We start from the raw sequence: 61,270 nt of genomic DNA, 5'->3' as shown, positions 1-61,270 counted from the left end.
CGAGGCGAATACTGCAGGCGTGAACCCTAGGAGGTGCGAAGTAACCAATCCAGACAAAGCGCTACTAACGCGGCCACCCAAGAAATGTCCCGTCTACGCCAACTTAAAAAGTCGACAAAAACCGTCCCAAGCCATCCCGACCAGCAATCCACTCGCCACCTCGGCCAGGATCTGTGCGGTCGCCGCGGCCTAACCCGGAAACACTACCACCCTGAAAGAGCAAACAGCCACTGCAGAAAGAGCAAACTACCTTTCCCAGCGTGCATCAGTCAAAACCTTCCCGGCATCCTCTCCGCCTCCGGTTTCTAATCTTTTCCCCCCTCCCGCCCCCCGCCCAAGCTTAGGCTCTTTAAGACTCCATCTCCCAGGATGCCTTTTGACAAGTTAACCCGGCGCATGCGCCAAGAGGCGGGCCCTCCTTGCCCTCACGACCCCGCCTCTGTCCTACCGCCGCCATTTTTTCAGAGACTTTCATCCGGCTGCCGACGGGGTTTTTTTTCTTAAAGGAGAAGCGACAACTCAAAAAATTTCCCCCTTCGTTCCCGCAAGACCTGGCGGCGCTGGGGACAGAAAGGCCACAGACAGGAAAGTGGGATCGGGGTGGAGGCAGAAGAACGCCGAGGCTACTTCCGCGGCTTAAGAAAGAAGGATAGAAAGAGCCTTGTGGCATTAGCGGCTCCTTAGGGAGGCAGGTGCGCGCGCAGCCAGTCCGGGGTGCGCGCGAGGCGGGGAAAAAGGTGCGTTTTCCTCCCACCAGTCTCCTCGCGGGACCTGCTCCTCCCACTGCCCCTAGCGCGCGCTGAGCTCGTGGCGCGTGGGGGGGGTGGAGGAGGAGGAAGGTCACTTTAGGATTGTCGCGAGACGCAGCCGTTTAACGGTGAGAACGGGTGCGCGGGGAAGGAAACCTCGCGCGCTCCCTTAGAGCCGTTTCCTGATTGGCTAAGGAAGGGGTGGGGGAGGGAACGCGGGACGTCGCTACGTGAGAGACGACGAGGGGCAGGGCGAGGAAGCCGTCCCTCCTCTCCCATTGGTCCGCTGAACGTCTGTGGCGGGCGGGCGCGCGCGCGCCGCCGGCGGTAGCGGGCCTTGAGTGGCAGGGGGCGGGGGGGGCGCCCTCGGAGCCGGGCGGAGGGGAGGGGGGGAAGAGGAGCGCAGAGTGAGATTGAGCCGCACGCTCCGGGAGGCGAAGGGGGCGGGGGGAGCAGCGCCGCGGCCGCCGCCGCCTCCGCCTCCGCCGCCTGGGACGAGGGGGTGGGGGACGGACGAGCCCCGATGCCGGGGGAGACGGAAGAGCCGAGACCCCCGGAGCAGCAGGACCAGGAAGGGGGAGAGGCGGCGGCGGCCAAGGCGGCTCCCGAGGAGCCCCAACAGCAGCCCCCTGAGGCGGCGGCGGCCGCGGCGCCTGCGGGGACCACGAGCAGCCGCGTGCTGAGGGGAGGTCGGGACCGGGGCCGGGCCGCTGCGGCCGCCGCCGCCGCCGCCGCCGCTGTGTCTCGCCGGAGGAAGGCCGAGTATCCCCGCCGGCGGAGGAGCAGCCCCAGCGCCAGGCCTCCCGACGCCCCAGGGCAGCAGTCCCAGGCCGCGAAGCCCCCGTCTCCAGCTCAGGGCAAGAAGAGTCCGCGACTCCCGTGAGTAACGCAGTGTTTCAGGCGGTGGGAAAGACCCCCCTGTGTCCGCACGCAGCCCTCCCGGCTCCCGTAGCGCCCGCTCCACGTGACATCCTGCCTGCTCTGCCCCCTGCCGGCTCGCACGCCAGATGTCACGCCGCTCCCCCGCTCGCGGTCTGACGGCTCCTCTGGGGCCCTCCCCGGGCCCCCGCCTGTGGGGCCGCTGCCCCCTCCCTGAAGTCGCCCCTGCTGCGGCGCACCTCTCCTGCCCCTCGGTGGCCCTCCCCTTCCCTGCCGCCGCCGGCTTCGCCCGCACTCTGGCATCTGCGCTCCCTTTGTCAGCCTGTCCCTGCCCCTCGGACGGCGGCTCTCCACTATTACATCACATCCCCATTAGGAAATCAGCAGCACGATCTTAGCCTTGGAAAGTGCGTGCGCCCCCCTCCCCTCCCCCCCCCCCCCCCCCCCCGCTAATTAGCTCCAGAACCCGGTGGTACTAGTAGCTTCACGGAGCTTTTACCGCCCTCCTGAATTCGCACGTCCCGTTCACTTGTTTTAGAAATCTGGTACTTAGGGTAAAAACGTGGCTCTGCCGATTTTAAGTGTAGTCTTTCATACAGAATTAGCCAGGTGATTTTTAGCGGTTTTGTTGGTCTTTTTAGGTTTTTCTTGTGCTTATGTTTAAATGTAGGAACTTCATCGTTAAAAATGAGGCTGCGAAAGCTCTCAAAAGAATTATTTTATTCTCTAGAGACCATGGAGGGAGCAGGAACATATATATTTTAAGTTGTTAGTATTAAAATGTCCCTGTGTTGACAATCCTGCAGTGTATGCGTTTGTAAATTGTAGAAATTAATCCTATTAGCCCTTGAGCTCGTTACCGAAAACGTCATTTGTGTCTTTGGGCTTACTTTGAAGTGAAAAAATACTCGTAAAGGGGGAAATTGGAGCGGAGGGAATCCTAAATTTAAGCGCCCCCTCCCGTAGAGATTATGCCAAGATTTGACTTCCATCACATTTAGGACTTGAAACACACCTGTTCCAAAATTAAGAATTAAGTCTGTGACTCGCATGCTTGCCTTAGAAGCTTCTCAGAGAGTGAAAATTCAAAGGTATATTGCAGTATTACATGTGCTTCAAATTTTGGAATGTTACTCATGATTTATAAGTACAGGTTTTTGTTGTCCATAGAACTGTAGTTTACACAATAAATTCTCTAAATTGTGTTAACTTAAATAACATTCCAAAACGATTTTTTTTCATTTCTGTTGCTAAACCTGGGAAGGTTAATGACTTAATATATTTTTAAATCCCCTTCCATCCTTACCTGCTCATTCTACCACTTTTTTACTTTCAGAAATGATATCTTAAGATAATGACACCTAGTGCAGTAGTTTTTTCCACTTTGTAGTTTTTTTTTCCACTAACTCTTGGCAAAAAAGTGCGTATGAGTCTTTTTACATCCACAATATTAAAACCGTTGGACTTGGATGAAGATGACTTAATGAAATTCCTTCCGTTTTTTTCTCCATATTATTCCCTGTGGGGAGAGGGATACAGTCTTAATTCTTAATGTCCCTCCCTTTTGCATCCAGTATCATAAAAGATAGTAGTGTTCTTTTACCTTCTTCTTAGCCTCAGAGCTATCTGTTGATTGCTTATTTTAAGTTCCGTAGTTTTGATCGGATTGTTAAAATTTTCATAGTGATAACTTATTTGTTACGTGTTTTCGGTTTATTTACTGCATGCCCTGGAAATAAAAGGAGTTCTAAAGCTTTTCAGCTGGGTAAATTAGGATTGAGCAGTAACTGGGCCTGGTACTGTGCTAGGCTAGGCTTTATAAAGGTAAATGAGACGTGGTCCTTGTCTTCAAGGACCTTGCAGTATGAGGGGAAGATGAATTGATTATAGTGGAGGTTTGTCAAACATGTATGCATGATTTACAGATTTTCAGAGCGATAAGCTTTAATTATGAAATTTAATCCTTTATGACATTTCATGAGATTTTGAGTATCAGTTTACTGAATCCTGGTCAACTACCTTCTGACATCCTTCATTTTCATAATAACATGAGGCAGTTTTTAAAAAGGAAGTAGAAGATTTATCTAATTACTTGTTCTGTCAAGTTCTTTTACCATATCCCATTTCTTCTATAGATTCTCAGTAATAACTGTTTCACCTACATTTGTTTCTCTTGATTTAAGTGACAACAAAATTTACAGTAGAAAGTTCAATGAGTACAGAGATTTGGATTGATTGAAACCTCTTTTTCTACTAGAAGGCAAAGTAGTGCAGTGGAAAAAGCATTGGACTATATAGTCAGAAAGTTTGTGGTCCCAGCTTTCACTAAGTGACCATCGGGCAAGTCACTTAAGCTCTTTAAATCTGTGTCTTCATCTGTAACTGGTAATTTATAATTGGTTGCAAGCATAGATGTGTATGATAAGTAGGTTACAGTTTTTGTATACATCTATGCCTGTTAACAGCGTTTTCATTTGCATTGAAACTTTGAAAAGAACAGGAAATCTTTGTGAAAGGAAATAATTTTTTAGTGAATTTGCTCCAGAGAAAAGGATAAAGTTAATGCTAAAATCATTTTAAAATAAAACTTACAGGCTCATAGTAAGGAAAGATAGACCAAATTTGAAGAAAGGTTATATATCAGTATTTCTTAAGAATTGGGCTCATCATATAAACATCATAAACCAGATGTTTATATACATACATATTTTATTTTAAATACATATAGTACTAACTTTTTCTGATTCATAAAGTTAAAACATTTAATATGGGAACTATATGGTAAACTAAGACTAAGTTAAATTGCAAAAAGGCTTCTTTTTTCATTCTACCATGATAATAAGTCCTTTGCATTTCATATCCAATGAATTTCTTATAAAACCTTATAAATACACGTTTAAACTTCCAATTTATCTATTGAGTAACCCCTTATTGGCTAAAACTGAATATTCTTGAACCTACAGGTTCAAGTGGGTTACAAATGAAACTATTTGGGTTACAAATAGTGCTTTATTTCCTGGGATGTGAAATTCCATTTTTTGCTTTATTTTCTTGTTTAAGGTAAAATGATAGTAAACCTTTGGGTAACACTTCCTATATCCTTTTGTAAGGAAAAGTTGAGTGTCATGGATAGTGAGAATGAAAAGGCAGTAATGTTCTGAATTGAAACAACTTTTATGGCTCTTTGGAGAAAATTCCTGTTGTATAACTTTAAAATTCTGAGTTTTCCTCCCAGGGCAGTCCATATGGTAATAGAAACATCTGTTCATTCCAAAAGGTTTTTGGAGAAAAGTTTATTGTGTAATGTTTCAAAATTAGTATTACATCTGTACTTCTCTTTAGAGCTAGGATGATCAGCAGTTATCTTGTGTTACTTATTAATTGGGACATTGGTGACATAATTTAAAATAATACCAAGCTTTTAAAAAAATGGAATGAGAAAACGGCTGTTCTTTCTAAAGAGAACAAAATTTGTATTATGTTGTAGGTTCTCTATTTGGGTATTCTTTTGTAACATAACAGTCCTCATTTAAATCAGGTTTGCTTTCAAAAAACAAAACAAAAAAAAAACACCTTTATACTGGCTCAGAGATACTGTGTGACATCTTTCTTGTAAAGATCCAAGACCTGTGGACTTTTGAATTTGGGTAATGGCTCCAGGGTAGAGGTTCTTTATACTTTAACAGTTCTTTTCTTTAACAGTTATGCATGATAGAAATGTTAGCAAATTTAAAACATGACAAAAACATTTTTTAAATCATTTTATAACACCTTAGACTCTTTACTGTTGCTAATTTGTAAAATACAAGTTGCGTTTCTTTCTGAGGTCCAGTCTGTTTCCTTTGTAGAAATAAATTTTGACTTGGGTATAACAAATGAATAATTTGGGGTTTTCTGTTAGGTTCATTAACGTTTTGTTATGAAAATTGTCCATTATACACAAAGAAAAAAATAGTACAATGAAATGCCCAGTATTTACCACGAGATTTAGTAGTTATCAAGATTTTGCCATGCTTGTTACCTCTATCTTTCTTTTTTTTCTTTTTTGGCATAAGTATTTTACAGGAAATCTCCATTATTTCACCCCTTCGTACTGCATTTGGTAAAAGAAGGACATTTTCTTATATGACCACTTAATATAACAAAATAAGAGATATTTTCTTTGTATTGATTTTTTTACAGTTAAAACCTGTTTTTCAATGATACTCTAGCTGTATGCTGACAGATATGATAGCAACATGATATCTCTTTAAATTTACATTAATTAAAATTAAAAATTCACTTCCTCAATTACAAAGAAGCTGTTTCAAGTACTCAGTATCCACAAGTGACTATCATTGTACACTGCAGATATGGAATATTTTCATCACTGCAGAAAGTTCTATTGATCACACTAGATGCTTTCTGTATCATTCTGGAGATGAACCTGAAAGAGATAAATATCTGTGTTTTAAGAAAGTATGCAAGATTGTTAATTTAATATTTGGTTCTTATTTCTTTCAGATGTGTAGACAAAGTAACAACTGACAAAGGTAAGACTTGGTCATTCTTAATCTGTCGTGTATATTATGCTGATTATTTTTATGATCTGATAGAGTAAGCTTCATCCTGATAGTTCAAATTGTTCCCATTTAAAAGTGATCTTTATTTAGTAAAATAATTGGAGAAGTTAGAACTTGTTTAAACAGCTAAGAGGTTTGGGCTGGTGGAACACTTAGGCATTATTTGGAAGCCTAATGATGGGGAGTCAGATTATTTAATGTCAATTTATTGCAATTTGTTTTAAGCTATATGCTTTTTTAGTAAAGTAACTAGAGGAATGGTACACAGCATAGAGAGTAAAGCATAGACAAAAATCTTGGTGCTGGTAGAGACTCAAATTATAAATGCAGTTTGAAGAATGCGGAAAGAAAAGCGTTCTAAGATTTCAGCCTGGTGAATAATTAAATGGGATCATTAAGTTGTTTCCCTTTAAAGAGTTTTACCAAACCAAATATGTGTATTAAATGTAGTCTTCTGCTTATTTGGAATACGAAGGAAAGCTAATGTCCATCTTTTTCTTTTTAAACATGTTTTTTAAAAGATTTCATTCTGACTTTGCAGATTGGGTTATTAAAATTGCCCCTAACATGCTGTGCCAGTTGCTTTTCATTATTCATATAAAATATATTGTAAAAAATACTATAATTTTTCTAGTTATTGGCTGCATTTCTTGATGCTAAATTCAAATATCCAGCATCCTTCTTAAAACTGGAACAGATAATACTTCTAAGCATTTTTCATTATGTCTGTCAGAAAGCTTAATAACTGAGGGTTGGCCCATGTGTTATATATGTATGTGTGTTTGTATATGAAAAGTTAAAAGATTTTTCTTCTCATAAAGAATACTTTGAGAATGTATAACATATGTAACATGTATAAGGCAAGTTTAAAATCAGGATTTTATGCTGCTTAGAAGAATGATACTATGGTTAAGAACCAGCAACTTGAATTGGTGGCTGATTTGTAAATAATTAGATACCCGTGATTAGGTTTCTTTTTTCTCTGAATTTTAGAGTATTTCATAGTTTACCAGGCAGAAGGATTTGTTCTAGGCAGATTTTTTTTGTGTAGAAAACTTTGCAGACTAATTTGTCTAGCAAATTTTGGGGGTTTTTGCTGCTGTTAACTTGAAAAATAGGGTATGTCTGCCAAGAATGGAAGGTCTTTTTATTCAGAGGTCATTTTGAAATGTTATAATGTGATGAAAATGTAGAGACAGGTGACAGTCAAGTACCAGAGCAGTTTTTCTTTTAAAAAACCCCAACCTGCCTTTATCAGAGCTAAAATTACTTTGTGTGTCTATAAAGAGTAGGTATAAAGAAATTATTTGGGGTTGCCTTGAGGAGAACTTGGAGGGTGTGGTGGAAATTTTGAATCCCTGTTGGAGATAAATTAATTGCTCTTTGTGTAGATGTCTTAAACCAGAAGAGTTGGCTTGTTACGTAGTTGTGCAGCTGTGGCTAGAGTAAAACTGCATTCTGGGTAACTCAGTCTAAAAATCAGTCTCACTCTAATTCACTTATTAAGTGCTCTGGAACTAGTATTAGAGCTCAGATTTTGAATTCAAGTTCTGCCTTTTATTGCAAATAATACCTGGAATCCAGTGAATGCTCAGTAAAAGGTAGATGTTTATAAAATTTTGAAGAAATACTCTCCAACTCCCATCTTCATCTCTTGGCTTATATATTATGGTGGCTGCTCAACTTTGAATGGTATATAGGTACATAACCGATTCTTACATGAATTTAAACAACTGGATCAGGGAATAAAGGCTGTGGTGGTCACTTTTCTCTTGCTTTATAGTATTAGAATTTACCTCAATTCTTTTTCCCTTTTTCTTGTCACTTCTCAGAAAGTTGTTCTGTTACTCTGGAATAGTTTTCACGTTGAGTCTGTTGAATTTTAACTAAAGTAACTCATACTTATTTCAGAGACTGAGGTTTTTTTCAAAACTTTGAACAGGTTTTGATATTTTATAGAGGTACTGCTAGCTGTTTTATTAATATTGACAAGATATTTTCAAGATTGTTTTTACTCTTATTTACTCCAAATGACTAGAAATTATATACTTTGCTTCAAAAATAACCATGGACATGTTTGAACAAGTAATATTGCTCACACACAAAAAACAACTTGGCTGCTGTTTTTAAATTATATCAAGTTGCAGAGTGCCATGTTCATTCTTCACACTGAAGTAAATAGTGGTCCCTGTTCATTTATTTAATCCTGATGGGTATGTATAAAACAAATGGAAATTGAATATACATAAAAACAAATGAAAATTTGCAAAAATAGTGTTTGTTTATTCATTGAACAAGTAATTATTGAGCATCCTGCCATGTGCCCAGCCCCATTTTAGGTACTGGGTTGTGCTGGTAATCATTACAATGAAACACTTACTTGATTAAAATAATGTGATAGTGTTTGATGAAATTAAGATTTCAAGGGAAGACCTCTTTTGAGAAGGTGACATTTGAGTTGAGATCAGAATATGCAAATAGCCAGATGAAGAGCATCCCACACAGAAGAAGCTAAAAGGGGAAAACTTGAAATGTGAAAGCTATTAGTTTACCACTGCCAGAGGATTATCATCATCACAGTGGAGCTTCCAAGAGGTTTAGTAGAAATTTTGAGGGATGGAGCCTGGCAGGGTCCTTTCTTTAACCTGGCTTTGTTTTCCTTCTGTTTTCTATTTTCAACTAATAACTATTCTTATGATAATGAAATATAGGGATAGTTTGCCTCAGTGTAGTTATTTAGTAATTCTAGTGTTACTTTAGCCACTAATTTTCTTTTTCTTTTAAACCTCCAACTAAAACTGTGCAAGATAAAACCTTATTTAAAAAAAAAAGACTATCTTAATGTTTACTAAAGGGAGTTTCATGTGTTTTCGTGGAATAATGAGTATTAAGAGTCAAATGTAGTAGGTACTTGAGTCATCAGTGTGCTAGCTTATTGCAGGACCTCTCAAATTTTGATTGTGAGTAATGAACAATATAAATACCAAAATATGCAGTAACTACTTAATTTAGTTGACTATAAGATAGCCCCCCCCTCCCCTTTTTAAGGGATAGTTTATATAGTTAGAATTTGTAGAAAACATATTTTGAAGCACTAGGTGCATGAAAATTTGAAAGTATTAAACTCTGGGTCTCACCTTTTATTCAAAATCATTTAACTGTTCCAGTTACTCATATTATGGATGGGGAAGTAATGTTTTTACAAAGGATTGTCTAGATAGTCATCAAATAAGTTCATTACAAATCTGGGGAGTTACTTATGTTTAGAGCTTTGACTGTCGTATCTAGTTTATAATCAGCATAATACCTGAAATTACTACTAAAATATTAGCTTGTTTTAATTTTCTTTCCTGGATCACATCCTCAGTTTTTGTTTTAATTGATCTAATTTATAGATAATAGTTTTGTGGGTTTTTTTTTTTTTTTAAGATTTTATTTATTTGAGAGAGAGCACGAGCAGGGAGAGGGGCAGGAGAGGAAGAGACACCCCCCCCCCCCCAATGAGCAGGGAACCTGCCATTGGGCTTGATCCCAGGACGCTAAGATCATGACCTGATCTGAAGGCAGACACACAACCAACTGAGCTACCAGGTGCCTCTCTTTAAAAAATTAAATTTATTTACTTTGAACAATTTTATAGTTTTGATTTCATCAGTATTTCATTTTTCCTCTGTTGGAATACCTTCTATTTTTTATCCTGTCATTTTCAGTACCCTTAAACAATATTTGTGTACCTCTTAAATATATAAACAGGTATTCCCACCTGTTTTTCCCACTCCATTGAGAGAAATCTGACTTTAATTTTTACCGCTTGAGGCAGCCCGGGTGGCTCAGCAGTTTAATGTCGCCTTCAGCCCAGGACCTGATCCCAGAGGCCTGGGATCGAGTCCCACGTCAGGCTCCTTGCATGGAGCCTGCTTCTCCCCCTCTGCCTCTCTCTCTCTCTCTCTCTCTCTCTCTCTCTCTCTGTCTCTCTGTCTCTCTGTCTCTCTCTGTATCTCATGAATAAATAAAGTCTTTAAAAAAAATTTTACCACTTGAGTTGTACAAAAGGATGATGTGAGAAGTTACTCAGGGCATCAGGTTCACAATTCTTAATTGAAAGCTTTTGAGTCTTCTTGCCAGTAACCTGGTTTCCCTAGTTAAAATCTTACTGGTTTTGAATAGAAGAGTGTTCTGGAAGGAGAATCACTGGGTTAAAAAAGGCATACACTTAGTTTCAGACCTAACAATCAATATACGATCACTTTTAACTGAAGTATTCTTCACATATTAAATGATACTTCTCTAAAGTTGGCTTTAGTAGAAATTTTTAAAAGAGAGCCTCACTTTCCTTGATTTCTCTTTATACTGCTGATGTTGGAATATTTCACAGTGGACTTTACTGATTATTTATGGGAAACAAAGCAGAGCTAATTATAGAAATACATCTGATCAGGTTTCAGAAACTCAAGTTTCTGACTGTTATAATAATGTTCATGTCTCAAATGACTGACAGTACATGAGCATTTTCTTAGTCCTACTTTCTTCTAGGCCTTTATCTTAAGGTAGCAGGTATATTATTTCTCTCAGTATGAGAAAGATCTACTCAAGACATCTGTTTCCTTGTTGGGAATGCCCCACACCCTTTAAACCGTTTTCTAGTTCAAATGATCTAGACCTCCTGTGGTTCTTCCTCTCTGTTCTAGTTTTCTAGAAGTACTGACATACCTTACATACGTGGATTGTGACATGGACTTAGAAAGCGTCTGGGGTTTATCAGTTCATTTCAGTTACGGGATGTTTTATCATTCAGATAAGGGAGTCTTTCTGTCCCTGACATAGAAAGAAATAACTTTGTAACAGTTTGCCTATAATGATTCAGCTTTTATATAAACCATTTTAGACAACAGTTATAAGTTTATTTTGTAATATATAGTAATTCTTTTATATTGAGATCCAGTTCCTTCCAGAATGACTTAGATGCAGCAAAATGCCCTAGTGGAAGCAAACTGAAGCAGGAGTAGACAAGCTCTGATATAAAGGAATTAGCTCTGATTTCATGTTCTGACCTTTGAAGTCCAAGAAGGATCAAGCTCCTCTGAATTAAAACTAGCCAGATTGACCTAACTACATCAAGGCAAAGACCCTTTTAGCTTCAGTGCAAGTAATTGTCTTAGAGGTGACTGTGATTGTGTCTTCTGCCTACCTCATTGCTGCTTTGATCCTAGTTAAGCTCTCAGCTTATATCTTAGCTTCTTATTGGCTGATTCTGTTTGTAACTTGGCCTTTTTGATAATTTCAAACCCTATTTTCTTTACTGTGATGCTCCCTAAACTCTTCTATCAGGTATTTGTTGCTAACAAACCATCCAAAAACTCAATGGTTTAAAATATAAAAATTCGTTATTTCTCAGTTGGGCTATCCCTCTCCTCATTGGTCTTTCAGTCTAGACATTTTCATGTCATGGTGGTCTCAAAGCAGTGTTTTCAAAAAAGGTTAAAGGCAAAAGCTGCAAGGGATCTTGATACCACCTCACATGATACAGGATGTGAGGATTGTATTTTTGTATGTTAGGAACAAAAACGTTGAAATTATAAAATGAAAAATTATACCATTTACAGTAGCATTAAAAAATAGGAACTACTGAGGCACGTGGGTGGCTCAGTTAATTAAGTGTCTGCCTTTGGCTCAGGTCACCATCCTAGGATCCTCTGGGATTGAGACCCAAGTGAGTGAGGATCCCTACTCAGTGGAGAGCCTGCTCCTTCCTCCCATTTGTGCTCTCTCTTGCTATCTCTCTTAAATAAATAAAATCTTTTTTTAAAAAAAAATGTACTACTAAGGGCTTCTTAGACATGAACATACGAAACATTGTTGAGTAAAATTAAAGACGAATAAATGGAACAAATGATGTACCTTGTTCATGGTTTGAAGGCTCAATATTGTTAAGATGTCATTTCTCCCCATTGTAACACACAAATGAAATTTAATTCAAATCAAAATTTCAGTACGGGGTTTTTTTGGAGAGTTTTGACGTTGTACACTTCTCAAAAGGTCTTAGTTAACATCTAGGAGTTCACAAACTATACTTTGAAAGCCTTTAGCTTGCACTGATCAGGGACTCCACCATTTTCTAGGAGTGGGATTGACTCTTTAAGGAAAGAGGAAGGGGTAAATAGATACTTGGCAGGCATCCAACCATAGCTACTACAAATAAATTATGTCCTATAACTTATTTAATCCTTACCTGACTGAAGGACATTTGATAATTCTGTTTTTTCCCTAGGTTGACAGGTGGTCTTTTTGGAAGTCTGTTAAGATACAATACATATGCAGAAGTGCTTTTATCATAAATGTACAGCTTTGTGAATATTCACAAGGCAAGCCCTGTAATATAATCATCACCCAGCTCAAGATAGAGAACCTGATCAGCTACCCCCAAGTATAGCCACCATTCTTTGAACAGCACAAATCCGTTTTTCTATTTGTTTGATTCTATATTAATGGAATGATACAGTATATACTCTTGGGTAGGACTTCTTTGCCCACCATTATATGAGATTTCTTTAGGTTGTGTTTGTGAGAGATTGTTCATTTTCATTGTATAGTATTCCATTGTGGAAGTGTTTATTCATTTTACTGTCGATTGGTATTTGGGTAGCTTTTAGTTATTGGCCTTTATAACTAGTGCTGTTGATGCATATATTATTAATTAGTATGATTTTATTGAGACATAATTCACATGTCATGAAGTACCTTCAGGTATGTAATTCTGTCCCTGTAGGCTGTGGGTTTTCCTTTTCTGGGCATTTTTATAAACAGACTTATACATAAAATATATGTTTTGGTTTTGTGTCTGGCTTCTTTCACTTTGCAGAATTCTGAGGTTAATTCATGTTGTGGAATGTATCAATATTTTCATTCCTTTGTGTGATATTTCTTCTTATAGAAATACTCCCATTTGATTTATCCATTTATCAGTTGATCTACTTTTTAGCTATCATGAATAATAGTATGGATGGATGTTTTAATTCTTTTGGGTAGATAGCTACAAGTGGAATTTCAAGATTGTATATGGTAATTGTATGTTTAAGAGCCTGGCAAAGAGTTTTCCATAGTAGCTGTGACATTAACGTTCCCTAGTAATAGATGAGGATTTCTGTTTCTTCACAACCTTACTGTTATTTGTTACTGTCATTCCACTATTCTGTCAAGCCAGCTGCTTTAGGTTGGTGGGGTACATGGTAAGACCAGTGAATCCCATGAGCATGGGTCCATCCCTGGATTTCATTTGCTGAGAAGTGAGTTCCTTGTTCGAAGAAATGCTGTGTGGAAAACCATGACTGGGATAAGGCATTCTTTAAGTCCATAAATTGTATTTTTTTACAGAAACACTGTATGCAGGGAAGGCAGATCCATATCCAGAGTGTTCTGAGACCAAAACATTGCTGCTTCCATGATGGAAGTGATCCGTTTTAATGAACCTGGCATTAGGTAGCTGGCTGATAGCCCTGGGAATGGTACCATATCAGGGACCCAGTGTTGGTCTCTGGTGCTAAGCAGATGGCACTTAGCAATCCCTATACCTACAATGGCCTTGGTGAGACTCTGGGTTTGGTTTCCAGCAGTCTCAGCTCTGCTGCTATAGGAGATAGGGATTTCTTTCAGGGTAGGCATAGAAACTTTCAGGTCATTTATTTGGTGCTTGAGCTTGCAATTTGAATCCCTAAGCACATCCCTGTGTCTCAACTTCGTCAAGTGCATTTAGAAGCAGCTAGCCGATTTCATGCTCATTAGCTTGAAATATTCTAAGGTATCAAATATGTTATAACCAGAACCTTGTTTCTTATTAAATAAGTATTTGATCAGGAGTATGCATTGGTGATTTGGGGGGAAAACAATGAAAGAGTAGAACTAAAAACCGACACCAAAGAAATACAAAGGAGTGGGGCATCTGGGTGGCTCAGTTGGTTACACATCTGACTCTTAATCTCAGGTCAAGTCTTGATCTCAGGGTCGTGGCCCCATATTGGGCTCCACACTGGGTGTGGAGCCTACTTAAAAACAAAAGATTTATAAGAGAGTATTATGAAAAATTATCTGCCAAAAAATTGGACAACCTATAAGAAATGGATAAATTTCTAGAAATATAAACCTCCCAAAACTGAATCAGGAAGAAATAGAAAATTTGAACAGACTAATTATCAGCAGTAAAATTGAATCAGTAATCAAAAAACTCCCAATAAGCAAAAGTCCAGGACCAGATGGCCTCAAACGTGAATTCTACCAAACATTCAAAGAAGAGTTAATACCTATTTTTCTCAAATTATTCCAGAAACTAGAAGAGGAGGGAAAGCTTCCAAATTCATTCTGTGAGGACAGTGTTACCTTGATACCAGTGAATACCAGATAAAGACATAGTACCAAAAAAAGAACTACAGGCCAATATATCTGGTGAACACAGATGTAAAATTCCTCAACAAAATATTAGCAAACTGATTTCAACCATACTTTAAAAAAAAAAATCATTCACTGCAATCAAGTGGGATTTTTTTCTTGGGATACAAGGGTGGCTCAGCATTTACAAAGCAATCTGTGTGATACATCAATAAGAGAAAGGATAAAAACATGATCAACTCAATAGATGCGGGGAAAACATGTGAAAAAGTATATCTGTGCATGAGAAAAACCCTCAACAAAGTAAGTTTAGAGGGAAGAGACCTCAACAGAATAAAGGCCGTATTTGAAAAAACCCACAGCTAATGTACTCAATTATGAAAAATTTTTGTCCTAAGATCCAGAACAACACAAGGATGTCTAATGTCTACTCGTACCACTTTTATTCAACATAGTACTGGAAGTCCTAGCCACAGCACTCAGACAAGAAAAAGAAAGGGCATCCACGTTGGTAAGGAAGAAGTGTAACTTTTACTATTTGCAGATACAGAAAGCTCTAAAGTCTCAACCAAAAAGCTACTAGAACTGATACATGAATTCAGTAAGGTTGCATGATTCAAAACCAATATAGAGAAATCCATTGCATTTCTGTACACTAACAATGATGTAGTAGAGAAATTAAGGAAACAGTCCCATTTACAATTGCACCAAAAAAAAAAAAATAACCAGGAATAAACTTAACTAAAGAGGTGAAAGATCTCTACTCTGAAAACTATAATACATTGATGAAATAAAATGAGATGACATAAATGGAAAGATCATTCATGCTCATGGATTGGGAGAACAGATATTGTTAAAATGTCTCATATGGCTCAAAGCAATCTACAGATTTAATGGAGTTCCCTATCAATACCAACAAATTTTTTTTACAAAACTAGAACAAATAACCCAAAAATTCATGGGGAATCACAAGAGACTCTGAGGGGCCAAAGAAATCTTGAAAAAGAAGAACAAAACTGGAGGTATCATAATACCTGATTTCAAGCTATACAATAAAGCTGCAATAGAGCAGTGTGGTACTGGCACAAAAATAGACACATAAATCAATGGAACAGAATAGAGAGCCCAAAAATAAACCCATGATTTTCTAGCCAGTTTGTCTTTAATAAAGAAGGCAAGAATACACAATGGGAAAAAGTCTCTTCAATAAATGATGGGAAAACTGGATAGCTACATGCAAAAGAATGAAACTGGACCATTTTATTATATTATATACAAAAATAAACTCGAATTAAAGACCTGAAACCATACAAATCCTAGAAGAGACCATAGGAAGTAATTTCTCTGATATTATAGCCATAGCAACTTTTGTCTAGATACATCTCCTGAGTTAGGGGAAACAAAAGCAAAAATAAACTCTTGGGACTATGTCAAAATTAAATACTTCTGTGAAGCAAAGAAAATAATCAGTAAACAAAAAACTATTGAATGGGAAGAGATACTTGTAAATGACATGTGCAATAAAGGGTTAGTATCCAAAATATATAAAGAAGTTCTACAACTCAACACCAAAAAATCCAGTTTAAAAAAAAGGGAAGGCAAGAACAGACGTTTCTCCAAAAACGGCCTCCAGATGACTAACAGACATATGAGAAAACGCTCAGCATCACTGATCATCAGGAAAATGGAAGTCAAAACCCAATGGGGGGAGGGGAGATCCCTGGGGGGGGGGGCCCTCAGCGGTTTAGTGCCTGCCTTTGGCCCAGGGCGCGATCCTGGAGTCCCGGGATCGAGTCCTGTGTCGGGCTCCTTGAATGGAGCCTGCTTCTCCCTTTTCCTGTGTCTCTGCCTCTCTCTCTCTCTTTCTACACGTCTATCATAAATCAATCTTTAAAAAAAAAAAAACCCAATGGGGGGAAAAACATGCATTGAGATACCTCACACCTGTCGGAATGACTAAAATCAAAAACACAAGAAACTAGTATTGGTGAGGATATGGAGAAAAAAACTGGTTGGCAAGGAATGCAAACTGATGCAGCCATTGTGGAAAAGATTATGGAGATTGCTTAAAAAATTAAAAGCAGATCTAGTATATAATACAGTAATTCTACTATTAGGTATTTACCCAAAGAATATGAAAACACTAAATGGAAAAAATATATGCATCTCTTTATTGCAACAATATTAACAAGAGCCACATAATGGAAGTGTCAGTCGATAGATGAATGGATAAAGAAGTGACTATATATACACACACACATATATATAGTCTATATATACATATATATTTATATATATTTACACATATAATGGGATATTATTCAGCCATAAAAAAAAAAAAGGCGAAACTTCGCATTTGCAACAATGTGAATGGAACTAGAGGGCATAATGCTAAGTGAAATAAATGATAGAAAGACAGCTTTCCTATGATTTCACACATATGTAGAATTTAAGAAACAACCAAAAAAAAAAAAAAGAAAGAAAAAAAAAACCAGATTCTTAAATAGAAAAAACTGATGGTTACCAGAGGTGAGGTGTGTGTGTGTGTGTGAAATACGTGAAGGGGATTAAGATACACTCACTATGAGCAACACTGAGTAATGTATAGAATTGCTATATTGTATATCTGAAACTAACATAACGCTGTATGTCAGTTATACTGAATTTAAAATTTTAAAAATGTTTATGAAACTTAAAAAAAGTTTCTCTTCTCTACTGGAGTATTAGGGTCCTTGATTAAGCAGAACCAATAGGATATAGAGAGAGAGGTTTATTTTAAAGAATTAGTTTATGTGATTGTGGTGTCTATCAAAATCCACAGTGCATATCTGCAGACTGGAAATTCAAATAAGAGGTGGTATTGCAACCTTGAAGCCAGACTCCATAAAATCTGTCTTTGCTCTTAGGTCTTCAACTGATTGGATGAGTTGTACCCAGATTATAGAGGGAGGTTTACTCAAGGTCTACTGATTTAAATGTTAATCTTATCTAAAAAGGACCCTTACAGCAATATTTAGGCTGGTGTTTGACGAAGCAGCTAAGCACCATTGTGGAGTTGGGGAAGAGAGGGTTTTCCACACAGCAATCAAGCAATTCTCAGACATCAGCAGGATATCCAAGAATTCAACTCAACTCTGACACGGTCTGTGAGGAAATAACATCAGATTCCATAGGTTAAGGGCTCAGTCCTATAAGACTGCTTCCCTACCCCTTTTTTCAGATGCCAGTAGCAGGTCCAGATTGTTACCTGTTCTGAACAACTGGCTATAAATCACAAGTATCCATGACCCCCTCCTTTTGTTATTTTGCTAGAGCTACTCACAGAACTCAGACACATTTTACTTAGTGGATCACTGGTTTATTATAAAAGGATATAACTCAGTAACAGCCAGATGAAAGAGATGTAAAGGGCAAGGTAAGGGAGAAAGGGTGAGAAGTTTCTGTAACCAAACCAACATGAGTTTGCTCCTTGGTGAGTCACAGATAGAAATTATAGTGGTTAAGTCGTTGGACAAAGGAAACCTTATTTGCAAAAAATAAGGTGATGGCAGAGAATAACTTCCAAAGCTGTGACTTTCCAAGTAAGGGTGAATCGGTTCCTTTTATTTAGGGTGAGGAATCTTTAGATAGAGAAGCCTTATCTTATGTAGAGGCTGGTATAAGGCCATATGTGCATGCACCTTAAGGAAACATGCCTGTATATAGGTATTGTATGTTATGTGAATGAGGTTTGTTCTCCTTGGGCAGAGTTAAGTATTATAATGAGGTAACAGTAATTGGTCATTCTAGAGGTTACTCCATGGTCCATGCGGGCAAGTGCAAGTCAGGGTTTGGGTGGTCTGGGCTGGCTGGAAGTCTTGTCAGGACAGTCACTGTTACTTGAGGGATGGCTTTTGTTTCCATTTGCCTGAGTGAAAAGATAAGCTACAAAGAAGAGTTTAAGGAAAAAATGTATGACAGAGTTTGGTGAGTACAAGCAGGTGGGCAGTAAAGGTCAGGTCTTGAGGTCCAGCTTCTCTCTCCTGTTAGAGCATGCCATTCTCCCCAAATCTCCAGGTGTTTACCAACCTGGAAGCTCTTTGAACCCTGACTTGGGTTTTTATAGAGGCTTCATTGTGGCCATGATTAAGTCCATTCAACCACCAGGCCTTCCTTTCTCCAGGAGTTGGGGAGCAGGGGAACCTTTTGGCAATCAGCTGCCTTCCTTAGGTGGGGTCCAAAGTCAACGTTACTAACATGACAAGAAACACCTTTGTCACTCTTAACACTTAGGAAATTCCAAATGTTTGGGGAGCTGTGAGTTAGGAACTTGTGGGTGAAGACCTAATATGTATTTTTCTTACAAATTACAACATCACGTTAGCCAAGTTGACACATAAATGACATTAAATTAAGATTCATGTCTTTATTTTGTAGCAGATTTTATGTTATTATTTCTTTGTTAAGCATCACTCTTGCCTTCTCTCTTTAATTTTATCTTTAATTCCATTTTGTAACCCTTTCTACTTCTGTTCTATTTTTTCAGCTTAATTTAACACCTTTTCTTCAAGGTTAGAGAGTAAGTCTGAGTGGGGGGAGGGGGAAGAGAAAGAATCTCAAGCAGACACCCTGCTGAGCATGGAGCCTTCTACAAGATGTGATTTCATGACCGTGAGATCACCACCACCACCACCCCCAGCTGAAATCAAGAGTCAGATGCTTAACTGACTGAGCCACCCTGGTGCCCTGTATTCTTATCTAATAATGTACTTGCCTTTCATTCTAGGATATATTTGTGTGGGTTTTTTGTTTTTTTTTTTTTTTCCTGTCCCCTGAATTGCCCCTTTCTTTCAGGTTGTTTTTCCCATTTGTTTCTTTAGCCTCTCAAATTTTCATCAAGTTTTTGGAGTTCAGTAATTTTCTTCTGATTTTTAGAGTAAAATACTAAAATTATGATTGGGGAGGTTATGTGTGTGTACAGATTAGATTTCTCTCGCCTGTGAAGGGATGATGTGGGCATAGTCTCTCTGTGGGCCATTTCTGTTTCTTCAGAGAGAAATTCTGGTATCTCTGGTTACATGAGGTGAGTGGGAGATCAGTGAGAAGGGTCCTCAGCATTTATTATTTTTGCTTCTATTTAATTCCCCCTAGTCTCTGATAATATTTTACCTCTGCCCTAACCTGAAACTGTTTATGCCAGAACCGGTCTAGTTCAGCCTTTCTTAAATGGTAAACCCAAGGGTAGGAAGGGTAGTTGCTGACAGCATGGGATAATAGTCTGGGTGTTCAAACTACTTTTAAAACCTTTACCTGCTCTTTTTTCAGTCTTATGCTGTGTAACCCCCTTTCCAAGGCACCTTGTGACTTTGATTCCTGTTCCTTTTTGAAGTGGCTGAGTGTGTGTGTGTGTGTGTGTGTGTGTGTGTGTGCGCGTGCGCGCGCGCGCATGTGCGCGCTTGCTTGTTACTTGTTTATTTCCCCACCTCCTTACGTTTAAACCCTATTTGATATATAAAGTCTTTATCAATATCCTGGTTTTGATCTTCTAAAGTTTTGTTGAAATGAAATCATGGGACTGTTTTCTCCTTTTGGGTTCCTTTGGCTCTGGGTATTAGTCATTTTTATTCTTTTCAGTCATTTTAGTAGGAAATAGACAAAAAATATATTTCAATCTGCTGTGTTTAAGTCACCTGCACACTATTTAAAACTTAAAACCTTGATTAATTCTAATATCCCTCTTATTTATTCTAATCTGTGTAACATTCATTCCACCAAATCTATTTTTATTGTTTCTTATATCTGAGAATGTGAAGAGTGTGAATCACAGTGTTTATGTTGGAGACATCTCAGAGATCGTCTCTAATCCTTCATTTTATAGATGAGAAAATTGAGACTTTCCGTTAATGTCTTTTACTTTAGAACACATCACCCGAATTAGTGTCTTAAAACAGTTTATTATTTCTCTTTGTTCTTTGGTTGGCTGGATGGTTCTCCTCCTGTTCTCTTGGGCTCATTGGGCAGCTGCAGTCATATAACAGCTGAAAGGGCTTGATGGGGCAAGATGGCTATGCCGGCATGTGTAGCAGCAGTTGGTGCTGGCTGTGGGCCAGCACCATGGTTTTCCTCCTCATGGCCTCTTGTCCTCCACTGGCTAGTCCAGCTTCTTAATAACATGGCAGCCTGGGCAGCTTTCCAAAGAGCAAGCTTTGCTTGCAAAAGTGCTTCTCTCAAACCTCTGCTTGTGTCACATTTACATTTTATATTCTGTCAACAGAACTCTTTATATTCCATTGCTTTGGACCTTTCTGTATCATTAAAAATCTTGGGCTTTGCCTTAAAACCAAAGGATTAGAAAGTTGCTTGGTGGACATGGTATTAGAAAAAAGATTCTAGAAGAAGGAGAATTATGTGATTCCAGCATTTCCTAGCATCAAGTTACTTGGTAGCTCATGCATTCTTTTCTAAAGTTGTTTACAGAACCACAGCGTTTGACCACTGGATTAGTTTTCTGTTGCTGTGTAACAAATTACCACAAGCTGAAAACAACACTCATTTATCATCTCTCAGTTTCCCTGGGTCAGGAGTCTGGACACAGCTTAGATCTGTCCTCCACTTCAGGCCTTACAGGCCTCAAAATCAAAAAGGAAATGACTGGTAGATAGTTGGTTATAAAAGTTTGGGCTTTTAGGATAGTACTTGAACTCTGGGAGTGGATGAGATCATGTAGGTGTTTTCAGTGAGAAGAGAAGCAGTCCTGTAAACACCAACATTTCAAGTAGAATATGGAGAGCCCAAATGAGACCAAGAAGGATGAAAGGTCCAGGAAGAACAAATGGTAGAAGTAAAGGAAAAAGTATTTTAATTTTTTAGAGGGGGTAGCTGGGACAGTAGTGGCAGATGCTACTGAAAGATTGTGCATAATTAAGAACAAAAATGCATCAGACCCTTTAGTTCAAGGAATCTGTGGATTAACTATTATATTCCATTATAGTTTTCTTTGTAAATCTTCTTTTCAAATCCTACTTTATTTTATACACTCAAAAATAAGAATCCTGAGGAGTATATAAGCTTTATTACATCTCAGAGGATCCCGTGGTACACAAACATAAGAGCCCTTGCTCAACATTGGTCAAACCCTTGCTTGACCTTGCCAAAGCAGTTTTGTTGTTTTTTTTGTTTTGTTTTTTGTTTTTTAAGATTTTGTTTATCATTTGAGAAAGAACGAGCAAAGGGAGGGGCAGAGGGAGAGGCGGACTCTCTGCTGAGCAGGGAGCCCAACGTGGGGCTCCGTCCCAGGACCCTGGGATCATGACCTGAGCTGAAGGGAGAGGTAGATGTCGAACCGGCTGAGCCACCCAGGCGCCCCCACAAAAGCAGTTTTATTTTTTTTTATTTTTTTTTTAATTTATGATAGTCACAGAGAGAGAGAGAGAGAGAGAGGGAGGCAGAGACACAGAGGGAGAAGCAGGCTCCATGCACCGGGAGCCCGACGTGGGATTCGATCCCGGGTCTCCAGGATCGCGCCCTGGGCCAAAGGCAGGCGCCAAACCGCTGCGCCACCCAGGGATCCTGCATCCCCCGATCTTAAGTTACAACTCTCAAACCATCTCTTTATTATAAATTCACTGTGTGCTAGACTGATCTCCATTCAAGTCCTGTAACTCTTACCTTGGAACCTTCAGATTCTCTAGTATCTATGTAACTTCAAATTTCTTAGGCTTGGATCCAAAACCTCTACAGTGTAGATAAATTATATTTCCTCAAGGTCTTATTGCTCACAGTTCTCTTTAGGTGGACTCCCAAATTTCACCCTGTAGTATTTCTGTACCCCTGTTATCTCTGAGCTTTTCTGTTTTTGTAGCATTTTTGTGTTTTCCCTTTTCTTAAACTTACCCTCAATGTCAGTGTCACACCCATACTTGAGTACAACTGTCTGCATGCCCAGATACTCTGCACACTACATTTTACCATCAAAATATGACAGTGCACTTAGGAGAGAATGGATTGAAAGACCTGAACAAAAGCAAACTGTACTATGGTTAATTTTTTAAAATAGATTTTACAATACAAAACCACTTCTGGAATAAAGGAACCAGTGAATAAGCCAAATCCAGTGAATAAGCCAAAAGTTGGGAATAGCTTAAAAATAACCTATTTCATGAAAGTTGAAAATGATCATTTTATGTGGACTATGCTAAATCTAGATCATAACACTATAATCAGACATGATAATGGTAATTCCCAATTGTAGGTAGGTAGCCCAGATCCTTTCCTCGACTAGACCCACTGATGTTTTTTTCTCAGCAGACATCTGTTCTGAACTTGTCCAGAACAAAATTCATATTTTTGCTAATGTTTTCCTCAAAACAACAAAAGATACCTGATCCTTTTTTTTTTCTCTCTCTTGTTTTCATACTGATTTTCTGCTTAAATGATCTATCCATTGTTGTGTGGGGTGTTAAAGTATCCTACTATTGTATTATTATCGATGAGTTTCCTTGAACTTGTTATTAGTTGATTTATATATTTAGCGGCTCCCAAGTTAGGGGCATAAATATTTACAATTAGATCTTCTTGTTGGATAGACCCTTTGTACTTTGACCATCTATCCAGTTGCTCAGGTCATAAATCTAGAAACTAAATCCATGAGACCTCTTTCTATTCGCCCTCTATTCTAAGAAGTCATTCTTTAGTCCTATCTGGTCTGTCTCCTAAGTATTTTACAGATCTCCACTATTTTCCATCCCCAATGCTTGTACTCTTTTTCAGGCTATTATTTGTTGCCTGTTCTATTGCAGTAGACTTTTAGAATCCACTCTTGCACCTCCGGAGGTCATTCTCTAGCTTGCAACCAGAGTGAATGTTAAAAACCTGCAAATCTCATCATGCCACATTCCAACTTAAATTCTTCCTCTGGCTTTCTGTGGCCATTAGAATAAAAAGTCAAAATCCTTCAAGGATCTTTTTTAGATTTTATGTATTTATTTTAGAGCATGCACTTTAGTAGGGGGGTGAGGGGAGCAGAGGGAGAGTGAGAATCTCAGGCAGACTCCATGCTGAGCACGGAGCCCCATGCAGGGCTCCTTCTCGCAATCCTGAGATCCTTACCTGAGCCATAATCAAGAGTTGGACACTTAAGGGATGCCTGGGTGGCTCAGGGAGTGATCCCAGGGTACTGGGATCAAGTCCTGCACTGGGCTCCCTGCGGTGAGCCTGCTTCTCCCTCTGCCTATGTCTCTGCCTCTCTCTCTGTGTCTCATGAATAAATAAATAAAATTATTTAAAAATCTTAAAAAATAATTGGACACTTAAACCAACTGTGAGCCACCCAGGCACTCCAAGGACCTTCTTTATTAGACATTTTTCTGCCTCTTCAGCAGCAGTATAGATGGTGACAGTTTCTTTCCTGTTCTTTCTGCTCCAGTCATATTGGTCTTCTTTCAGTCCCCATCTCATGACATTTGCACGTGCCCTTCCTTCCTATTTCCCTCTGTCACCAAGCTAGCACTTTACTTAGCCTTCAGAATCCAACCATATCTATTCAAACTTAAGTGTTAAATTTTGAGCTGTGTAGAGATCTTTCAGTTAACACTAATTTTCAAAATGTCAAGGGGAACACATCCTTTCATTCTCTTAAAACTAAGTGAAGTCTTAATTTTTCTAAGAGACAACTAATTCAACTAATGCTTATACTTTGAAAATTAATAGTTTAGTTTGTGATTCTAATTTTTTGACCTAAAATTTTAATAGCCATAGAAATTTTATAAACGCTCATTAGTATTTTTTATCCTTTATTTTGTCTTAGTGCCACAGTGGCTGATATCTACCCTGGAATAGGTAAGAAAGAAAATAAAAGCATAGATACAGTAAGTAGTGGAGAAAATGACTGGAACAAGAAAGAAAAATCTAATTTAAGTATTTAAGCACATATTTATGTACAAGCAGCCTTGTTTTAGTTTAAAAATGAGTAAACCAGATTAAAATGTACTAAGTTAATTTCTTAATTGAAGTTTGAAAATCTCTCGGCTTTGTTCTGTTTTTTGTTTGTTTTGTTTTGTTTTTAAGATTTTATTTATTCATGAGAGACACACAGAGAGAAGAGGGGCAGAGACACAGGCAGAGGGAGAAGCAGGCTCCATGCAGGGTGCCTGACGTGGGACTCGATTCTGGGTCTCCAGGATCAGGCCCTGGGCTGAAGACAGGGCCCTGGGCTGAAGGCAGCGCTAAACCGTGGAGCCACCTGGGCTGCCCTGTTCTGGTTTTTAATCATAAAATATTCCTTCCATTTATCTGTTTTGAAACAAATACCATGTACAGTTTTAGATTAAAAATTCACTTTCATGGAATAATTCTCGTGATCTTTAAGTCAGTATATTGCCTAAATGAGATCCTCTCTTGGCACCTTGAACCTTAGGCTGAGTGGAAATTACCCAAATCTGAATTAAGCTCTTCACTGGGCACTTTTCCCATTTCTCTTTTATATGGTTATAGGAGTGGTATAATAGAAAGAAACAGACTTTGGACTTAGATATACCTGGGTTCAAATCCCAGCTCCACAGCTTAATTTGTGAGGATGGGAAAGTTAGTTACTTGCTTTCCTCATCTATACAAACAAGAATAAAAATTACTTGACAAAGTGAGGACTAAATTTGAAAAAAAAAAAAAATCATCATACTGTTAGGCACTTAATACTTGTCAAATATTTAATTTGTTACTTTTCCAGGGGAAAAAAAAAGTAAATACTTAAATAGAAATGAAAAGACTTTTACTGTGGTTTCTTCCCAGCTTACCAACCAGCCATTCCCTGTTTCATCCAACAGTCAGTGTTAGCTTTTGTAATCTTGAACTAGTTATTTAATTTCTCTAAACTTCAGTTAGAAAACTAGGGCAACCTGAAGGAGGACCAGATCATACTAGGATGGCCCTTCTGACTTGCAGTGTTTTATCATGATGAAGTGGCTCTGATCTTTTAGAATTTGATGAGGTTGTTTTGAAAGAATTATCTGTTCTAGGGGTACCTGGGTAGCTCAGTCAGTTAAGCATCTGTTTTCAGCTCTGGTCATGATCCTCTGAGTCCTGGGATGGAGCCCTGCATCAGGTTCTTTGCTCAGTGAGGGGGTCTTGCTTCTCCCTCTTCCTCTGTTCCTCCCCCCAGCCCCCTGCTTGAGCTCACTCTCAAATAAATAAAATCTTTTTTAAAATGTAAAAAGAAAAAAAATTATTTGTTGCTGTAAGATTAAGGTAAATTACTGTTAAATTTCATTTTTTTGCTACCTAAAAAAATTAGGATTAACTTCCTGCCAGTAGTGCCAGTATCTTTTGGTCTCAATTATAGTAGCAACCATTCTTTCTTTGTCCCTTCTTCCTCTTTCAGGGTTGTGGTTGTATTCTCTGTGCCTACATGTTATGTGGCTCAGGCAATAGTTTGCCTGATGTCTTCCTTCACTTAGACTTTGTGAGGGGAATTTTCTTCTTTCTTATTATATATCAAGGAGCCTTTTCAAAGTCAACTGCTTTTATAAGAAACAGCTAGAAATTGTCCTTGAAGTACCACACAAAAGAAACTTGGTTCTTTTCTGTCTGGTCTGGATTGTTTATCCTAACGTGTGCGTTATCCTTTGGTTGTCAATTTCTGCTCTGGAAACCTGACAGTGCCTTTTGTTTTGGGTTTTTTTTTTTTTTTTTTTTTTTTTTTTGAGGAAAATTCACCCAACAAAATTAACCATTTTATTTTATTTTACAGAGAGAGAAAACGTGGGGGAGAATCCCAGGCAGACTCTACACCCAGTGCAGGCAGAGTCTGTCACCAGGCTTGGTCTTACAACACTAAGATCATGAGCTGAAATCAAGAGTTGGATGCTTAACTGACTTTGCCACCCAGGCGCCCCCAAATTAACTATTTTAAAGCATACCGTTTAGTGACATTTAGTACCTTTATAATTTATGCAACATCATCTTTGTCTAGTTCCAAACATTTTAATCCTCATCAGACAAGACCCCATGCTCATTAAAAATAGTCATCCCCCAGGACGCCTGAGTGGCTCAGCGGTTGAGCATCTGCCTTCAGCTCTCAGGGTGAGATCCTAGTCCTGGGATTCAGTGCAGGGTTTCCCTGCAGGGAGCTAGTCTCTAACAAAGATTAATCTGCTTTTACTTCACTTATTTTAAAACATTAATTTGAATTTACCTATTCTATATATTTTATGTAAGTAGAATCCTACAATATGTGACTTTCATGTGTCCTGTTGTATAGCATAATAGTTTTGAAGTTCATCCATGTTGTGGCATGTGTTAATACATTTTAGTATTTCTTTCCTTTTTGTGAGTAATATGCTACTGCATTAATATACTTCATTTTGTTTATCTGTTCAGTGTTTGATGGACATTTGAATTGTTTCCACAGTTTGGCTGTTGTGTATTGTACAGAAATGAACATTTCACGTACAAGAATTTGGATACCTGTTTTCAATGTGGGAGGACTGTACCTATGAGTGTAATTGCTGTGTTATATGGCAACTTAATGTTTGTTTTTAAGGAACTACCTGTTTTCCATAGTGGCTGCACCCTTTTACATTCCCAGCAGCAATGTGCAAAAGAGTTGCAGTTTCTCCACATCTCTCCACATTTGTTATTTCTGGTTTCAAGTTATTATTAGAGCTATCCTAGTGAGTGTGAAATGGTAATCTCATTGTGGTTTTTATTTGCATCTCATAAATGATTTATATTGGGGTACCTGGGTGGCTCAGTCAGTTAAGCGTCTGTCTTTGGCTCAGGTCTCAGGTCCTGATCTCAGGGTCCTGGGATGGAGTCCTGCATCCAGGCCCCCTGCTTTGCAGGGAGTCAGCTTCTCCCTCTCCCTCTGCAGCTCCCCCTACTTGTGTTGTCTCACTCTTACACTTTCTCTCTCTAATAAATCTTTAAAAAGGAATAAAAAATAAATGATTTATATTGAGCATTTTTGTGTGTTTTTGCCATTTGAATTATCTTCTTTACAGAAGTGTCTTAAAGTTCTTTGCTCATTTTTTAGTTGGTGATTTGTCTTTTTGTTGAACTGAGACTTCTTTATATATTCTGAGTATTATTAGACTTATTAAATATAATACCTATAAATAATTTTCTCCCATTTTGTAGTTTTTCTTCTCAGGGTTTTTTGGTATTAGCCCTTATATTTAGGTCTTTGATCCATTTTGAGTTAATTTTTATATATGGCCTGAAGTAAGGGTTTCAAAAACTTCATTCTTTGTGTGGATCCTTTCCCCATTAATAGTCTCAGCAAACTTGTTTAAAATCAGTTGACTATAGATGTATGGGTTTATATGGAGACTCTCAGTTCACTTCTGTTGGTCATTCTGTCTGTCCTTTTGCCAGTACCACACGGTGATACTGATACTGATTGATTACTGCAGCTTTATTGTGAGTTGTAAGTTGTGAGACTGGAGAGAATAAAGTGAGTCTTTTTCAGGATTGTTTTGGATAATCTAGGTTCCTTACATTTTCACATGAATTTTAGAATCAGGTTGTTAATTTCTGCAAAAAAACGTAAGCTGGGATTTTGATAGGGACTATTTAATCTGTAGATCAATTTGGGGACTATTGACATCTTACCTGTATTCAAGTATTTTATTGTTTTTAATTGAATTGTAAATGGAATTGTTTTCTTATTTCCCTTTTTGAGTTACTCATTGCTCGTGTATTTAAAACAAAATGTTTTTGTGTGTTGGTCTTGTATCCTTCAACTTTGCTAAATTTGTTACCTTTGGTAGTAGTTTTGCAGACTCTTTAGAATTTTTTTAGAAATAAGATCATTTCACCTGCAAATAGAGATAGTTTTACTTCATTCTTTCCAATTTGGGTGGCTTCTCCTCCCTCCCCTGGGCTAATTGCTCTGGCTAGAACTTCCAGTACAACTTTGAAAAGAAATGAAGAGAGCATCCTTGTCTTGTTCTTGATCTTAGGGAGAGAGTTTTCAGTCTTTTGCCATTGAGTGTATGGTATTAGCTCTGGGGTTTTGATAAATGCCCTCTATCTTCAACCTGGAAGTTTCATTCTGTTCCCAGTTTGCTGTGTGTTCTTACCACGAAAGTTTGCTAAATTTTGTCAGATTCTTCTACATCATTTGAGATGATTGTTTTTTCCCCTTCATTCAAGTAATGTATATTTTACCAATTGATTTTTGTATATTGAACCACCCTCATAATCTTAGGATACATCACATTTGATCTTAGTGTTAAAATGCTGCATAGTTTTAATGTGCCTGCTGACTTTGGTTTGCAAGGGAAATTGGTCTATAGTCTTCTTGTGGTGTCTTTGTCTTTGATATCAGAGTAAGGATGGCCTTAAAGAATGAATCGAGGTGTTCCCTTCTATTTTTTTGGAAGAGTTTGAGAAGCGTTTGTATTCTTTAAATGATTAGTAGAATTCACCAGTGAAACCATCTGCTCCTGGGCTTTTTTTTTCCCCCCAGTGGGAGGTGTGTATTGGTTTTGGAAGTGATCATTTTATTTATTTTTTTGTTTCAAATTTTTATTTAAATTCTAGTTAACATATAGTATAATATTGGTTTCAGGTGTAGAGTTCAGCAATTTCATCACTTAACAACACCAACACCCAGTGCTCATTACATCAAGTTCCCTCCTTGGAACTCATCACCCATTTAGCACATCCCCACCCACCTCCTTCCATCAACCCTCAGTTTTTTTCCTCTGTAGTTAAGAGTCTCTTATACTTTTTTTTACCCCTTTCCATGTGTACATCTGTTAATGTTTCTTAAATTCCACATATGAGTGAAATCATATGGTATTTGTCTTTCTCTGACTTACTTTGCATAGTATAATACTTTCTCGCTCCATCCATGCCATTGAAAATGGCAGAATTTCTTTTTATGGCTAATATGTATATGTATGTATATACACACCACATCTTTTATCCATTCATCAGTTGATGGACGTTTGGGCTCTTTCATAGTTTGGCTCTTGTTGATAATGTTCATTGGGAGGTTTTGATGACTGATTGTCTTCACTGTGTGTTCAGGTTTCTGTTTCCTCTTGAGTTTTAGTGTGTGTCTAGGTGTTTATTTCATGTAGGCTGTCCAATTTGTTTGCATACAGTTGTTAATTGTGTTCTCAGCCTTTTTTTTCTTCACTTTAATTTCCAATTTTAGTAACTTAAGTTTTTTTCTTTTAGTTTAGCTAAAGATTTGTCAATTCCGTTAATCTTTTCAAAAAATTTTTTTCTCTCTTTTCTATTATCTTATTTATCTCTGCTCTAATCTTTATTTCCTTCTTTCTTCTAATACAGGCTTCCTTTTTTCCCCTTTCCCTTTAAGGTGTAGATTATTGATTAGACATGTGGGTTTTTGTTTTTTGGGATTTTTGTTTGTTTGTTTGGGTTTTTTTAGGCATTTATATCTATAAATTTCCCTCCAAGGACTACTTTTGTTAAAGCCCTTAAGTTATGCTATCTTGTGTTTTCCTTTTCACTCACCTTTAAGTGTTTTCTAATTTCCCTTGTGATTTATTTACCATCTTTATTGAAGAGTGTGTTGTTTTAATTTCTACATACTTGTGAATCTTCTGGTTTACTTTCTGATACTGATTTCTAGTTTCATTCTGTGGTGATTAGAGAACATTCTTTATATGATCTCAGTCTTTTTAAATTTCTTAAGACTTGTTTTGAGGCTTAACATATGGTCTTCCCTGGAGAATCTCCTGTGTGCACTTGAGAAGACTGTGTATTCTGGTATTCTGGTTTTATGTGAAGTATTTTTTATATATGTTAGGTCTGATTTTTTTCCCATAGAGTTACTCAAGTCTTCTATTTCCTAATTAGACTTCTGACTACTGTATCCATTACTGAAAGTAAGGTACTAAAGTCTTTTGTTTTAGTACTGGCTATTTCTCCCTTTAATTGTCTTTTTTTTGCTTCATATATTAGGTGTGTATGTGTTTATAATCCTTGTATCCTCTTGATTGACCCTTTTATCAATATACAGTGTCCTTTTTTGGTCTCTCATAACAGTTTTTGACTTGAAGTCTAGTTTGTCTTTTATTAGTAGAGCCTCTTGCTGTGGGTTGAATTGTTTCCCCCAAAAAAGATGTTGAGTACCTGTTAATGTAATGTATTTGGAAATAGGATCTTTGCACATAAATAGGTCTTTGTGGTAATTTCTTATGGAAGCCCTAGTAAACAAATACAGAGTTTGATACTGGAAGTCGTGTTTTGCTGCAACAAAATATACCTGAATATGTGGAAATGGTTTTGGTTAATGGCTAGTAGGTAGGGGAATTCTGAGGCAGTTAATCAGAAAGCAGCCTGGATTGCCTTAAAGAAGGCTGGCAGAAATACAGACATTAAAGGTAATCTGGAAAGGCCTTAGAAGGAAATGATGAAGATGTTGATGGAAAGTGGAAAAAAAGGTAACCCTTGTTATAAAGTGGCACATAACTTAGCTTGAATTATGTTCTCTTGAGTGGAAACTAGAATTTCTAAGTGAGGAACTTGTATATTTAGCTGAAAAGATTTCCAAGCAAAGTGTGGAAAGTGCAGTCTGGTTTCTTCTTACCACTCCATACAAAAAGTGAGAGGAAAGAGATAAATTAAGGAATGAATTGTTCAGCAAGAAAGATGCCAGTACTTGGAATCATTCTATATCGTGTGCTCATTAACATAGGTGTTTAATTACTGTTTTATATACTTTTAAGTCATGTTGGGAAAATGAGTTACAAACCAAAAACAAGTGATACTATTTTATATTTATTTATGTAATTATGGTGTTTTTATTTCCTCATAATGGCTTTGAGTTAATTCCTAGTGTCCTTTCACAGCCTGGAGGACTCCCTCTAGTGTTTCTTGTAGGATAGGTCTACTAGCAACAAATTCTGCTCTTGTTTACCTGAGAATGTCTCCCTTTTGAAAGGGCATTTTACCAGATACAGAGTTCTTGCTGGACATTGCCACTTTATATATGGCGTCTCTCTACCTTCTGGTCTCCCTAGTTTCGGATGAGAAATAGATTATTAATGATACCAAGCATTTCTTATACCTGATGAGTCACTTCTCTTATGCTGTTTTCAAGATTCTGTCTTTGGCTTTTGACAGTTTGATGGTAATGTGTCTTGATGTGGGTCTCTTGAGTCATTGACCTTCAAAGTAAAGCAGCCAGTTATTTTACGAGCAAAATGGATTTATTCAGGAATAGCAGAGGAATTACAATTCTGGACAGGCAAGCAATAACAAAAGCTACAGGCGAGTCCCACAAACAAAAGAAAGGAACTTTTGGGCTGGGTATGAGATGGGGGTTGCTGTTATGAACCCAAAGTCCATTGGTTCATTGGAGTAAACTAGGAGTTCGAAATATAATAGATTTTCATTGGCCGAGCTGTGACGATGACTCATTGGCTGGACTGTTGCTGGGCAAAAAGAAAAATCTTCCTTCTTCCCGCTGGGTTAGTAGATAGGGCTTCTTTTCTTGAGTCTGCAAAGGATTGCAGCAAGTGGTATGGCCTGAGAACTCCCCTTTCTAGCCAGCCAACTCCATTGTAAATATGTTTCCTTTTCAGTTTCACAGAATTTGTCTTTTTGGAGTTCGTGGAGCTTATGGAACTTTTTGTGTAGATACATGTCTTACTAATTTTGAGAAACTTTTGGCCTTTATTTTTTCAAATATTCTATATGCTCCATTCTCTGCCCTTCTTAAGTGTTCTCTTGGTTGCTGTAAACCTATGAGTATCTTCCTTTTTTTTTTTTTTTTTTTTTTACAAAGTTGATTTTGGCACACACGTGTGAGTGTGCATGTGAATGTGATTGCTTGTGTGTTTTTTTGCTTTTTTTTTTTTGCTTGTGTGTTTCTGTTGGAGGGACATTTTGCTGACATCACTCTGATAATGCTTTATTTTTTTTTAAATGAGTTTTTTGTGGGGATGGGGTGGATAAAATAGGTTATTATGCTTTATTTATAAGAATAAGCAATTCTTATCAAATTGCCATCATTTGATTAACAGCATGAAAAGGTGTGGCTGAATAATCCTTTCATCATGAAGAAAAAACCTTTAACAGGAAGTTATGGAGTGGGTTTAAAGTCCAAATTAGTATAGTTGGGTTGAGTAACAAGGAAGACTCTCTCTACGTTATTTATTCTTCTTTATAGAGGATGTCGAATTGCTCCCTTTGAAGAGATTATCTTAAAAGCAGCCATGACCTAGATGGAGAAGTTCTTGATTACTAGTCTCAAGATATGATTTTTATATCTGGGTCTGTTTAGCTAGCTTTATGATCTTGAACAGGTTTCTTTGACCTTCCAGTTATTTTCTGGGTAAACTTGTTGGATTGTAGATAGTTGAAGATATTGTCAATTCTAACCTTTTTTTTAATTACTGCATTATTTTGATACATAAAGTAGCTCAGGTATGAGAAGAGTGAGACAGGCACTGAGTGGGAAAGAACTGAAAGGAAATGCATATCTGATTTAATAATTGTCAGGTTTTTAGGAGTTCCCACTGCTATTCTCCGCATTTCAAACTAATTATATTACCTTAAAATATTCTCATAAAACTTTCAGAATACGGTTAAAGCTAAAATAGCCCCCCCCCCAATTTACTACCTTGTTCCACAGTGGAGGAAATTGTATTTTTCAGATCTTAAAAAAAAACAATGTTTTATGTAGGTTTGTGTCTTATTTTTTGCTTAATTTCTGTTTAACAATATTTTTGCCAGTAATTCCATGTCATTTTTTACAGATGCCTCTGTATAATATTCCATCTCAGTAATACACAGTTTATTTGAACATTTTCTTATTGAGGGGGGGAATAGGTCGTTTCCATTCTTTAACTCTTATGAACATGCTACAGTGAACCTCCATCTCCTAGGGTAGATACTGAGGAAATCACTGGGCATATTTTTGGACCTCTGGAAGTGACCAAAATTTATCTTATCAATTTCTTCTATATCCTTTCAGAAGTATAATTGTCATGTATAAGATATATAACTTACATATATAACATTTATTTCTATATCTATATATAAAACACCTATATAATATTTTGATTTTATATGGATATGGGTTTTTTTGCATGATAAAGTGTCATAGAATTATTTCCATGCAGTTGCCTACTGACTAGATGTATCAATTCATGTAACCAGGCCCTTCCTGATGTTTAGTTTTCTGCTCTTTCATACTAAAAACAGTGCTATAATGACTACCTCTATACCTAAGTGTGATTGTAATTCTGTAGGGTAACTTCTTACTAGTTGAAATTAATGTGAAAGGATACACATTTATAATTTTGATAGATACTGTCAGAGTGCCCTTGAAAGAGGTTTTATGCCCTTCAAAGGTTTTACCAGTGCACATGCTATCATCTGTATTACTCTTTCCTCCAACCTGGACAATACACGGTTGCCAAACATTCGGATTGTCAGTACGATAGGGGAACAGTGGTGTCTCACTAATCGTTTGCATTTGAGTTTATCCTGTCATGAGAGGATTGACCTTTTTTCTGTTTGCGTGTGAGAGCCACACATTTTTACCAAAAAGCTCTTTTTCTGTTGGACTGTTAAATTTTGCTTATTAGTGGAACTTGCAATGCAGAAGATTGTTTTTGTGTTTATATAATCATATATAATCATAGGTATCAGTTTTAAGAACTAAAATTTTGTGTTACTCTTAGAAAGGCCTTTTCTAAGATTATTGAAAGAATTGTAGTCAAAATAGACTCATTTTTAGTTTACTAACATACTTATGTATCTGTATATAGCTATATGTAAAAAATTACACTGGGAATGAAACCCAGTTTCTTATACTAAGCTTTTTATTTATTGCTCAGAAGGGGGAAATAGCCCCCACCTCACTTCATTCACCCTTCAAAGCATGAAGAACATATAGGATAATGGACAAATTGTGTCTGTGCTTGTGCACAGCATCTTATAGGATAACTGAAGCAGAGCAGCATGGAGCTGGGCTTGATCATGATTGGTCAATTCAAATTCATGATGTGGTTGTAAGAACTATTGACTAGAGTCAAGGGAAAGCATTTTTAGTGTGCAGTTCCTCTGGCAATTTCTTTCAGCATTGTTCGATTATTAAAACATCTGGACCTGTGATTTATTCTTTGTGTTTCTTTTTTTTTTTTTAAGATTTTATTTATTTATTAGCATGAGCAAGGGGAGGCACAGAGGGACAAGCAGACTCCCCACTGAGCAGGAAGCCCTACACAGGGCTCAGTCCTAAGACCCTGAGATCATGACCTGAGCTGAACGTAGCTGCTTAATGACTGAGCCAGCCAGGCACCCCATCTTCTTTGTGTTTCTGTAAGAAGTTCTGGCCGTCTTTTGGGGACAACTCACTTAATTTAGTTGCCTTTGTCTCAAATGAAAAGGTTAGAATCCTGTGAATAGAATTTGGTATATTTCGCATACTTCTATTAGCAGTCCATTATTTAGTAGATAAGACAATATAAAACTGCTTGACAACATGGAAGTTTTTAGAATGATGGACAATAAGGATAAATTTTCTGTCACCTTGTTTCTGTTATCTCAGTAAATATCTGAGGGGCTTTTCTCCTGGAAAAATTTACTTTGCTTTTTATTAAATTTTGGTTACAATAGTAGATCTACCGAGATGGTTATAAGCAATGATACATGTTTTCATCCAGATCCTAAGGAAGAGAAAGAGGAAGAAGACGATTCTACCCTCCCTCAGGAAGTTTCCATTGCTGCAACTAGGCCTAGCCGGGGCTGGCGCAGCAGTAGCAGGACGTCTGTTTCTCGGCATCATGACACAGAGAACACCCGCAGCTCTAGGTCAAAGACCGGTTCATTGCAGCTCATCTGCAAATCAGAACCAAATACAGATCAGCTTGATTATGGTACAGTACAAGTGAAGTATGGTTATTTAATAACCCAGTTGCATGTTGATTTTAAATGTAATGTTGAACAGCTTACCTTTCAGGGGTAGATGTGGTGATACAGGGTTCCTTTTAGAAAATTTGCAGATAAACTCCTTTTGTATGGTTATCCCAGGCAGTAATTTGGTTTGAGTCTCTTGGCTGCAGAGACAAAATATCTATATCTGTAAAGATAAAGTTTTGTTCTGCTTTCTTTCGCCAGATGGGACAGAAGAACATCAGTCTCCAGGTGGCATTAGGTAAGAAACTTCATATTTCACATTTAAACCTTTGGGGATATTAGACCACACACAAAAGTTGTTTTCTGCTTGAAAGAGTGTTGAGCTGTTAAAAAAAAAAAAATTCAGTTTTGGTATTTAGTTCAGGTGCTACTTTGTTCTTGATTAGCGCTTTAACCATGTAATCTTTAGTTATTTAGTTCAAAAAGCAGGTCTTGAGTACTTTCTGTATTCTGGCTTATTTCATGTTAGCAACTAATGGGAAATGGAGGTTTTGACTAGGGTTTTTGATATTTGCTTGGGGTGGGGGGGGGGCTTGTTGATCTTTTCGGTAAAGCAGATCATTGGATTACTAGACATAGGATTATAGCCTGTTGTTTTTGTTGGTTTTTTATTTTTTTTTATTTTTTTTTTATTTTTATTTATTTATGATAGTCACAGAGAGAGAGAGAGAGGCAGAGACACAGGCAGAGGGAGAAGCAGGCTCCATGCACCGGGAGCCCGACATGGGATTCAATCCCAGGTCTCCAGGATCGCGCCCTGGGCCAAAGGCAGGCGCCAAACCACTGTGCCACCCAGGGATCCCAGTTTTTGTTGGTTTTTTAAAAGAAGGAGTTGAGAGGCAGAGAGAGAACCTTGAAATCTTAAAGTGGAGCTCAGTCTCAGGACCCTGAGGTCATGACCTGACCTGAAATCAAGTGTTGGACACTTAACAAACTGAAACACGGAGGCACTGCTTTTTTTGTTTGTTTGTTTGTTTGTTTGCTTGTTTGTTTTTAGCTCTTAGTGCCATTGAGCAGTCCTCACCTTACCTTTATTTAATGAAGTAATAGCCTTTTTAGGATTTATAGATTTTTAGTTATAATTATTATGATAATAAACAGCTAGATTGCTAGTCCAGTTAGACCATAAGGATAACAATTCTAGATAATTTCTTGTGAATCTTTGGCTACTTTTAAATAAATGAGCAAATAAAATCTAGTCAGATATATAATCCTTAGAAGTAGAATTTCTAATCTCTATTTATTCCTTTTTAGTAGCGATGAGGAGGAGGAAGAGGAAGAAGAGATGTTAATCAGTGAAGAGGAGATACCATTCAAAGATGACCCAAGAGATGAGACCTACAAACCCCACTTAGAGAGGCACGTCTCAGGTTTTATTTCAGACGTGTCAGTGAAGAATAAGGAAAGCACTGTTGCATGCTTTTATTTCACCATGTTGTTAATAGACTTAAGTTTAAATGAGTAATTAATTATGCACTTGTTTTGCCAATTTAACATTATAACTCTTTCACACAGCTCTCTCTTCTAGTTATAGAACTTTATTTTGATCATATTAAAAATACTGAATGTCTGCATGTTTATCTTAAGATACCATCAATTGCCTGAATACTTACAATTTTTTACTCTTGTATTTTTCTTTACGACTATAGTGAATTTTGATTCCTGATTATTTTTAGCCTGAGTGGCTTTTACTGTGCATGTAAGGAACAGTTGACTGTAAATCACATTTCATGAGCTAAGGATCATAATTTTTCAATAAATCAATGATAACCACGGGTTTTACCCTGTTGTCACAATTCCCCCTTGCAAAGATCCCTTACTGGATACCAATGTTAAATTTGTTTGTGTTTTCAGGGAAACCCCAAAACCACGGAGAAAATCAGGGAAGGTGAAAGAAGAGAAGGAGAAGAAAGAAATAAAAGTGGAAGTAGAGGTAGAGGTGAAAGAAGAAGAGAATGAAATTAGGGAGGATGAGGAACCTCCTAGGAAGTGAGTAGGCAATTACTACTAAAAATGGAAACCTAACAGATTTTAAAGCCATTGGTGGGAAAAAAGAGTGGGAGTGAGGAGAGGGGTATTGACAGGTGCATATTGCTGCCTCAGGCAGCTGACAGTTTCATTGCAGAGGCGCTCTCAAAAGCTTGAAAAGTTTAAATTTAATCCAAAGCAATACTTAAAGATGTTTAAATGAGTGGGCAAGACAGGAGCTAATGGGATACAGAGGGAGTAGAGATAGCAAGGAAAATTACAACAAATGCGGATCCTCAAAAGAAGGGCAAATAGGGCAAATGACTGAAGAATCTTGACTTCTTGTCCAGCAATCATTGCCTGTTGCAGAAATAAGATTTAAGTTTTAAGTGTTTAGGCTTTTTGGTTCTATTATAAGGAGAGTATAGTTTATATTCTTTGGGTGTTTATACAATAGACTATTCTCCTTTTCAAATTGATTAATTTAAGTGATAGACTCTTCAAGTAGTAACCTTGAGGTTTATCCAGACCTTCCATAGTAATGTATATAGTTTATGACAGGTATGTATTTAACTTGTAATACAGATTTATTTAAGTGAAATTACTTCAGAATGACATCTTTGGTTTGTCAGATATGTCTTTGTATACTGTGTATATTGTAATTATCCTTTGTTTCTGCCACCTGCTCTTCAGTCTACAGTATGGGTCTTTAGCCATTCTTGGCTTTGTAAGCTTAGTCTGGAATATGTGGACAATTACTCTGTTTTCTAATTATAGGAGAGGAAGAAGGCGAAAAGATGACAAAAGTCCACGATTACCCAAAAGGAGGTAATTTATACATATCTTACTCACATAATTACTCATCATTACCTTGCAGGAATGGTTATTTAAAAATTTCTCAAATGCAACTTTACTAATATATCCTTGATGCAGAGTTACTGTGTTTTTAATTCTATCGCAGGGTCTTAAAGTTTCTAAAAATCTTAACACTTCTTTACCTTTTGGGCATGGGTTACTAGTTTATTTTGTGCTTTTTTTTAAAAAAAAACTCTTATCAAACATTTGTCAGTTTCTGGTTATTTCTAACATTCTGTGCAAGCTATAAACTAGTAAAGAGATTTTAATTCTTCATACTATAAAATTGCTGTTCCCTATTGTACATTGAGTTAAGCCACTGTGCAGAATGCCTCTTCTGTTGGCTAACTTTTCTCCTACATATTGATAATAGAAAAAAGCCTCCAATCCAATATGTCCGTTGTGAAATGGAAGGATGTGGAACTGTTCTTGCTCACCCCCGCTATTTGCAGGTCAGTAATTGTTACATAAGGCAGCCTTTCAGGTTAGGTTCCATTACTGGTTCTTCTATTTCATGAGATGCTAAAATTTGTGAACTTGTGTAGGCTTTATCATTGACATACAGGGTCAAAAAAAAAACGTTTTCTTTTAAAAAGGCATAAAAGTGGGTGCCGGGGGGGCTCAGTTAAGTATCTACCTTCAGCTCAGGACATGATCCGAGGGTGCTGGGATTGAGTGCTGCACCAGGCTCCCTGCTCAGCGGGGAGTCTGCCTCTCCCTCTCCCTCTGCACCTCCCCCACCTCCCCACTGCTAGTGCTCTTTCTCAAGTGCACACACTTCTGGGTCAAATAAATAAATAAAATCTTTTTAAAAATAACTAATAACAAGGCATAAGATTACTTTAGTCATTGTGTTAAAAGAAAAATGTCTAAGAACATGAGATCAAATAAAGAATTTCCTTGGAATCTTGGAATAGCCCAGTCTTTCTCATAGTGCTATAAATACTTCTGATATAAGAGATGATTGTACCAACACACCAAAGACACAGATGAATAGACTTTATTTTATATTTTTTTAAAAATAGCAACTCTGAAAAATAAAATAAAATAAAAATAGCAACTCTGACCTGTGATTTCTTAAATAATGTATAAAATAAAAAAACTTCAGGTTTTTGTTTTTTTTTTTGTTCTGGTTTGTTCTTAGTAGATTTTTTTTAAAATGAATTAAGATATAGCTTATACTTAGGCCTGGCAGAAAACATGAAAGTGAAATGCTTATTACAAAACCTTAAGAAATGCCTATTTGATTTTTTGTTTAGCAGCAAGGATAACATGAGACTAAGGCCTTAACTCTCTGATTCTGGCTCTGTGATAATAGTGGTTGCTTCTGTTCTTTCACTGTATGCATTGTGCTGCACTAAGCACCATACAACACATGATGTCTGTATCCTCACAGTTATGCTGAAAGACACTTACAGTTATGTCCATTTTACAAATGAGAACTATAGCTAACAGTATTTAAGCACATTTCCTATCATGAATGATAGACTCAGATTAGAATCCAGTTCTCTGTATTTCCATAGCCTGTGTTCTTAACTGTTGTACTGCACACACACACACCCTCCATATGCAGAGTATTTGATTTCCCTTTAGCACTTATGAGAGGGCGGGGGGGAGAGAGAATCTCAAGCAGACTTCACCCAGCCAAAGAGCCTGATGCCATGCTCCATCTCAAAACCCTGAGATCATGACCTGAGCTGAAAACAAGAGTTGGACAATTAACCGACTGAGCCACCCTGGTGCCCCTCCTTTAGCACTTTTGACTTAGCAAAGGAACAAGCTTTCAGAAAGCCTTAATTTTTAACGCTCTTTATTTTCTCTTACTGTTTTTAGCACCACATTAAGTATCAGCATTTGCTGAAGAAGAAATACGTATGTCCTCATCCCTCCTGTGGGCGACTCTTCAGGCTCCAGAAGCAACTTCTACGACATGCCAAACATCATACAGGTACTCCTTTTTTTTTTTTTTTTTTTTTAAGGATTTTTATTTATTTATTCATGAGAGACACAGAGAAAGAGAGAGAGAGGGAGAAGCAGGCTCCATGCAGGGAGCCTGACGTGGGACTCGATCCCGGGTCTCCAGGATCAGGCCCTGGGCTGAAGGCGGCGCTAAACCGCTGAGACACCCAGGCTGCCCATACAGGTACTTTTTTAAATAAAATGTTTTATCAAGTTTTAAATGCGTTCTACTTTTAAGTATGTAGATTGGTAATGATCTTTTTTTTAATGTAAATTTTGAGAGTCTATAGTCAGGTGTTAGAGAAAGGTTAGAGAAAGGTATGAAAATAAAATATAATGAAACATTTTATAAGGGATGAACAAACTAGGGCTTTTTACTTTTATCCTTTGACTTTTATGAACAGATTAATTTTTTATTGAGCACATATCCTCTATCAACTGTTACTGGTTATCCATCCATTCAGCATCACCAAGTTTGCTTGTATTACCCTTGTCTTATAGCTAAGAAACAAGAGGCTTTACACATTATGTAACTTGCCCTTGGTAACACCGATGGTATTTATCAGAATCAGGATTTTCTAATTCCATTTCCAGTAGATACTTTTAGTACCTCTTATGGACTAGAATTGAGTATGAAGAGAGAGCCTACAGTTCTGTGGTAACTATTAAGTAGCTTCTGACACTTCTGCTACTGCGGTCAGGAAGGCTAGCTACTGAATTATATGTAATCTCCTGTAGGAGCTATTGACTCAGAAAGAGAAACCGAATGTGTCTTCATTATACATACTCTAGAATGATTCCAAATTCCATTCATTTTTAACCACTGACAATCTCCATGCAGTTCAGCTAATGGGAACAAATGAGCCTGGGTGTTAGAGCTAATTGAATAGGTGCCAGACACTGGATTATTACATGCTATCTTCTCAACAGACATAGAAGTAAGACTAGGAATTTCAGTTGTCTCCTACCCAGGGTTATACTGATATATGTACCCTCTCCATCTTTTATTGTATGTGTGACTTAGACAAGTTATTTCTTCTCACTTTCCCTCATCTAAAAAAAAGGGGGGGGTGGGGACGGATAATGTCACTGACATCATGGAGTTAGTTTAAGGATGAAATGAGAGCACGTGTAAATGCTGTTTACTGCGTGAAGCCTGGCACACAGTGGACATTTCAGAGCACCACAATTTGAGCTCAGGCCTGAATCATTGCAAAGGCTACAGTCTTCTCATTGTATAGTGCCACCGCTTGATGGAGAGGACTGTCTCCACTCTGTTCTTTGCTAGGTGCTGCCTTTTCTCCACTCCTCCCTGTTAATTCTGTTTTATTCTCTACAAAAGTAATTTCTGACAACTAGTTTAGACTACGTTAGCTAAATACCACAGGCCTGCTATGACAAACTGTTTTACAAGTTCAGTCCATTCCAAATATTTACATCTGGTTAATACACTTTTATAATGTTATTGTAGTTCTCCTTTTCCAAATTAGTGCAAACAGACGACTCCCTTTGAACATGTGATTGATTTAAGCAAGTGGATGCCCCACCCAAATTTGCCATGCAGTAATGAAGCTGGAACAGGGGACAAGATTTGGGAGACACTAAGAATTGTCCTTGGGTTAAAAGTCCATTTTTAGACCTTGCCTATTTAGCATGTAGAAGATAGCCCAACAGGCATTGGCATCACTTGAGCCACTATTAGAGATGCAGTATCTCAGACTGCCTCAGACCTGCTCAACTACCAACTGCATTTACTGAGATCCCCCAGTTGATTCCTAAGTGTATTCAAGCTTGAGACAAACTTGACTATTCTCCTACACTTGGCTTTAGAACTGTTGGGATAGAGTATAGAATTAAATTGGATATTGTTTGCCTTTTAACTTATCCTCATGTTTTCACTGTGACTATTTGTAGCAATTTTAAGTGAAAGACCTAGAAAACATAGTGGTCGTTTATTCAAGAGATACAGAGCATCCCCTTACCCGCTTCTCTCCCAAACCAAGAGTTAAAGAAATAATTTAGTGCAATGCTCCTTTGGCCGATAGAGTCTACACTATGTTACCAAATTGATCAAAAATCCTGTGAAAATTATGGGTATTTTGAAATGACAGAGGGGAGGTGGTTGAATGTTGCAGAAGATAGGGGTAGGAGAGAATAAGAAACCAAAACAGAAGATATGATTACCACTTTAATCATGGATCACTTTTCTTCTAGGGAATGCCAAATGTGGTGGTGATGGTAGTGGTTTGAATGCCAAATTCTTTATATGTAAGCGTTCAGCTTTCACAATCTGAAAAAAACTTTTAAAGAATAAAATCCAAGGAAAATATCATTATTTACTTATTACTGAGCACTTTATCCAAGAATTAGATTACTGGCAAGATTGAGATTAGGGTTCTAGTTCTCACATATCCATTAAGTTGTTTCTGGTTTTGCTTTGTTTAGTTTTTTAAAACTAGTCCTTATGATACTGAATATATGGACTTTTTAAACAGAAATTGAAAGTGGTATATTTCTTCTTAAAATTTTATTTATCCATTGTTTTATAGATCGAAAACAGTACTACTTTTACTGTAAATGACCTGACTGATCATCTGCTTGCTTACTGTGAACTGGGAAAATTACTTACAGGGATTCTAAGTGGAACACTAACCACATTATTTTTCTTCTTAGATCAAAGGGATTATATCTGTGAATATTGTGCTAGGGCCTTCAAGAGTTCTCACAATCTGGCAGTGCACCGGATGATTCACACTGGCGAGAAGCCATTACAGTGAGTATTTATTTATTGGTGAACATGTGGGTGAGAAGTGCATATCTGCCCTACTTGTGGGTTAGCCCCTATGCAAACAATTTCAGTTGCCACTTCTATTCACTTTTACCAAATCAGAGTGGGACACTACTTAGTGAACTTTTTCTTGTTTCCTTTGTTTTTTAAACAAATAAAAGAAACATTAATTTTCCATCTAGTTAACTTTTTGTAATTTTTCCCAAGAAATGTTACTGACTATTGGCCTATATATGTGACCTCTAAAGTCCTACCCTGACCCTGAAGAAGAGGCCTCTTCATTTCTGTTTGATCAGCTATTATTTCCTTTTCCATCTTCCTAGATGCGAGATCTGTGGATTTACGTGTCGGCAGAAGGCATCCCTTAATTGGCACATGAAGAAGCATGATGCAGATTCCTTCTACCAGTTCTCTTGTAATATCTGTGGCAAAAAATTTGAGAAGAAGGACAGCGTAGTGGCACACAAAGCAAAAAGCCACCCTGAGGTGCTGATTGCCGAAGCTCTGGCTGCCAATGCAGGCGCCCTCATCACCAGCACAGATATCTTGGGCACTAACCCAGAATCCCTGACACAACCTGCAGATGGGCAGGGTCTTCCTCTTCTTCCTGAGCCATTGGGAAACTCCACCTCTGGAGAGTGCCTCCTGCTAGAAGCTGAAGGGATGTCAAAGTCATACTGTAGTGGGACGGAACGGGTGAGCCTGATGGCTGATGGGAAGATCTTTGTGGGAAGTGGCAGCAGTGGGGGCACTGAAGGGCTGGTCATGAACTCGGATATACTCGGTGCTACCACAGAGGTTCTGATTGAAGATTCAGACTCTACTGGACCTTAGTGGAAGGGAAGACTTTGGGCACTGGGACAGCTCAGACTTTGTATTTAAAAGATAAAAAGGACAAAAAAAAAAAAATTTAAAGCATTTAAAATCTAGTAAAATAACTGAAGGGCCTGCTCTTTCCATTGTGGATCACAGCACACACACCTACACCCACCCTCTTCTCCCTCTATTGTCCCCTTTATAAAATTGATGTTGCCTTTACCAAAAAGGAAGGCAAAAAAGAAGAAGCTCTTAAAGTGAGGGTTATCCTCCTCCTCAGTTCCAGTCAGGCAGACTTCCTGCTCACCGGCAGATCCCTTCTTAAACCTGTAACTCTGATGTGCTCTGGATCAGCTTTTAACTCTTGATAGTATATTACTGTCCTCTAAACCCCTTCTCCTTCACTGCTGCCCTATGGTTCTGGCTTCTACCCACTGCAGCACACTTATTCCCAAAGTATCATACACTTCTAATCTCTGGAGGCTGGCAGCTTGACTTGGCACTTTAGGCCCCTTAGGGTGAGCTGTTAAAACAGCACACCTCTCCCACTCACCCCCATTTCCTCCATTCCCCGCTGGGTTTCGGAAAGGAAGGATTCATGGGGACCACCTCCCTCCTTTGTGATCCCAGCACTTCAGTCCCCTTCCAACACCTCCCTCTGGTTCTCAGTGGTGCTTACTAGCATGGAAGCAGGCTCCCAACAGGGAGGGGGCTGCCCTCTACATGGTTTCTCTGGCCATAAGACAGGGCTCTGTATCAGTGAGAAAAGTCCCAGACTAATGGCAGAAATTTGCACTTTGAACATGTGTGTTTTTGTGTTGTGGAACCTGAGATTCCTTATTTATTAACGGAAAGTCTGATTTTTTTTTTGGGGGGGGGGGGTCGTCGTTGCTAGATTTTTGGGGGCTGGGAGAGATTAGGTTATTCTGACATGGGGTCCTTTCTATAAGAGGTACTATTGAAGGCAAGATACAGGATTGAAGAAGCACAGCCAGCCTCTAAAATATAGCTCTCCAGTGGCCTTTAAAGAAAGCTGGTCCTCAGCACTAACAAAATCACTACAGTAGCCTAGTGCTTTTTTGGAAGCCTTTTTAGGGAAGGAAGTTAGGTTTTTGGTAATTAGTGCTCTTTGAGTTTTTAGAGCATTGAGATTTAGGAATTTTGAGGGGATGAGAAGGGTTGTTCAGCGTCTGAATTACAGATAAAAGATTTTCTCTTGTAAATTTATTTTCTTTTTTTGTCCCCATAATTTCTTTCTATACACCTTCCTGTTGGCCCAATTCTGGCCCCTAGCTTTGTTTTTGGTTTTGCTTTGCTTTATCATTGTTTCATTCCAGGTCCCAGTTATTGGAGGACACTGCCATTAGTGAAGAGATAGTCTATGACTCGTACAATTTGAAGTCAAAGAAAATGGCTCTGTTTTGTTTCCTTTTTATAAAAATAATACTTCAGAAGAGGAAAGGCTTCCATAGACAAAGTTAATAATCTGTGGAATATTGGCTTTGGCTTTCACCTAAAATTCTGGAATTACCACATCCATTGAGATAGGGATTTTCTTGGGGGTTGATTGCTTATTACTGGCCATGGGAGAGGCAGGTGGTGTTTTTGTACAAGTTTATAACTCCCAGAAGACTAAAAACTTATTTTGGCAATTTTTAGAGAATTAGAAGGGCAATTTCTATCCTTCTGTGTACCTCACAAGCTGGAGTTAAAGGCTTGCCCTATTCATTGTTTGTCAGAAATGTTGTGATGGCTGTTGGAAAGAATGAAGTTTTGCTGAGAGCAAAATAAGGAACAACTTGTTTTTCACAAACACTAAAACTACAAAGTTTATCAATTTTCTCTTTTATTTTTTCCCAAAAAGAGGGGTAACAAAATGTCATCTCTGAAAGAGGCTTACTTTACACCCACTAGTGTCAGTGGTTGGGATGCCAGGGAATAGGGAGTCAGACACCTACAGTGAATAGACTTAAATGCACTATTGTTTCTTTACAGAGTGTTGCAGATTTGCCATCCCTCCAGTGTGGGGGTAGAAAATGGAATAAGGATAGAAGGGATGTAGAATATGCTTTCCTGCCCACAGTCAGGATTTGGAATTGACTTGGTATGTTGAGTACATTTGAAAATACTGTCAGATTGATTGGGTTTACAACAAAGTTGTTCCACTCTTGTTATAAGTCCATTTTGTACTGTTTGACTAGCTCTCATCTGTACCGCACACGTACCTTATCTTCTCTGTCTCTGTAAGTTGTATTTGCAGTGATGAGTCATCAGATATTTTAACCACCTACACAAAAGCAAACTGCGTTAAGAAAAATTAACGAGATTGAAGGAAAATATGTTCTTCCCATATCACACTCCTCCCCACAAAAAGCAACAAGTTCTAATAACTAGAAACTTTCTGTTCTTCCTGTTTTTTGATCCCTTTATAGGTACCATTTGCCTATAGTTTGCTTCAATAAATTATTATAGCAGTTTGCAGTCAATCTTAAAATATTCTCCATGGACTTTTATCTTTTTTTTTTCCTTTTGAAAAGATGCTAGCACAGTAAAGAGTGGTATAAGTAAGCTGTCTTGTACTAAGCCCTCTCCCCTTTCCTTGTCTGCTTCTCATGTGTCCTTCCAAGGAGCCCTCTTAAAATTCTGCATTTCCTACCCTTAGTCAAATTGTGTTACCTTTTTAATAACTCTCCCCACTGCATATTCTCCATCTTGTGAATTGGCAGTTCAAAATCCTGAAAATGTAATTGACATGCAAGTATTATTTCTGGGAGATGTGCTTCCCCCTAGTCTGTGGTTGCCCAGGGTTATTCTGCATAATTGAGACTTACTATGCTTCAAAGAGTTTGAATAAACACTGGCCAGGATTACTGGGAGTTAAAGAATTCAGGTATGGGAAAGCATCTGCATAGAGCACTTGAACCTCCTGTGTACCTGTTGGAAAAAATATATAAAGAGTCTATTAAACCCAGCCAAGGTTATTAGTCTGATTGTTTGAAGTACCATTTTTCCCCTCCTTCTTTTTTCAGTTTCCAATGTACTCAAGAAAACTGAAAAATTGTAATGGATCAATTTAAAATATTTTATTTCTTGAAAGCCTTTTTTGCCTGTTGTAATGTGCAGGACCCTTCTCCTTTGATGGGAGAGACAGGTAGTTACCTGAATCTAGGTTGAAAAGGTTATGTAAAAAGAAATTATAATAAAAGGGATACTCTGCTTTTCAAATCCTTGTTTTCTCTTAATCTAGGTAAGGCATATCCAAAATAAATATGTAAAGAAGAAAAATAAAAGTTGTCTTCATGGAAGCAACTTGTCTTCCTTGATTGTAGTAAGTTAACAGTTATCCTAAGGGTAAAAAGTTGATGCTGCTGAGAACCCAGTGCCCCCAGCACAGGGTTTATGTGGCAGGTGCTATTACTTCTCTTGGGCAGAATCAGAGGTAACTTCTGACTCATTTTCGTTCTTGATCTCTAATGCTGAGTTGCTATAGGATTCTGTGATCATCTAGTCAACTTGGAAACCCCCTCTGTTTTGTGACAGACTTCTAGAAGAGATGGCCTCATTAGTCTAGTAAAGAAAATGTTAAGGATGCTGTGAGGTTTATGTTAGTCTCATAATGACAAAAACCTTGTTAGCATTTAATGTCAGTGCTTTTTCACAAAACTCAGTGTCCACAACAAGTATTAACTTTCAAAAAAAAATCTTTTTACCTTCTTAAAAGGCCTCCTGTGAGCCACTCACTCCCACTTTTCTCCCCTCCACCCCTTGTTTATTGTTTATGGAAGTTTGCACCTGAGAAGGCATGTGTTTCAATTTAGAGGCAATGTCTATGGCATGAAATAGTGAAGGCTTATTGATTGAGGAGGACACTTAAAGCTCTTCCCCAAGAAGCATCATATTTTAATATACAGGGTTAAGTTGGATGCAACAGAAGAACAATTCTGCACGTGCTCTTAAACTCTTTTGCCCTCATTTCAAAGCCCAGGTCATTCTTGTATGCTGTTAAGGAGCAGTGTGGTATGACTGGGATGAGGAAGAAAAAGAAAAGCATGTTGTCACTTGAGACTGCCTTAAAAATGTTACCCAGTCAGGGTTGGGTGTTTCCTGTCCTTTGGAAGAGAACAGGCCTAAACAGTACCTTCCCCATCCTGTAGCTATGAGGAACGCACCATGATTGAGGTTAAAGATACTTACTTTGCTGATTTTTAATTGAGTATAAATGAAACTACATAACGAAATGATAAAAGTGAAAAGATGCTGTATTTTCAGAGGACCTATTTAGCATAAACTTTGTTTCTTGAACAAAATGTGAAAAACCTAAAGGATGAAATTTCAATGTCAGTGGGAGAATCAGAGACCTATGTTTTGTGCCTGCTTCCTGGATTTTGTGCATATTAGTTAATTTCTTTAAGCCTCAATTTCGTTATGGAAAATATTTATCTCATAGAATTATTCTAAAGATCAAATAAAGGCTTTAAAGCCTTTAGCACAGTGTCTGGCCCAGAGTAGTTGCTTAATCAATGGCAGCTATATTGTTAGTAATAACAATATTCTTGAATACTAGGCCAAGAAGGGAAAAAGAAAAGAAAGAAGAGGACATGAGGAATGCAAGGGAGAGTGATAAACTGATTATGTGTATATGAAGTAGATCACATTAGGCAGGGGTGTCATGAGGATTAGTGTGATAGTGACCTTGTTGCTAAGTGCAAAAGCAAAACAATGACATAAAAACAAGTAGGCTAGGCACTGAGTGGAGGAGAGAGATGGAGGCAGACGCTGCAGGAAAAAAAAGCTGATTAAAAAGGGGCCTTTGATTCCACAGGCACAAAAATCCACAGCCAGGAATTTGCTGCCACCTCTGAGTCAGGCAGGGGGGTGGGGGTGGGGTGCACAATCCCATTAGAAGAGAATGCCCAGTGGATTTAGTCTGAGAGTCACATTTCTTATTTGGACCAGTGTAGACAGAAGCAAACCCAGCTCACTTGTTTCCTGGGACAGTTGAGTTAGGGGATGGCCTTTACAGAGCACTCACCGCTGACCCCTCATCGCCGGGACCTCTGTAGCCGCTCTATCTGGCTAGCAAGGAAGATTCGTTCAGACCTGACTGCTCTTTTGGAATCTTATGTAAGTTGCCTATTTTGCTGTTGTCTGTTTTCACTTGAGCTCTTCTGATTAGCCCCTTAGCATCATGTTCCAACCCCCATTACCAATCATCAAGGCCCTAATCATACAGTCATTCATAGATTGGGCACCTATCATCCGACATGGTTCTTTCCCTTAAACTCCTGTGACCCTGTTTTCTTCTCTAGCCTGTTGAGGAGACATGTTCTTTGAATGAGAAAATAGACATGGTCTTCTGGGTAGGATTGGCTCTATGTCATGGAGGCTATTCCTAATATGATTGCCTACAGTCTGGATTCTACCAGAATAGATTAACTATGGGCCCTGTAAGTGTGGGTTCTTCATACACATTGTTCTGAATTTTTGAGCTATGTAAATGAAAGAATGAGATTTATAGGATTGGGAGAATAACAGCACAAACCCAAAGAATTTCTCCTCTATAGTATTGGCCACCCAATTTTTCATTACATATATCAAGTCTCCATGTATCAAAAGAGAATGGTCACCCACACTATCAAAAAAGGATCCCCTAGAAGATTTACTGGAAACTTAGGGAAGTGTCAAATTGATGAGCTAACCATGGAGTTCCAGATTGGTTTTCTGATGGAGATCCCCATCAGTCTCCACCTAAGGCCTACTATGATAGAAACACTGAAAAATAGTTCTAAATTTAGGTTGTCTGGGAATTGGTTTAGCTTTGTACAGCCTCAACAATTAGAAATCTAATTCTTTAAAGTACCTTTTTTTTTATTTTTATCTTTTTTAACTCATTACCACTGAATTCTCTAAAGTTTTGTCTTCCCAATGAGAGTGGATAATGGAGGAGAGGGGGGTTAGAAAAGTTCTGCAGTGGGTTAATTCTTGGGATTCCTAATAGGCCTGGCCAGTGTCTTCAAGTATGTTTAAAATACTTAAAACTCGAGTACGATTCAAGTACTTGTTTCCAGGAGGGAGTTCAAAGTGGGAAGGAGAAGTTGTAGAGCGTGGTTTTCAACCTTTTAAAATCTAATGAAACCTGCATATTCTCCCACAAAAAGGAAATAGGTAAAGCGGAATGTATAATTTCAGGGAGAATAAAGCCTTCCTAAAATCCAGTCAATGGATCCCAAATGAGTTCCTTTTGGAGATTTTTAAAATTTTTCCAATTTGGATCTCTGACCTGGAAAGTGAATAAGGTCTTAGATGAGATTTAGGGATTAAATGAGAATGTTGGGATAATTACAGAAGATGTGATGTTTTTATGTATCCTTGGCCAGATGAAGCATCAGGGCCTGAACGAGAACCTAAACCTGGACTCTGTGGATGGTGTGCCAATGGCAAGCACTGATCGGTGGAGTGAACTGACTGAGGTGGAGCGACTCCAAGAGAACGTCCAAGCTTATCGCGCTTTCCATGTTATGTTGGCCAGGCTTTTAGAAGACCAGCGGGTTCATTTTACTCCAACTGAAGGGGATTTCCATCAAGCAATACACACCCTTCTACTCCAGGTTGCTGCCTTTGCTTACCAGCTAGAGGAATTAATGATGCTCCTGGAACACAAAATCCCCCCCAATGAGGCTGATAGGATACCTGTCTTTGGAGATGGTGGCCTCTTTGAGAAGAAGCTGTGGGGCCTGAAGGTGTTGCGAGAGCTTTCACAGTGGACAGTGAGGTCCATCCATGACCTTCGACTCATTTCTTCTTATCAGACTGGGATTCCAGCACGTGGGAGCCATTATATTGCTAATGACAAGAAAATATAGCAGTTATCCCTCTTTTCTCTCCTTCGTTATATTTCTAATGGAGTATGCACAGTTCCTGAGGCCTCACTTTCCCATTCTTAAGTTTTGAAAGGTCGACCGTTTTCTGACCCATGAGACCATAGATATTTTCATCAAGCAGAGGTGGAGCCCTGGACAAATGGGCATCCAGGTTTAATCTGGGGTGTGTGTGTGTGTGGTGTGTGTGTGTGTGTGTGTGTGTGTGTGTATGTGTGTGGTGTGTTGGGGCCCTATGGGTGTGGGGGCAAGGGCTGTGTCCTTCCATCTTAGTGTTCTAACCTTTCTACTCACTAAGTCAACTCTACAAGTATTTAACAGCCTTACAGGGTAAACCTATGTTTAACTTACTAAACCTAGATGGCTTTTCTGGGAAAATTGAGACAATGAATTAAAAATCCTGGACTCTAGCCAATTCAAACCCTTGGATAATAAAAAGAAGTAACTAACGTTTATTGAGTGTCTGCTATATGTAGCGATATGCCAGGGGCTTTGTGTATGTTATTTCACAACAACCCTATTGAGGGAAGTAGTGTTATTCCCATCTGGCAGATGAGAAAACAGGCTCACAGAAATTATAACTTGGTCAAGGTTACCCTACTAGCAAATGGCACACTTAAGTTTGAACCCAGATATTTCTCATCCCAAAAGCTATGTGCCCTTCAGTTCAGAGGCCTGATCATGACCCTCTATCACTGCACCTCTTTCCCACAGAGAGTTGGAAAATAGATCCATGTAATCTGTCCCTGACGCTGAAAAAACAATCCCCGTTATATATCCTGATAGATCAGTGGCACAGTAAAGGCGCTATTTTTTGCCCACATTTGGCAAAGATGAGAGCAGTGGAGATCTTAACATTCTGTTTGCGGAAAAGAGTAGACCCACCAATTCTGAAATTGGGAAACTGAGGATGTGCAGTAACACAGCCTGCTTTAAAGCATCCACAAATGTTTTGGGTTGGGCACAGCTCATACCAGCTTACCTCACATTTATTGTGATCAGCAGTGTAGCGATACAGGCACTGTATCCAAGCATTCATGGACAATGGTTGGAATAGTACTCAAGTTAAAATGTCACAAAACTCCTTTACCACACATTCTTTGGACTTAGTCATGTGGATAGGGTGTTTCCAGTGGGAATGCCAGCGATTTTAAAACAATATACAGCACAGCCTCCATGTTTCACAACAAAGGGGCAAGACTGTTTAATGTTCTTGAGAGAGACACAGTGTGAAAGACACCAACTAGTAAATGTGGGCATTAATGGAAAAGGTCATTTATGGTCAGGCCTGTGAGCTAGTGGTGTAGTATAAATCCCAAAGTTCTCAGGTATGAAATTTGACACTCCCAGTTAAAGTCACCATCTTGGATGGAGCACCCAAATCAATTTAGTTTACTTACTTGAAGCTCCCATGCTCATAAGTGAACCATGAATCAGAAAGGGCTAGCACCCATAGGTTGCGTGAGATGGACTGGGGTGACCTAACTAGTGTCTATTTCCCACAAGGTTTTGTGTCCAAAACTCTATGAGGTCAGTGTTAGGAGGACTCTGGGTTGGGTATTGTGGCAGTACAGGGGACAGAAGGCAGTATGCACTTGTGGAAATGAGCTTGTATGCATAGAAGACGTCAATACTGGGTGGAATTGTGAGGCACAGGTTTAAGTGTTAGGGAGTTAAAGGAAAGAGCCCACTGAGAGCCTGACATCCCTTTCTGGAGGAGGAGGAGTTCAAAGGTTGGCTGAGTACCAAATGAAGAGAAATGAGAGACGGAAGAGTTGCCTTGGTTAGAAGAAAGTGAGGTGACAAACATTTGGGTCCCGCTACCACTACAGGTTTATTGTTTGGTTTTATTTCATTTGTAATTTTGGTATATAGCTAGATGCCTTGTCAGTAAATGCATAGAGGCTTATTCCATTCATGCTTTTTCTTAGACTGATTCTTCTGCTTCGAGACCAGTATTTCTCATTGATAAAGTACCTGCTTATTAGTGTGAAGCTCTCAGATTTAATAATCTAAATACTTGTGAAATATTTTAGGCTCTTTCTGTTTTAATGGTTAAAGATGTGACTACATTTCTTAGTGGGGAATACCTGATTACAGACTTGCTGAATCTGAAAGGAGCGACCCTTCCCCGAGTGTGTTTTCATATTCAGCAGATGGGCCAAAGTGGATGTCGGCAGAAGTCTCAAAAGTCAATGGGGGTACAGTTTAAGCTCTACTGAATTACATGTGAAGGAATATTCATATAGAAGAGGCACATTTGAAGCAGCAGAGTCCAGAAAAGATACAACTACTACCATTGAACGGGAGGAAATAGGAAGCTACATAAGTCTCGATGAGGTCACAAGCAGCAAGTCACAAGCAATGAAACTCCCAGCATTGTGCTAAGAGTTGTGTCAGTTTCTTCTTCCAAAAGTTTGCAGTCTGCCTCAGAAGAAGAATGGGGAAAATACTTAGAAAAGTATAGATGAAATAAGGGAGAAATGAGCACTTAGCTCACAGACATGTATGGATCTGAGTGTGTAGACTGCATCACGCTTATCTGAAATGGACAGGACATTGGAGAAGGGACCAACAGTAGGTCCATGTTCTAGGTATGTTCTTAAAATACAGATAGCAATAATGGCAACACTGGAAGTGTGTTTTGTTCTGTTTTTAAGGATCCAGAACCCAAAAGATTTTTTGTCTTTAGACTTTGTTCCCTTGTTTCTTAGGTCTATATATGGTTAGGATCTCTGGGGAATCATTTTTATATACATGTAAACTATAGTTGCATAATATACAACCATAAAATTTATATAGAATGTATAACCTATAACTATATAGTGCTATATATACATATATATTTGTGTGCATATATACGTACATGGCATGTATATATATATGGCATATATACATATAAAAGGCATGGATGTAGTTCCTAACTCGTATTTTGTCAGAGTTATTTCTTCTATCCCACAGCCTGTAGAAAAATCCTCTGTGAGAGAGAGATTCTGTTTTCCTGAATCTGTTAAGGAATTGCATATATGAGAGTTGATAAACTCTTTTTACATTGATTTAAGAAGATTATTTGGAAAAAAACTTGCAAACTGGCACAAATTCACAGGCCAAGCATCCAATAAAATAAGCTTTGAAATAGGTTTGAGGGAAGTGAGAGTTTATTTAATAAAGTCATAGCCTTGGTATTGCTGTCATTTCAGCCTGCTGTGGATTTAGGCCCAATGGATGACTCACTGTTGTGACCACTGGTCAAACAGGCAGAGGACAAGTAAATATTTTAGGGAAATGTATCTCTGAAGTGGTTTAGAATGACTTTATGAATCCTCAGCTCCTAAGTAGCTGAGCACCTTATCTCTCTTAATACTAAAGAGTAAAATAGAACTGCAAGATGCAAAAGGGCTTCCACCAGGGTGAGAAAGTGATTGGTAAAGAGGAAAAGGGAAAAAAGTTTGGATATCCCTTCAGTTGGTTTATAGTGTGTGCACGTGTGTTGGTCACTAGACAATGTTTAGGCCACGGCATTTAAAAAGAATGGTTTGGCCTCCTGCCTCATCCCACCTCTGAATGTTCGTACATTGAAAAAGTGAAAGTGATAAAAAAATTTCATCTTTTCACTCAAAAGCCTCTATAGAGCTCTAAAGCCTACAGATACAGTAAAAGTATAATTTCATATTTTGGTGAAATATTTGTAGGATATGTGGTAACATCCTTGTGCATGTGATTCATATATTACTTGGATCCATCTGTTTTTTGGCAGATAGAAAATAAAAGATGCAAGAATGGCTAACAATAAAGATCTCGCCTCAGCAGGACCGTGAGTTGCTTCTTTTATTTCTGCATCTTTGGATGAGCAAGAGGAATTTCAAGTGATTTCAACATTGGATGAAACGTAATCCTCCCAGCCAGGGCCAGGCTCAGTGGAGCGTGCCGGGTGAATCACCATGATGCCAGGCCACCGGGAAAATCTCCCAAGGCCAGTCAGCCTAGAAAAGGTAGATTGCTCCGTACCTGCCAGCTAGCCTGCAGATGAGACAGATTTCCTTTTGCACGGTTTTATTTCAAGTATTTGAACCCCAGTCAAACTTTTGGAGGACAGCAAAGAACCCCAATTAGCCTATTTCCAGTCTAGTTTGAAGGAGGAATCTAAGCTGGGGAAGGTATGAAAAATGAGGAAGAGATGCTGTATTTTTATCCACAGGTTCAAAGTTGTATGAATACTGCAGTTACTTATGGCAGGTAGTCTCATTTATCCTCTGAAATACTACCTCACAAATGAGGGAAGTGAGGAGGAGCCAGGAACTGCGCCAAGTCCCACCCCCAGCACCTGACAGGTTTGGAGTTTTAGTTCTGGCTCCAAGACCAACTGACTACATACACTCCACTGCCACGAGCCACCTAGCAATTGAGGTCATTTTATGCTGAAATCTGTTCTCCGTCTCCATAATTCATTTTCCCTGGATAAAGCCAGTACAAATTTCTGCCAAATCCTGCTTGGTGACAAACTCTGGTAAGTTTCCAAATTTTGACACAAGTGACCTTTTCCTGAGCTTCCTCATTTATGAAATGGAAATGACAACTAACTTCACAGGTTGACTGATGCTTTAGACAAATGAGTATCTGAAAGTACATGTGAAGGACATGCAAACATCAAGTATATAATGTCTCAGGCTGGATTCAGGTAAGACCTTCAGCTGAGGGGCGAACTCTGTTGAGCATCTCAGAGAAATGCCAGTTGCTCCCCAGAGTCCTGCCTGGTCACAGCCTAGACATCACCCTGTTGTGCCTGTGAGTCTTTGGCCACTAGAGGCCAACCCAAACTCACCAGCAGCTGCCAGGAATCCCGCCCCTCCCTGAGCTGAGACAGGGCTGTTCTCTACAGCCAGAAGGTGGCGTTCACCATAGGCGGGCTCAGACAAGCTCTGGAGCTGCAGGTAGACTGCCCAGGGTGTGTGAAAGCTCGCATGTAGTCTTGGAATCACCTGCCATCTGCCCACACCCTCCTTTTACACAGGAAGGAACTCAGACTAAACCATGAAACAGCACTCCAGGGCTCAAGACATTCTATATTCTGTCCCCGTGTCCCAGCAAGAAAGTAGAATTAGAACTACAATGTGGTTTTCCTGCTTCTCCGTCAGACCAACCTCAGGAGACATCTGGTTGTCGCTGCATCCTTCTCCCTGCCTCCTACCAGCACTCTCTGGCAAACCTTCCTCTGACAAGCCTTCAGAAACTTGGAACAGCAACTCATAACCCAGACTTCTGCCAGCCCAGCCGCCACCTCTGCTATCATTTGGTGGTCCTGTATGTCATCCCTCCCCTGATATGGGAAAAGTGGGACCCAGTTTGAGGTAATGGTTAAATATGCTATTCCTTCCAGGATCTCTGTCATTTGAACAAGGGACCCAGGGAAGCTTTTTAAAAATACATTTCTGAGGCAGGTGTCTATCTTGAGGTCAGACCAGCCCTATGCCACACTATTAGATAAAGGTTTAGAACTACTTTCTCCTCCCAGTGATCCCTGACTCTTACCCCAAAGCGTGGGGTTGGGGGACAGTTGGAGGTCACACAGAGAACTTAGTAGGCTGCTGAAAAAAAAGTGACCAACCTGGTTCTAAGCTCCAAAGCTCAGGCTTTGAGCAGTTTCCTGCCCTGCTCCAACCAAATTCGACAGCGGAACATATTGATGCCTACTTTGGGCCAGTAATAAGGATACAGAATGGAATGTTAATGATAGTAGCAAACATTTATTCACCGTTTTACTCGGTGCCAGTAACCGTTCTAACTGCTTTACATTCATTAACTCATTTATTCCTCACAAAAACTCTATGAGGTAGGTACTGATGGGGTTCAGGGCAGGCTGCCCCAAAATGGGTTGCTTTGGCATCTTATTTTAAACCAGTGCAAGAAGGGCTCTCTGGCCCCTTCTTTGTCCCCTGAAAGCAAGAAATACATCTCCATGGGGAAGTACCCTCCCTGTCCCAGGAGAGAGACCTCCTCATCACCAGAGGGAATTGAGGGCCGAGAAAGCTGTTTAAACAAACCTTGTTATTTCTTCACCCATCTTCTACTCCAAGAGCCCAAACCCCTTGGTCTTATCAATTCTTCACAGATGTGTTTGTCTAAAAGGCGTAAAAGCTGCCTGCTCTGGTCACTTCTTTGAGCTTCATAAATTTTTATACAAGTCTGTATGAAATTAAATTTGTTTTTCTCCTCTTAATCTGCCTCATGCCAATTTAATGATTAGACCAGCCAACAAACCCCGAGGGGAAGAAAGGAGTACAAAGTACAAGGATTCTTAGTGTACAACTGAGAAAACAGGCACAGACAGCAGACAGTTCCCTCTTGTGGTGGGGACAGCTCTGAGAAAGACAACAGGTATATAGCCAGTGGGGACAGAAGTCAGAGAGGGTAAAAACAGAGCCGCAGGAGCCCCAAGGGAGGGAGGAATGGAAGAGAAGGTCTCCAGACAGACACTTTGGGAGCCAGACTTTGAAAAATGACTAAAATTTTGGCCTTGGGAAAATATAACAAGTGGGCAAGAACATTTTGGAGAGAAGGAGCAGCACTAGTCAAGGCTTGGCTGCTGGGAGGCAGGTGGCATGTTTGCAAGTGTTTGCCAGGCCTGAGTGTGGGGTTCTCCACCAGCCACAGTAGGAGTGAGGTGCTGGCACCTTCACAAGAGACTGTCTGGAAGGTATTTTTCAAGAAGGAATCCTGTGGTTCTGTAAGAGATGTACTGGACGTGGATGTGGCCTGGGGTAGAGGGATCCATTAGGAAGATGCTGTCATTCTCAAGGTAGGACATGTTCCAGCAGTTCGTGGAAATGTTAGAGGCACTAGGATGTAGACGTGAACACAACATAATTCCTGATCTTTTAAAATTTGAATTCTGGTAGGGGAAGATAGGCAACACATAATACAATTTAGAAAGGGATAAGAATTATATAGGAAATCAAAAAAGTGCTATTATAGAATTACCAAGAGACAGGGTCATGATGGGCTTTCTCAAGTGGTTATTTTCTCCCGAAATCTGAATGATGAGGAGCTTGCCCCCAGACAACCTGAGAGTCAGTACTGTGGGCACAGAGAAATATCTAGTGCTTAGCCCTGAGGCAGGACCGAGCTTCCCATTCACTTAGAACTGAAAGGAGGCCAACACGGCTGAAACCAGGAGGGACAAGGGAGTGATGCCAGTGCCAAGGCCCTCAGCCAAAGACCAGGAGAAGCACACCTGTGGTTAAACAGGTGGCCTCATTACCTGTTACAGCAAGGAAGAACGAGCACCATGGGAAGCTGTGGGGTATCTCAGTAGGAAAGTGTTAGAACATACTGTAGAGTGAGGCTTCAGCTGGGTGACTCAGGGGAGGGCCTGGGAAAGCAGAGGCTCACTCTCACTTGGATGCTATCAAAAAATGAGTGCAATTCCATGGTTGGGCATTTGGCAGGTGGCACAGGGACCTTGCTTTTGTCGGTGATTAGACAAAATTAGGAAGTGGTACTGTTTTGTTTCACTTACCATGGTATCAGGGTAGCTTTGTGTGAGGCTATTATCCTATGAGATCGTTTAGATTGGTCATGAGCCTCACTGGCCAAGAGCCTCAGACCAGCTTGTAATACTATTGCAGTCCAGCTGTGGACGTCAGTCAATGCTGCGCATCACAGGCTTAATGTTTTCTCTCTCACTAGCAATAAGAGTGTGTGGAAAGGGACCTGGATTTTGTTTTCACTGCTGAACACAGACAACAAGTACACAACGAACTCTGACAGAAGTCAATGAGGGGTTAATATTTCTACATAGACAACAAAAAGCATCTCATCCTAGATTAAAACGAACCCAGTCATAAGGCTGCCCCTGATTTCTGACAGCACCCAATTCAGAGCAAAACTATACCTCGCTATATCCTTCCCTAAACTAACCCAAATCCAAAGCCTATAATGAGTCCCTGCTAACACTTCCTTATTGAGGTGCCTCAAAGTTCCCCATGATAAGACTGCTCTCTCCCTCACTGCGACAAGCCAATAAACCCAACTTTACAGATGTTGTCCTAGGAGTCTGGCTAAAGAGAAATCACTGGAAATTTTTTTTTTAATCACTGGAAATTTTAAAGCAGGAAAGTGACATGACATGACTCACATTTTTTAAGTGAGCACTCAAGGCCCTGTGAGCAGATGGGTTTATGAGGGTAAGAGTAGAAGCAATCCAGATGATGGCGAACCTGAATTAAAAGTGACAGTGGATGAAGAAAGGGGACAGCTCTGATCATCACGGTCAAGGAGTTAGCGTGGGAAGCTGGGCAGAAGCTGGGCAGAAGGGCACGGAGCTTCAGGAAGAGGGAAGAAGCAAAGAGTACCCTCTCCCAACTAGGAGGAGAATGAGCAAATTAGGCAAGAAACATGGACGGGGGAATAGGTATTGAGGGTAGCACAGGAGAGCACAAGTCTGGTTTTTCCAGATGTTGAGTTGAACGTGGAGCACAGCAATCATGGAAGAAGGACTGAGGGAAATACCGAGGAATGAAGCTGGATACGAAGGTTAGGGCCCAACCACAGGGGCCTTGGGCATCATGCTAAGGAATTTAGATTCATTCCATAGGGCAGTGAGGACACATTCAAGGTTTTATTAGATCAGTGACCCTCTTAAAATCAGCATCAAAAAGACCAAGACCAGGGATCCCTGGGTGGCGCAGCGGTTTGGTGCCTGCCTTTGGCCCAGGGCGCGATCCTGGAGACCCGGGATCGAATCCCACATCAGGCTCCCGGTGCATGGAGCCTGCTTCTCCCTCTGCCTGTGTCTCTGCCTCTCTCTCTCTCTCTCTCTGTGACTATCAAAAAATAAATAAAATAAAAAAAAATTAAAAAAAAAAAAGACCAAGACCAGAAGGATGGAAAGATAAGGAAAAATCACCAGGGGTCACGTCAGTTCTTCTGCCTTAGTTCTATAGGGAGTTGCAAGGGTCCCCCTGTCCAAATCCAAGTGCAGAGCCCCCTGTGATTCTGACGGTCACCAGAGCTTTCATCATCCTGAGGCCTATCAGGAAATCCTCCTACTCTTCACCTCTCACAGTGGGCAGATTTGCATCTCCCAAGAAGGTTTTCATCATAGCCAGGTTGGAACTAAGATCGAATTTAGCAACAAAAAATGTATAGAAAGGGCCAGATTTTGGTTCTAAGCGTTCAGAAGTCAAAATAAGGACACCGACCTCTTTATCTTACATGACGTGCAGCGTCCATAAGACAGCAACGAGCCGGTTGTCCCAGCCCTCTGGGAGAAGACCTTGTGTGGTGTCCAAGGAACAACTCCCTGACAGTAGCCCAGCCGTCTCCATCCTGTCGGTGGCTGGGATAGGACTGTAGCGCTCTCTCCACCATTACCCAGAGTCTGGAAAGGGACGTGGAGGCCGGATGACTGTACCATGCTCCCACATTTCCTTTGCCCATTCCTTTTATTTTTATTTTTTGTGTAACTTGCCTAGAATACTTTGAGACAGCAAAAACTTCAGGTTTATTCACATTTGTATTTATTCAAGCACTTATAATAGGCAAAATGGGGCTTAACGCTGGGTTATTAATGAAGTAATACATTTAAGAATCCAAGCGGGGCAGGTCTCCTAAAAGGATTTGACAACTGGCTCTCATCGCTCAGGGTCTCACAAGACCACTTCTGTTTTCTTTCATTCTGCAAACTTGAAGAGTCCCTACTACGTGTGCTGCTTGATGCCGAGCTCTGAACGTAGCTACAGTGAACACGCTATCGCTACCCCCTTCCACAGAGCTTGCAGTTTGGGTCAAGAAAGAACTCATGCAAAGTGACTGACTCACAGTGACATGCAGCTGAAGAGGTTGAGAAGAGTTTACGAGATGTTTCTTCCTGGGGGACTGAAGGAGCATGTGAGGTAGCGGGAGAAGGGGCAAACAGAAATGTATTGTCCTGGGAGAACTGAGACCATCAGGAAGGAAAGAGTCTGTTGAAAGAATCCTTGCCAGCCAGCAGAACTGAACACATCTGAAAACGTGCCTGCCTGAGACCAAGAGTCCTGTCCCATCCAGGAAGCCTTTCCAGCCCCTTCTCACTTAGAATTTGTGTCCCGCATTCCCTTTCTCATATGTCTTGTTCGAAGCTCTATGACATTTCCACAATGAGTAGTTTTTATTTTGTGAATGTCTGACCCACTCAACTGTGAGTCTTGATAATACATTTTTGTGTATCCAGGGCACCACGGCTCACCTCCACACATCACCATCAGGATTATCTGCACATTGTAGGGCGTCTGGGTGGCTGAGTCTGTTAAGCCCCTGCCTTTGGCTCAGGTCATAATCTTGGGATCCTGGATGGAGCTCCACAGAGAGTCATAGAGTTGTCCTCCCTGCTCAGTGGAGAGTCTGATTCTCCTTCTCCCTCTGCCCCTCCCCCTGCTCATGTTCTCTCTCTCTCTCTCTCAAATAAATAAAATCCTAAAAAAAAAAAAAAATTATCTGCATATTGTGACAGCTCAGGGTGACATGCCAGACACTGCACTAGGGGATTTCCTGGCATTATCTTGTTTAATCCTTATAACA

At 39.3% G+C, this 61,270-nt stretch overlaps 2 protein-coding genes across 4 annotated transcripts; both read left to right on the top strand.

Moving 5' to 3' along the window:
- The first annotated feature begins 1,180 nt into the window (after window positions 1–1,180).
- On the top strand, window positions 1,181–47,140 carry ZFP91 (ZFP91 zinc finger protein, atypical E3 ubiquitin ligase). Of its 2 annotated transcripts, none has more exons than XM_055300879.1 (11): window positions 1,181–1,628; window positions 6,132–6,160; window positions 35,197–35,409; window positions 35,651–35,687; window positions 36,707–36,808; window positions 37,304–37,438; window positions 38,195–38,245; window positions 38,646–38,724; window positions 40,106–40,220; window positions 42,905–43,004; window positions 43,343–47,140. In XM_055300879.1, exons 1-11 carry the CDS (start codon window positions 1,273–1,275, stop codon window positions 43,851–43,853), a joined length of 1,728 nt encoding a protein of 575 aa, XP_055156854.1. In that variant the 5' UTR covers window positions 1,181–1,272; the 3' UTR covers window positions 43,854–47,140. The 2 variants fall into 2 exon arrangements, with proteins under 2 accessions (XP_055156854.1, XP_055156853.1); XM_055300878.1 differs by having other exon boundaries at window positions 1,182–1,628; window positions 36,704–36,808.
- CNTF (ciliary neurotrophic factor) lies at window positions 45,834–53,637 on the top strand. Of its 2 annotated transcripts, XM_055300880.1 has the most exons (3): window positions 45,834–45,939; window positions 48,792–48,959; window positions 50,213–53,637. In XM_055300880.1, the coding sequence occupies exons 2-3, from the start codon at window positions 48,846–48,848 to the stop codon at window positions 50,696–50,698; spliced, it is 600 nt and encodes a 199-aa protein (XP_055156855.1). In that variant the 5' UTR covers window positions 45,834–45,939; window positions 48,792–48,845; the 3' UTR covers window positions 50,699–53,637. The 2 variants fall into 2 exon arrangements, with proteins under 2 accessions (XP_055156855.1, XP_055156856.1); XM_055300881.1 differs by lacking the exon at window positions 48,792–48,959 and having other exon boundaries at window positions 45,845–45,939.
- Window positions 53,638–61,270: the final 7,633 nt, after the last annotated feature.

The sequence above is a fragment of the Nyctereutes procyonoides genome, unplaced genomic scaffold (genome assembly GCF_905146905.1).
Source record: "Nyctereutes procyonoides isolate TBG_1078 unplaced genomic scaffold, NYPRO_anot_genome, whole genome shotgun sequence".
Lineage (NCBI taxonomy): Eukaryota > Metazoa > Chordata > Mammalia > Carnivora > Canidae > Nyctereutes > Nyctereutes procyonoides.
Note: the sequence above shows the minus strand (reverse complement) of the source record. Positions and strands in the feature narration are given on the sequence as shown.

Excerpts from the sequence above, each read along its gene's own strand:
- CNTF (XM_055300880.1), top strand. The coding sequence starts at position 48,846 with ATGGCCTTTACAGAGCACTCACCGCTGACCCCTCATCGCCGGGACCTC. Across the intron at positions 48,960-50,212 it reads CTGCTCTTTTGGAATCTTAT|ATGAAGCATCAGGGCCTGAA; the intron begins GTAAGTTGCCTA and ends ATCCTTGGCCAG.
- ZFP91 (XM_055300878.1), top strand. The coding sequence starts at position 1,273 with ATGCCGGGGGAGACGGAAGAGCCGAGACCCCCGGAGCAGCAGGACCAG. Across the intron at positions 35,410-35,650 it reads TACAGATCAGCTTGATTATG|ATGGGACAGAAGAACATCAG; the intron begins GTACAGTACAAG and ends TTCTTTCGCCAG. Across the intron at positions 38,725-40,105 it reads CTCACCCCCGCTATTTGCAG|CACCACATTAAGTATCAGCA; the intron begins GTCAGTAATTGT and ends TACTGTTTTTAG.